The following is a 71200-nucleotide window of genomic DNA, read 5'->3' as shown; positions in this document are numbered from 1 at the left end:
ACTGGAACAGATTGCTCAGAGAGGCCATGGAGTCTCCCTCACTGGAGATATTCAAGAACTGTCTGGATGCAATTCTGTGCAATGGGCCCTAGAATGACCCTGCTCAAGCAGGGAGGTTGGACCAGATATCCCACTGTGGCCCCCTCCAACCTGACCCATTCTGTATTTCTGTGAAAAAGGGTTTTATTATAGAATACAATATATAGCATTACCTATAGGATATGCCTGTTATATACTATGTATGGTATCTTGATAAAAAACCCTTATAATTAACAAGGCAAAATCAGAAATCCTTGCTTCTTCCCCCAATCCCCATCCGTTACTTAAGAAAACCCAGTTACTTCAGTAGCAAGCCTGGATCACTTTATTCACAGACAATGTCCATCAGTGAGAGAGATGCTCTCCTGCAGGACAGCTGCCCCTGAGCAGGATTTGGCCACCTGCAGACCATCAAGGGCTGTGAGGACACCCTCAGATGCAGAAGGCACTGCCCCACCCTTGGACAGACAGGAGGAAGTCATGTTTTCTCCACACTTGGACATGTGTCCCAAGGTCCTCCACTGACATGGAGGTGCTGCAGAAAAGTGAGGGCACCCCTCCACCTCCGCTTATTCCCCTTGGGTTTTTCCAGGTTTGAAATGGTCAGGTTATACTATTAACCCTCAGCTGGCCTTCCAGTTCATGGCTCTTCATCAGGTTTTCCTTGGGAATAACCCATCACATCCATGTTCTGTCAAAACTGGCTGTGATACAACTAATTCAGGAATCTGATTTCACACACAAGAGCCTGTGTCGCTCAATCTGTGAAAACTTATTCTGAGAGGATTAAATTTTAATGTGCTCACAAGAGACTGGGATGGAGAACTTTAGAAAAAGGTATGAGATGAGCCCAAAATAGAGCAAGTGATATACAGGATGTTCTCTGTGTGGTATCAATGGGTCTTTTGTTGAAGGTGGGCTGGGTCCTATACCAGATTGTTGGCATTTCTTCTCACGGTGAGTGGAGAACAGGAGAAAGGAGGTTTGCTACTTTGTAGTCAGAAAAATCACTATAATTAAATGCATGAAAAACCAGAATTATAAAGAAGAAAGACCTGCAAGTACTCATCAGAAATGAAAGTACAAATGAGTGTTCTGAAAGGAATTGAAGTTTGCATAATTATAATCCAATAATTAGGGCAATTAAAGAAGTTGTGAAATATCTAGAACAAAGGCCCAGAAGAATAATAATTCTTGTGTGCTGATCCATCCCTGAATGAAAATTTCTGTTTGCAAGGTAAAAAAATGTAAAGATAAGAAAATTTATCAATTAGAAATAGAGTCTTGAAAAGTGAAGCATAATATTATTGTAGTGAAAAGATCACTTCAAAACAATCAATTTTTTAAAAATCATATACCTAGCTTTTCCAAACTCCATAGGAAAAAAATAATCCTGGGGTGTCAAGTGTATTAGCATAACTGCATTTTTAGGTCCTTCTTCAGTATATGCTGGCAGTGGATCCCAAGGGCTGTGAACGCAAGGTCTAAGCAATTCTTTCAGTGTAAAACAGGCTTTGGGCAAACCCTGAGGAAACAAACCCAGACCCATGAGCTGAGAGCTCTGTTTGGTTTGTCCCTAAAGCCCATGGGCACTCCCCTACAAGGAGGCTCTGCTACACCATCTGCTTCATTACCTGTATTAACTGAGTGCATTTGTGAGGGTCTCACAGAGGAGGGTTGATAGACCACACCTTGTTTTACTAACCCATGCCTTGCTTTCCCAAGTCTCTGACAGGTGCAATGCCGATGCCAGGAGCATTGCCTTTGCGTCTTTCCAAGCCGGATGCTTACGTGCTACCTGCTAATTTCAGGGGACATTCAAGCAAAAGCTCCCAGAAGCCAATGCTGAGCAGCCGCTCTGGGCAGCTGCTGTATCCAAGGGCAGCTGGGGAGGATGAGGGCTCCGCAGAGGCACTGACCTGGAGCCAAAGCCCACCCCTCAGGAGGATCCGCAGTGCTGAGAGGCTGTGCATTGGCCCTGCTGTCCCCTGCCCGGCCCCTTTCCCCCAGCACTGCGCCCACTTCAGCACCCAGCACATCCTGCCAGTGACAAAGGGTGGCCACGGCTCCTTCAGGCCTAACACTGGTCCTCTGGGAGATGGATCCTGTGGAGAGAAATCCCTGCTGACCTCCAGCAGCAGCTGCCTCTCTCTGCCACTCTACCCTGCACCTCAGGGTGGCCCCTGCCCCGGGGCGAGTGGGGCACAGCCCCACCGCCAGCTCTCGGCGCCTCTGAGGGGCAGTGAAGGAGACATGGGCGAGGGAGGGCCCCAGACAGGGCTCAACTACTGCCACAGTGACATGTCTTTTAACCTGTACCCCTTACGGTGACTGGGTTTAAATGTCTCTGCTCAACTCTCCCCTGGCAAAGGGCCCAATTCTCCATCTCTGTCGCAACACGGATGTGAAAGTGCTACCACACCAGTTCCCGCCTGAGCTCCTCTTGTAGGCCCCAGGAGGGACTTCCATACCTGAAGGCTTTCTTTGTTCCTTTTTTTTTAAACTGTTATATTCTCCCCCACTATATCATTGATCTAATAAAAGGTATCAAATCTTCTTACAGACTGCCTCGCTGCCATTCTGGTTTGGTGGCATTTCAGCCCTCCTCGATACATAGTTTGTTCAAGCTGTGGGACTGTGGAAGGTGCAGATAAATGATCTCAAGGACCACAGCTGTCATGTATAACCTTCTGCACCCTTCCAGGTTCCTCAGGAAGTGATTTAAGTCCCTCCACTGCACCAACCTTGCACACTTTTTATAGAATCATCACACAGTGTTTGGGGGTTGGAAGGGACCTTCAAAATTCATCCAGACCAACCCCCCTGCCCGTTGGCAGGGACATCCTTTACTAGACCAGGCTGTTCAAAGCCCCATCCAGCCTGGCCTTGAAAATTCCCAGGGATGGGGCATCCACAACTGCTCCAGGCAACCTGTTCCCGTGCTTCACCCTCCTTATAAAAAAATTTCCTTCTCAAGCCCAATTTAAATCTTTCAGTTTAAAACAATTGCTGCTTGACCTGTCCTACAGGCCTAGGTAAAAAGTCTTCCTCTGTCTTTCTAATAAACTCCCTTCACGTTGAAAGGCTACAGTGAGGTCTACTCCAAACCTGCTTTTCTCTGGGTTGAACAACCCCAGCTTTCTGAGCCTGTTTTCATGGGAGAAGTGCTCCAGCCCTGTCTTCGATCAACTTTATGGTCATCCTCTGGGCCCTCTCTGGAAGGTCCATATCTTTCCTGTGCTGGGAACCCCAGAGCTGGATGCAGAACTTCACATGGAATATCATGAGAGCAGCGTAGATGTGAGAATCCCTTCCCTTGACCTGCTGGTCACACTTTTGATGCAGCCCAGGATACCACTGGCTTTCTGGGCTACATGTGCACACTGACAGATCATGTCCAATACACCATTATTCCTAAGTCCCTCTCTACAGGGTTAGACCCAGTTTCATATATGTATATTTTCAATATATATTGCCTTGCTGCTTTTTCCAGCCATTTATTGTTTCTTTTATTGCAGACTGTAACGAATCCTCCAGCATCCCTTCCATACAGCAGACCCTTTTCTGAACACTACCGTATTTTAGCTGGACCTATCAGTTCCCTACATTTCTTAAAAAAAAAATAGGGTGCCCAAATATGAATTTTCTTGCCTGAACTTAGTGGCCAGCTCAGAGAACTTTGGCAAAGATTTCCTCACCTTTTCCCATAATTGACATCTGCATGACTTTCCTGCATGACTGGCCTCTGCTGCTCTCTGGACTGGGTTTTAGAGGCCACCTACCCTCCCTACAGAAGGAGGCACTTACTCACATCCCCACTGCCACCTCTGCAAGGAAGAGCTGAGTGATGTCATGTATGGCATTTCATGGCTGGTTCCTTTAACCACCAAAGGTAGAAATCCTCATCTCCAGGATCTGCCCAGCTGCCAGTTGTAACCATGCCCTGCCCTGCCTGGGGAGCAAGTCATGCCCCAGAGATCTGAGGCAAAATAAACCTTTCATTGGGATGAATCTGGAAGGACAGTATGACAAAACAAGTGGAAGAAAAAACTTCACAGTACCTCAGATTGTAGTGTATCTCATGTTCAGCCTTTTTTTTTCTCTCATTTTAATTTTTTTAGATTCTCTTTTTCTCTCTCTCTCTCTTTTTTTTTCTTCCTTTTTTTTCCTTTTTTTTTTTTTTTTTTTTTTTTTTTTTTTTTTTTTTTTTTTTTTTTTTTTTTTTTTTTTTTTTTTTTTTTTTTTTTTTTTTTTTTTTTTTTTTTTTTTTTTTTTTTTTTTTTTTTTAAAAAAAAAAAAACTTTGAAATATATTACCAGGGAAACTACTCTCCCGGTGAAGGGTGTAATTCAGAGACATTTACAAGACAAGAACAAATTGTCTTTATAGAGTGTTTCAAAAATATTTATTGCAATTTGTGAAACAGGGGATGCATAGTGATTTGTTTTATGTGGAAAAAAATCTCAATGTAGATCACAAAGTAACAGTGTGCTATTGTATGTAAAGGTCAATTCACCAAACTTTTTTCAGTCAGTGAGTTACTCTCACACTGATTCCAAACTTCGTGTTTTATGATTCTTCAGATCAGTAACTAGGAGAAGGAAACTTTGAGGAAGGTTTGTAACAACCTCTACCTCTAAGACAGAAAAAGCAAAATCAAGAGCCAAAAGCACTTGTGCTTTGGGAGGTAAACTGAGGGATTAGGGACAGACAGGGCCCCTGGGGCTTTGTCTCCCATAGCAGAGATTCCTTTGGAACTGCCAAACCAGTCACACCAGTGAGGGATCACACAGGGCTTGCTGACTGCTGCCATCAGCTCTGTCTCATCTTGCCTCTCCTCTGAATTCCTCACTTCTCTGCTGCAATACTGCCAGCACCACCTCTCTTTCAGCAATAGTACCATACAGAGGTGTGGCCAGAAGGCTCCTGGAACAGTGCTCCCACACCAAAGTACCATCAGTTCCCTTGACACCCACCAATCCCTTCTTCTGTTTTTAAAAACTTCCAGCAAAAGGGATGTGATAAGTTATCCCATAACCTCTTCCATGGCTTCACTGTCCCAATCCCAACTGTTAGCATTTTTTCCCTCATGTCTGATTTTCTTTCCTGCAGGTCAACCATTTCTTCAAGTCTTTGCAGATGGGTAGTGTCCAGTTACTAAATTTCACAGGCTTCTTAAAGGACTGTTACTACCAAACCTCCCAAAAAGGGAGTTATTACCAACCTTTCTTCCTGCCCAAGAAGCAAGAAGCTTTTTGTTGGTTTGCCTTTAAGTCTGAATCAAAAGGTTTCCAAAATGAAACCTATTCCTGCGACCACAGCTCCACTCAGTAGCTACCTGCCATAGAAGGGCCGTGCCTCCTTGCAGCTTCCATGCTTGTAACCCTGCGCCACCAGGACGGTCCCACAATGTGAGGAGACACTGAGTCCCTGTTCATGCAGCATTATTCACACCAACTATGTTTCCAAAAGAAACACACTTCAGGCTCAAGAAGGACAGGTCATTAATTTTTAAAAAAGGGGAAACTAAGATTTTATGGGTTTTTTATGGTTAAACATGGAAAGGCTTTCTAGATTTATAAGCTGGGTCATTTTGACCTTTCCACGTTTTTGTAGTGACTTCTGTGCTGGCAGCAACTCCCTCCACTTTAGGTACATTCAGCACAATGGGTCAGTACAGGACCAAATTTATATTCCTTTAGCTCGAAATACAAAGACACAAATCCCATCTCTGACCTTCACAACAATAAATTTTTGCAATGTGTTTGAGATACCTGAAAAGAAACATATATGTATCACTGCTTTAAGTCTTTTTTAACCCGCTCTAACCTATTATGCCCAACTGGGCAGTGATAAGAATCATAGAATAGTTTGGGCTGGAAGGCACCTGAAAGATCATCTAATTCCAACCCCTCTGCCATGGGTGGGGACACCTCCTGCCAGACCGGTTACTCAGAGGCCCATGCAGGCTGGTCTTGAACACCTCCAGTGATGGGAGGTGTTCAACCTCTCCAGGCAACCTGTTCCAGTGCCTCACCACCCTTATAGTAAGGAATTTCTTCCGAATATCTAATCTAACCCTACCCTCCTTGAGCTTAAGGTCATTCCCCCTTGTCCTATCACTTGTTACATGCCCTTGTGAAAAGCCCCTCTCCAACCTTCTCGTAGGCCCTCTTTAGGAACTGGAAGGTACTCTAAGGTCATCCCAGAGCCTCCTCTTCTCCAGAGTGAACATCCCCAACTCTCTCAGCCTATCTTCATAGGATAGGTGTTCCAGGCCTGTGATCAACGTAGTATCTTCCTCTGGACTTGTTCCAACAGGTCCTCGTTGGGGGCTCAGACCTGGACGCAGCACTCTCGGTAGAGTCTCACAAGAGCAGAGGAGAGCGGGAGAATGAAAGGTGAAAGAGCACTGGATGCATTATCCTCTATTTTAAAAAATATACTGAACACTGCATTTATTCAGTGTAGCTTCATGAAGAAACACCAATTGATCTGTGAGGATCCACCCATAGAAAACCCTGTAACCTTATTCTCTGATGCAGAATATGTGGGTTTTTTTGCAAGGCACAAAACTCTGCTGTAGCAGAGCTTTAGGCAGGCAGCAGAGATGCAAGCAGGTCAGGGTGTGGATGATTACACAGGCAAAATGATTTGTTCTGGCTTATTGGTGTTTCCCATGGCTGTACCTACTGCCAAAGCTAACACAAATATCCATACATGGCACTACATGACCTACACTACTTTTGCAAGGTCTTAGCTCTAAAAGCACCAACCTCATTATTTAGGGCTAATTCTCTGGAAGTAATCTCTGTACTTGCTCCAAAGCAAGTATATTTCTATATAAGGCCACCAGAAAACTACAGCAATGTTCCTCAGAAATATACATTAGCCAGACTATATCTTACAGAAACACAGCTTTTATGTTTGGGGCTTTTTGATTCATGCAGCATTTAAAGGTGAAATCTAGACATATTTAGTGTATTTATCCTGAGAATATCAATTTGAGAGAGGGAAATGTTTCTGTATCAGTCACACTGGGGAGATGAGAAAGGCAGAACAGGGATTTGACCCCCACCTCTCCAGCCCTTGCAACATACCTTGTGTTTCTTCTGGTCTTCATTCCCCCAGGGTCACTGCCTTTGCATGTGAAAAGAATTGCAGGTCAGACTAAGCACAGCCAGGAAATTTTCCTTTTCAACCCCTTGTAAAAAGTTCCTGCCCTTTGGCAGACTGGCAAGGCTATGGACTATTTTCTAAAATATGGTACTAACCACATTCTCTGTATTTTTAAATGAAAAAAAGTGTGTCAAACTGCTGGTGGTACAAAGAACTGCAGCTGAGGAAGCTTTAGGGGATACATCCTGAGTCATCGCAGAGACTTCTTTCCTTGTGGCCTTCGGGATGTTTACTACTCTGTGTGTCTGGTACTCCTGGCACTTTTGCTCTGCTTCCCATCAAGGTAGTAATTTGGGGCTTTTTAATAATTATGGTCAATGAGTTAGTGTTTTACTTCATTGCAGACAATATGTAGAAGTGGCCACTGTGGTGGATCTCAGCAGGGATACCGTTTGTCTGTGCCAGGAACAAGCTTTACATGTCTGGTGTGGGGACTCAGGGGAGGTCGAGGAGGATGGGAAGGTGGCACAGTTTATTTAAGAAGGAAAAAAGAAGGAAGTCTGCTGCTGTCAGAGTAAAAATAGATGCAATCAGTAATCAAAGCAGAGCATGAATAGCATATTAAAACTGCACGCCTGAAGTAGTTTGGACCTGACTCATGCAATCTATGCGGGTTGGTCCTGATTCAATACAGTGTCTCTTCCTCTCTGAGCTGCTGCAGTTTGCAGGCACTACAGTGTTTTTGTCTTTCACAAGGTGAACTTTACCAACATTGCTCACCTCCTGAAGCAAGAAGGGCTCACCATTAGTGCAGGAGAAACAGGTTAGGGAGCATTTTAACAAACCCAACATATTTAAGCTCATGGGCCCTGATGGGAAGCTGGCAAGTGTTACTGTGAGGCCACTCTCAATAATCCTTGAAAAGTCATGGTGACTGGAAGAGTCTGAAGAAAGTAATGTCACTTCTGTCATCAAGGAGAACAAGAAGGAAGATCTGGGGAACAAAATTGGCCAGCGCCACCTCAAAATTTGCAAAGGTGATGAAAAAAATCTTCCTGAAAACTCCTTACAAACACGTGGAAGACTAAAAAGTGATCAAGAGCAGTCAGTATGGATTTATGAAGAGAAAATTGTGCTTAACCAACCTCAGAGCCTTCTACAATGACATGAGTGTCTTGGCATCATCATGGGGGAGCAGTAGATGTTTTTTATCTTGACTTCAGCCAGGCTTTCAGCACAAAACATCTTCCAAAACATCCTCACAGACAAGCTGATGATGTATAGGCTTGTTAAGTGGATAGTGAGGTGGACTGAAACATCAACTATACTGTGACTCTGGGAACACTGAGGATCAGCCATAGCTGTTCTCATACCAGGCAGTTGCACTCTGAATTAGATTGCTGCTTGAATTAGCTGGGTACAGTATGGCACATCTGGAAAGTCATCCAAAGGTCTGGCATACAAGGAACACCCTGGGGCAGCAGGACTCAGCCTCTGTGGCCCTGCAGACAGCATCATCATCAATCTGAATGACACAAGCATCCTTTGCTCTCCTTGTTGGATTTTTTGATTTCTGCGAGCAACATGAGATGACTTCCTGTATGGCACAGATAATCTCTTAGAGGACAAGGCAAACCAGGAAGGTCTTTGGCCAGCTTTTCACTCTGAGCTCATTTCTTCTGTTTCCAGTTAGTAACCAAGGAAGCAAAAACTGCCTTGGAGGGCCTGTTTCAGACAAGTGTTTTTCATTTCTCCAAATCAGTTGTGTCAAGATTCAAACCTCACATCATTTGGCAATTGTATCACTAGTGACGTGGTTTAAGTCTTCTGTTACCAAAGGTTGCCCAATCTGTTTGTTCTTCTGAAGACAGATAGTCATAAATAATACAAACCACAGCACAAGAGTGTCGTCTTTGCTCGCTGTTTTCCGTGACGGGTGGAAACTGTTAAGTAAAGGCCAAAGTCATCCGGTGACTGGGAATCCAGCTCCCTTTTGCTTTTAGGGGAGATAGAAAATGCCTGTGTCAGGATCAGGTCCTCACCCCTTCACCTCCAGCAGAACATTCCTCCCAGGACATGGCAGGGACCAGCTGGTGTGGCCTTCCCCTGCCCCAAACACCAGGTGGAGAGCAGAGGGGCAACGACATGCTGCTGTCCTCATGTTTGCAGCCTCTCCCCTGGTACCTGTGCATGGCAAGGTGAGCTGGTGGCATCCCAGCCTTACCCTGGACTCTGGCACCTACAGCAATGAGTAACATACCACATGAACAGTGTGACCAAGCTAATGTTTGTGGATGCTATAACCTTTTGGTGTAGTGAAAAGCTGTTTGCCAAACATCCGGATTTCCTCTGCTCAAGTCATAGCAAAGACAGGAGGTAACCATGATCTTCAGCCCAGTCAGCAATGGCTGTGGATAGAGCAGGATTCCTGGAGGCAGGGCCCTCCAAGCTGACAATAGAAGCAGCAGTACATTTGAGGGCAAAAGAAGGGGTGGTCCATGGTCATTGGCTCTAGACTTTTCTGATTCCCCACAGAAAGGAATAGGATTCTGGTCTGAGAGGCTGGAGACAGTAGGACAAGGCTATACACATGGCATTACTGGAGACCCACTGATTCCTGCAATCAGAGGAAAGTAGGGGGCAGGAGGAGAGCAGGAAAAAAAAGAATGAATGTCTGGTTTTGAGGTGGGTGAATACAGGATGAACAAACAGACCAAAGAGTCCTCTGCCACTCTCCCATGTGAGTTATTTGTGTTCTAATAATGGAACAGTATAAAAAAAACTATTAAAGTACTATAAAGATTACTTGTGATGACATAAAAACTGAAAATAGATTACATATGGCAAGCTTTCTCTCCACGGAGGTACTACAAGTACCTCTTTTCGTCCACTGCATACTGTCATCAAACCCATCGGAACTTGGTACAACTGAATCTTTGGTATATCTGTCAAATCTATGTGGAAACCGGTCAGCGAGTTCAAAAGTTATTGGGTCCTGCACTTGGGTCACAACAGCCCCCGGCAGCACTACAGGCTGGGGACAGAGTGGTTTGAAAACTGCTTGGTGGAAAAGGACTTGGGGGTGCTGATGGACAGCATCTGAACATGAGCCAGCAGTGTGCCCAGGTGGCCAAGAAGGCCAATGGAATCCCGGCCTGTATCAGAAATAATGTAGCAAGTAGGACCAGGAAAGTGATCAAACAAAGCACTTAAGAGTACTGGAGTTGTTTAGCCTGGAGAAAAGGAGGCTGAGGGGAGACCTTATTGCTCTCTACAACTACAGAGGTCGTAGTAAGCTGGGGATTGGTCTCTTCTCCCAAGTAACAAATGAGAGGATGAGAACAAATGGCCTCAAGTTGTGCCGGAGGAGGTTTAGATTGGACACTACAAAAAATGTCTTCACAGAAGGGGTTATCAAGCATTAGAAAAGGCTGCCTAGGGAAGTGGTTCTGCCAATATCCCTGGAGGGATTTAAAAGACACGTACATGCGTCACTTAGGGACATGTTTAGGGGTGGACTTGGCAGTGCTGGGTTAAAAGTTGGACTCCATCTTCTTGAAGGTCTTTTCCAACCTAAATAATTCTATAAAAATCAACCTGTATTTTTAATAGGGCTTGGAATCCTAAGTCAGGCAGGCTTTGATGCTGGTTCACTGCAGGGTGAGGCAGCACATTTGCTCCTGCAGGCAGCTGCTGTTATTCAGGTAAACTACAAAATGTGGTCTTTTTTTATCAGAATACTCTCTTTGTCTCCATGATTACTATAACTTTACCAGCTGTTGTCCCAGCCTACTATCCTAGTCCTGTTGACAAATGCAGATTTATAGCAGGGGAGCGAGAGTTCTGTTTTGTTAGGGTTTTTTAACTCTTGCCTGTTCCAAGGCATCAAGCCTGCTCCCAGGCCTGAGCTTCAAAACAAAATGAGAGAAAACTGCGTGTGGTTTGCTACAGCTGGGAATGCCTGGTCATGTTCTCCATCATTAACCTCATGATGATGCATAGGGCCAGTGCCAAGGAGATGGGTCAGTCCAGTATCCTCCCGAGAACAGCCTGAATTCTTGCATGAGAGTGAGCCCCACTATCTGCACTGTCCCAACTGTGTGGCTGCTCCAACCCCAGGGCAGGTAACACAGAAAGATGTGGTTTGCATCACTGTGCTTCAGTCCACCCTGCATTGAGCCATTTGCACACTGCCCAAGCCAGTAGGCATCCTCTGCACATTTCTGAAACATAAGGACTCCTGGAAAACTTGCAGATTCCTACTTCTGTCCACATTTTCAAGCTTTCATCACTCTAATGCCTCTGCATTTTGGTAGTCATCTTTTCTCTGTTCAGATGCTTTAAGTTTAAACTTGGTTTAGGTTACAATTGTTCTATATCAAACCATCTTCAAGGCCTGATGAGAAGCTAAATTACAATTTTATGAAAAACTATCAGGAATGCTGCTGCACTGAAGCTCAGTGATCACTAGATGATCAACACTGCACCCCATTGTTATTTTTTTTAATTCCTGTAAATGGTAACGACATACTGACAATACACTGTATGATTCTGGTCTCATAAAAGACCCTGAGTCCTTGAAGAAGAAAGAAGAAAAACTTGATTTACTGTGTCGCACATACCCAGACAAATATTCATCTTATCATCAGATTACTTTTTGTGGTAGTTTTTCAGGTTCTACAGACTTTGGTGGGTTTTCATGTGAAATGTTTAAAAAGGTACACTTTCTTAAAGAGGGAGAAGGTTTCAAACAAAATTGCTGGCAACTGTGGTGTCAGCATCTATGAAAGTCAGCCCCCCACAATCTTCCCGCTTTATTACCACTGGGAAATGCGGCTGACTTTAATATCTGTAAGTTTATTTTTCTCAGACTTTACTTTCCAGATCACCATCTGACTAGACACTGTCAATTACTAATATGTGTACTCAAGGTGAGTTTAAGGGTACTTGGTGTTTTTTCCTCCATGTGATTAAATTTCCAGGCAGAACTGAATCAACCCGCTATATTCACGTTTGTCATTTAAGACAGGTGTCAAATTATATAAAACAAAGTAAAGACCTTTCCATTGGTTCAAAGTACAGAAGTTGCGGTAAGTACCCTGAATTTCAAAGGTCTTCTTGAAGGCTGAATAACAGGAACAATCATTTCCTTAGGTATCTCCACACCCCCCAAAAAAATCAGTGAGGTGTGGAAAGGCCACAGCTATTGGGAAGAGCAGCTAGGAAAAAAACCCTAAAGCCATACTGTATATATAATAAATACATATACGCTTAATGAAAACTGATTGTAACTGATTCTTACATACATACATATTTATCAAATTTCCTTTAAAAGATTTGTCTTTTCCTCTACACTAAACCCCTGAATGCCATTCCCCACCAGCCCTGAGGTGTCTGCCTCCCCACCTGACTTAAAAGCAAAAACCAGCTGTTCGTGTGAACACAGTTCAAGTCTAGGGAAAAGAGGAGAAAAGGGACCAATATTTTGTACTTTTTTTAATTCAAGTATACAACTGAGAGCTAATAAAACTTAATGCCCCTATAAATATATCTTACCTGGCCAAACCAGGTTAATAGACACTGAAGCGTGAAGTACTAGACCTAAAACCAATTTCTTATCAGCATAGATAGAAAGGAGTTGCCTGAATGTCCCTTGCAGTGAGAAACCCCTACAGTATCTCCTAAAAAATCTGAGAAAGGATTACTTCTTTTTGCTCCCCCAAGACAACGTCAAACTTTGGGGAAGATCAGCACAGAAGGTATAAACATCTTCAGCTCATGGGCTCCCCTCTGTGCTGTAGCTGAGGTACCCCACTGCATCCACGTTTGCCAGTTTTACAGGGTTTCTGGGGAAGATATTAAAGCTGCTCTACAACAGAGAGATTATTTGCACAAACTGCAGGACAGGACATCCAAACACCCCCAAAGGCACAACTCTTGGCCCTAGCTAGGGCCACCAACCTTTCCCCAACAAACTTGGACTCTGAACAAAAATGTTCAGAGCAGGGCAGGAACTGAAACAACGACCCCTGCTTTGGGGAACATACACTCTCCAAGCAGCAGTGGTTAAACATACTTCTTTTCAGTGCATCATCCCTTGTAAGGATGTTCCCACTTCACATATTAGCTGCCTCATATCCCATTTGGAGGCTGTGATTCTGTCATTCAGATACTTAAAATCACTTTGAAGAACTGGCCTTTCTGTTTATTCCCGTTCAGTTGTGTTATTGTGGATGTCTTATCAGCACAGAAACCCAAAGGAGATGAATGCCTGGCAGGCTAAATGTAACATGTAACAATTGCTTGGTCCATTTCCTCTATTTTTCCTGGAATGTTCGCAAATTTTAAGTAAGTTGTAGGGAAAACTACATATACTTCCTTTATGAAGTACAAAGGAAAACTTCAAGCCGTGGCACTCCACCTCATGGCCGAACAGCGACAGTGCACACTGGCACCACTAAACCCATCAGGAATCTGCATCCCAAAGCTCTTGCTCAGTACTAAGATGCAACAATGTGCAGGGGTAGCACTATCTCCAGAAGAAAATAAAATAAAATGGAAAAAAAAATCAATTAAGTAAATTCCTTTGTAAAAAAAAAAAAAAAATTTGCAGTCTAAACCAGGCAGAACTTCTGTTTTAGCAACTTTAGCAATCTCTTACCCCTACAGAATTAATTAAAATAAATTTACTTAGTGTGTACACTGAATATGGAAACATGCCGATATTGCAGCACTTGCGAGTATCTTCTCAAGGCAAAATTCATTCCTTCAGAAATAAAATGTGTGGAAAAAATATCTACTCATCTTGGACTTCCACATTAAAGAATAATTTCATTTCGCAGGATTTAATAGTCTTACTCTTCTCAGCTCTGGATCATATCCAGCTATTTCTCATAGAGCACTCCAAGACTAAATTAATGAATGTGCAACAGCTATCTTCAAAATACTGCAAAAAACTTTCAATTGCCAAGGAAGACTGCCAATCCCAGAAGATGCAAGACTGTTTCATGTCTTCAGAAGCAGTCACGTTTCATGGGGGTTTTTTTCTATTCATATGCTGAACATGTGTTCCATAAAATCACAGTATACTTAACCCAGAGGGTGGCTGGGTGCTGGAACAGGCTCCCCAGGGAAGTGGCCACAGCACCAAGCCTGACAGAGTTCAAGAGGCATTTGGACAATACTCTCAGGCACATGGTGTGACTCTTGGAGATGGTCCTGTGTGGGGCCAGGAGCTGGATATCAAGAATCCTTGTGAGTTACTTCCAACTTGGGATATTCTACAATTCTATGTAATTTTAACACCTCTTACTGTCTTGAATGATAGGTACACATTAGCATGGTGCACAGGAACCCGTTCAAATGGTCTACTCTGCCAGAGCTGAAAGCAGTTTTAGCTGAGAGGGAATAATACCACTTTTATACATCCCCAGAAGTTCCGTTCAATGACAGAGTAGTTCCTCTTCCAAATCCTTTGCTTCAGTCAACATTATATAGGACTTCTGGTTCCAGCAATTATTTTAAGGACTCAGGAACTAAACTCTGGACAGGACAGAGGCAAGGCAAAGCCCTAATTGTTCCTTTTAAGCGAACGATTATGCAAGTCATTTTAATAAGCAAACTGCTGGTCTCAACATAACAGACAAAGCTTGAATCCAGAATGACTATCAAATGGAAGTCTTTGATTTCTTTACAGCTGCAATTAATACTAAATAACACGTAACATCCATTTCTGAAATCCAAACTGTTTTGCAAATGTTTGTAAGCTTTAATGTTTTTCTCATCTTGGATGGTAGAAAAAATGGCGACCTCAATAGTTCAACCATTTTAACTTCAACAAAAGTTTCCAAATCCACTGGCACACATTCCAAAGGAATTCTTTTCAATTAAAAAAATTAAACCTGACTCTATTGTTCTCTTTCTTTAAACAAAAAACCTTGTGTAAACACCACATGTTTTTGAAATTCTGTCCAGCATGGCTAGGGGTTATCGAGTGAATCAGGAGCTGAACTAGCAGCAGGAAAACGTCTGCCTGCTGGTCCTTTGCTCAGGGCTCTGCTGTTAGTCACCTACAGCCCACATTACACAGAAAGGTTTAACTGGTGCTAATATCCAATTAGACTGAGACAAATCACCGTAACATTTGATCACCTGAGCATCTTCTGTCCACAGAACTGTGCACTCTGCTGTCTTTTATCCAATACATAGGAGAGATCTACAGCTCTGGGAACCATGTTTCTGTTACCTCTTGTAGATCTCCTTGCATTTTTATAAGGGAACTTGTCTCAACTCCTTCAATAAAGCCTGGGGAAAAAGGACTCCATAGGTGTACACTTTATTGTTTTATTCAAGTTACTAATATAATTATTAAGGGACAATTTTCCAGCTGTAAACTAGTTATATCAACTTAAGTCACTATATGAGAATAAAAAGGACAATAAAAATAAGTTATAAGAACATAGAGCCTCTAGTTATTATAGCCTTGGACTACTGAAAAACATTAGACAGAATGAAAGAAAAGCAACTAGTCACCAATTCTTTGCTTAAACAAATAGTATATTAATAGTTGGACATGAACCAACAGTAGTAGTATCTGCTGACAAACTATTTTAAAAGACAGAAAGCTTGACTTTCTAAATGCAGAGGAACAAGCATATTCATCACAGTTCAGTCTCACAGATAGAAGGCTCACATAATTTCCTTCGTGAAGCAGTAATTCAGATAATCTCAATCATTGCTTAAGACTTCTGTTGAAGCAACACCTCAGTTTGTAATTAGCTAGCTTTTCCTTTACGCCCACACTATTTCAAACACATGCCCAAGGCAAGAAAAAACAAAGGATCAGAAGAAGCAACTAAGTCATAGTATGAAAAGAGCTCTGAATTAAAAGGCTCTGGACAACTTAGTTACTGGACAAAATTGTACCTAAACTAATTATCAGTATCACCTTCTACTCTTACAGCAAAACTTCTGACATTTCTCAGCAGGCAAAATCCAATCTGTATCTTTCACCCTCAACAAAACCGTAGGTAATTAACATCTTTCCCTGTTTACAAACTTGGCAATATTTCAGAACATGAAGCTGATATTCTAAGCACTTGTTTTTCCTTTCAGCAATGAGAACACAATACACTCCTTATTAAACACTGTGTATGAAGTAATACTGCAACTGCAGTCAAAGGACACAGGGTTGTAGGCAGAGCCTTATTACACTAGGGAGAATACACAACCTCATTCAGAACTCATGTTCTGAAAACTACTCTACATTCCTCAGATAACCTGTAAATAGTGTAATAAAAAGTCATTAAGAGGCTAATTCTACCCGTCAATCTTGCCTAGCATACAGTTTATGCATGGTAATTCCTAAGTAATCACCATTAACCGTATAAAAATAATGATTTATTGGGAAAATAAGAAATTGCCAGTAGGATTGCATGGTCAAAATCATGATTTATTAATGTACTTTTAATCATGTAGCTCCTTGCAAAGATACACTTTATTAATTATAGAACAATTATAGTTCTTTCCACAGCTTTCACATTTTAGTCCTCAAGTCCAGGTCAGTATTTTGAAACAAGAAGATCAAAGGTAAATTATGCGAAATGGCTTAAAATAAAAAACAACACTAAAAAGCTTCAGTTCTTTCAGAATCCAAGATACACACATAATAAGCAGCATTACAATGTCTGCACTACACCCCCAAGCGATATATGCAGGAGAAGCAGCACACAGCACCTGCACCAAACCTCAAGGTACACTTCATGATTAGCAGAGCACAGCACCTGAACATCTACAGCAGCCTCAAAATTTATCTTAGTACAACGAACGCTCAAAGGCTTTACAGCATCTGTAGCGAGGTTGGATGAAGGGTTATAACACAGTACAGTCGTGTCCAAGAGGGCCCTGCTTACCTGTGCATTCAAACTGGTCAATGCACCAGCATTTCACCCTTGCACTGTGACGCTTCCCGAGCAAGGCCACCTAGCTGCAAACCCATCCTACAGCACAAGACAACAACTCACTGCCCATATCCCTCTGCCCTCCACACACATCACGTGGAGAAGGCAGGCTCCACTGAACGTCTACCAAGACCAAATTACATTCATGACCAACTGACACCACTGCATTGGTGGGGATGTACCTCTGCAGATAAAATTTATTTTATACTTCGTGCTTGCTTTTCCTTGTCTGATTTTCCTTAAGGTTGATGTTGACAAAATGCCAGATCTTAAAGGCAAACAAAATAAGTTTAGTTTAAAGAAAACATTTATTTGAAATTTAAGTCACACAGTTTAACAGATGACAACTTTCTCCCCTTCACATTTCAAGCTTTCACCAGAGACCATATACACTGTCCCATGGACAGTGAGATTTTCCTATGATTCCTTTTCAACAAATCAAATGTCTAGGCAGATGAAGACTCACATTCTAAGCAGACTGATTTATAAAATATGTTTAAAAAAACCCGAAACCAACACAACAAACCAGAACTTTGTTATCAAATTCTTATCACAAATAAAAGGTGTTTAATACTCATAAGTTTGATCTGAAAAATAAATCCCTGCCATTCATAATCAAACAGAACAAACTGCCTTCATAAAATTACCCAGAATTTTAAAATGTTCCAAATATATACACATTTATAACTTAAGTGCTTATTAGCTACAACCTTTTACTCATGCAGAAGTTGTGAGAGGAGGTGTTTCTTAGAGCGGCTTTTCTGAAAATGCAGTAAAACTCTTCACTCGTGCAAAGAACAAAGGGGTGTACATTTTGTCAATGTCGAAAGTAGTAACAGCTGTCTCACCAGTCGATCTGCAAAGAGCATTTAGAAGTTAAATGAGACACTAGTTGCTGTTTAAGTCCCTCAATAATGCAATCATGTTCGACAGTACAGTGTGTGCACCAAACTACAGATGGAATAAAGTGTCTTTTGTACTACCTTATTCGGAATGCATTTGAACACTGGCTGAATCACATTACATAGAATTCACTTCTACTTCCATATCAAAGAAACCACTTTCCCTTTCCACTCTTATTATTAGCTCCAACACTTGAAACAGTACAAAATGACACTCAAGTCATATCAATATTGAAGTAAAAAAATCTCCTTTCATTTGTTTCACTTAGAACCCTGAATCTGAATAAAAAGTGTCAGTAAAACTTGCACGTTTACAAAACTTTAAAGAAACTCAAATATATCTGAACATCAATGACAAGCATACATCCTTTAGCTGTGGTTTCTACTCATCTTTATTCTAGTTTCAACAGAGCACCACCATACTGAGAGCTAGAGCAGAACCTGAGCAATACAGAAACTTCATGTTGAAAAGAATGCCTAAGATATTGCCACTTCTTCATAGATTAGGCATGAACATATTGGATTTTGCTTTTGTTCTGTTTCCAGGACATTTTGTTAAAGCCACTTACGTCTCAATATCTGTACATCTTCTGTACTTAGTATTCAACAATTTAGGATCACATGTATTTCTACAGTAAGTATCCTTCTTTGGTCTTGTTCTCCATTTACTCACCTGTAGGTTATGTGACAAGAATGATGTATCCACACAAGTTTGTTGAATGTCTGGCGCCCACTGGAGCACAACTGTAGTCCTACATGAAAACTGTGATCTGTTTCTTGTGCGGGAACCCGGCGGAAATACCTGTACTTGTGGTAGTCACCTGGTTTCTGTACAGAGAAATAAGAAGTTTCATGACCTACAAAGGTGCAACCAGACTGTTAAACTCTCATACTTAAAAGTAAGTACTGGTATTCCTTGGAAATACATAAATGCAGATGATGGAAGAAGTTTTCACAGAAAGCAATACAAGCATGGGAGACACCGCCTAGACTGTGCAAACTCATTGTAACACTTCTACCTCATCACAAATTTCTCTTGACATGCACTTAGTAATTAGAAAATTTTGTAATGTAAATGAGCTGACCAATCATTCAGAATTCAATTAGAAAGTACTATTTATCTAGATTTATTTAATGTTGTGGAATCTTACAGCACACAGTCAAATCTGATCTCAAAAAATGACCTTCATCCTTCCTTTCTTTTAACAATGTTGACACCTAATAGCACTACGCATGGCAATTAAGCCCAAGGGAGAGAACCGCTGTTCAGATATGAACATGGTGTCTATTTGCCTGAATAGAAGATTACAGATTTGGGGAAAAAAATATAATAGACATCACCATGCTTATTCACATTTTAAACAACTTAAAAAATCAAAATAATTTTTAATGCTTTGGTGTAATGCAAATCTTTGGATCCTGTAAAATATTCAGTTCGAGAAAAAACTTATTAAAAAACCCCACTGCTCACCTATTTCTCCTCTACTCTATTTTTCTACCTACCTCTTCCTTTTTCTTCATTATTACAGCAAATACTTTGGTTTGATTGTCTGTTTCCTGGGAAAGGCGATAATGACCAAGCAAGATTGCATCCGTTCTGGAAGGTTAAAAGGACGATAATGTCAAGGACATAAAAATATTCCGTGTCTCTAAAGAGTGAAGTACTTATAAAAACAAGTATCAGCAATGAAACAAAGACTGACTGTATATCACAATTAAGGAAACTATTTCTTATTTCCATTTAGTAAAGTGCCAGGCTTATCAATGATACTAAATGATGAAAACATTTCGTCAAGTTGCTTCTGATTTTCCTAAATAGGACAGTAAAGATAAGTTAGTTGGTTCTACCTAGCCTATTGCTAAGTATTTTCAGACTTAGCTCAAATCTGTTCTGAAGTTGCAAACGATTTTCTATGTTTTTATGTGCAAACATCAAGAAGCACTAATTTAGTCATATCCCATCGAAATCTTCACTTTCCTTTGGTCAAGGAAGTGTGAGAAAGCAGTTATAACAAGACAGGGTTTTTAAAAGAATTCTAAACCCACTAAGTTACTACCATGTACTCTTCCATCTATTTCTCTTAAAAATTTAAAATCACATAACCCAAAAAGGAAATCTAATGACAATATCAGGCCACTAGAATGAAAGATACCCTTGCACCAAGATCAACATTTTCTGTAGGTCTGTAACACAACATAAATGACATTGCATTTTTTCTCATTTTGCTAAGTCAGAATATAGAATCTGAGGCAAAGGTAAATAAAAATTGCTAGGTAAAGCAAAATGAAAATTGTAGAGCCAAATACTTTATCTCAATAACCTTGTGTTTTTAGTCCGTAAGCGAGGAACTATAGATTGAGGATCTTCAGGAGTTGTTAGCATCATAACTTGACCATCTGGAAAGAATCTCAAATACCTGCAAAAACATAATTACACAATACAAATCTAGAAAACGTATCATTTTACTATTGTTGTTTGTTTGTTTGCTTTTTAAATTCCAGCATGTTACCTTAATTGGCAAGAGCACTCGAAAACACATTTCTTCACATGTACCAAAAAAAAGAGACCACAGAATCATAGAATCAGCCAGGTTGGAAAAGGCCTCTGAGATCATCAAGTCCAACCCTTGATCCACTACCACTGCAGTTACTAGACCATGGCACTAAGTGCCACATCCAGATTCATTTTAAAAACCTCCAGGGATGGAGAATCCACCACCTCAGAAATCAACAGAGAGTTCTGAAGATTAAAAGATCAAGTTATGAAGAGTTGTGAAAGAGGGCAGAAGTTCAGAAGTTTTGTCACCTCTATCAAAGCAAGGTGGCTACCCTGGCATCAAAACTGACTTTAAGTTAAAAGTTTCTCCATTCTTAGCATCAACTGAGACCAATCTTAGTTACAGTACCAGTACAGAATGGACAATGTCATATGGACTTCTTCAGGTTCTGGGATCTGATCAATTTTTACAGTATTCAGATACTGTGCTGACATTTGTGAGACTGCAGCAGCAGCCATGAGATTCAGTGATTTCTATGAACAGTTTGCAGCCTGAACTGTGTCATCTATTGCATCAGAAATGTAAAGCAGAAGTGGTTTGGGGAAAGAACTCTATAGCAGAATACTACTATTGTTAATGTTTAAGCTTTATCCACGTGACATGGGGTAACTGAGGATGAAATGTGGTTTTAAGCTCATTTCTACTTTTGTAATTTCTATTCTAATTATAAATCCTATTTCTTAAAACCTATTGTCAAAAAATACACACAGCTTCACACACTGTAGCAGTTCCATTCAGTTTTACAGAATGATTAGTGTCTGTGATATCAAGAGCTGGATTTACAGAACTTAAGAGAGAGAAACATTTCACTCACTCATTGTACTACAGCTCTACCTGTAATATTCCACTTGGTGCCATGCTCTATAGAAACCATCAAGAGATTGTTCTCCTTGACGTATGTATTTTGTCTTGCTGACGTAGACACCTAGAGAAAAGGAAGATATAAGTATACGAACAAAAATTAAAAACATAAAATATTTAAGATAAAATACCAATAATCTAAAAATTTTGAGTATACTTTTTTTACTTAAACACATGAAAGTTCTTATTTTCATCCCCCGCACCCTTCCTTTCTCTTTGCAGATATTCTACAAATTCGAATGCACAAATAAATTCAACTTAGGTCTAACGACTTCATAAGCATCAAACCCATCTAATTGCTTCTGTCAGAACTCCATACACATTTACAACTATTTCCAAAAGTACAGCTTACCATCAAATCGAACACGAGGCCTCTCCAAAAACATATCCCTCCAGGAGGCATACGGGACAAGTTTATTGCAGCTCCTGCCCCATATTTTCAAACAGACTTGATGCCAGATTTCAGGATCTCTAGTGAGAATGAGAAAAATACAAACCCCATAACTCCCCTATAAACCTTGCTTAGCTGTCATATATCAAAGTAACACACTCCATTATTTAGTCTGGATGCAACTGAAAGAAACTTTCTTGAACAAGAATAGTTCATAATTTAAAATCATTGACTAATTTACTTAATCCTGGAGTATTTGAAAGCCATTTCCTCTCTTCAGTGAAATTCAAGAACATAATGCCATTGTCAGCCAAGTGCAGAACCACAACATTGCAGCAGCCTGGTACTTCCTGTGTGGCCATATGAGGATGACAACACAACAGACCACATTTTGGAGATCTGCAACTCTAACATGCAAATAAGGTAGAGCAAGGAAGACTTTCTGTTGCATTTTTTATTTACAGTGAAGTCATTTATCTAATATACCATTTAGTGGTGTATTCAAAAGCCGATAAGCACTGTGAGGAGTGCAACACAAAAATGTCCATGGGAAGGAAAAGCAGGATATACTTGGTGCAAAGAGCAGCTTTACTCTAGATACATTATCTGCAATACCTGGCACAAATGTAAAATCCACGACAAACAAGAGATAATTGCTCCAACGATCTTAGATCCAGGTCACTTGAAACTACCCATCGGAAAATGTACATAAGTACTTCCATAGGCAATGCTGCAAAGAGAAAGGAAATCCTTGTTAGATGGCAACCTGTAAATCAGTTAAGTTATCTGTAATTCCAGGTTTCGCTTTTACTTTCCATAAAAAAATCCTACTTTTTACACATTGTAGCCAGATGCCACAGAACAAAAAAAAAAATATCTTTAGTTTAAAAAGTCACATTACATTAGAAAAAAGTCACATAACAAAGGAACAAAAATCAAGAACTGAAACTGCATTATGGCAAGATGATTAGATAACACATTGGTTTAGACTAAAAATATCCTCACCTGTAAGGTGTTATACCAAAATTTCAACATACACATTGCACACTGCCCACAAAGCAGTATTTTCTTCAAATTAATGAAGTGTGTAACATTACCTCAAAGCATACTGCTTTTGTGTGGAAAGCTAAATAAACTCAGGTCAAGTTCAGTACTGGAGGCCCTAAGAACAAACTATCCACTGTGACATTGAAATGATATCACTGTTATATTTTGTGACTGAAAACGGTATCACACAGCACTGCTGTACTGAAAGACTTTCTCTAATGTAATAAAAAATTCTCATCAAAGGACCACAAGATCTTATGATAATTTTCCTACCATTAAAAGTTTGGTGAGAAATCTCTGAGAAATTAAGCCAAAATTCTTTCTAATAACTTTCTGCCTCCTTAGGTTTTCTCTGTTATTCATTTGATTTACTAATCTTATACCATCAGGAATTACACTTCATTTATTTTAAACTTCTGCTGCTTTCCAGAGCCTATGGCTTGATTTGTATCTCCCCACACATTCCAGACTTGATGATTTTGCTCAGTATAACTGCACTGAGATGAAAGGGAGAAAATAGCTGAGAGGCACAAAGGTGCATTAAACAATAAATAGCTCTAAAGACCATGGTAGAGTCTGCAACTTTAAAGAATTCTGATTTTTAGTGAAAAAATATGCCTTTAAAAAAAAAAAAAAGGTGCTGCTGCACTCCCACAAATCCCATGAGACTGTTTTTGCTTTAAAATTTGATGAAACTGCAGTTTCACATTTCAGAATGACAACATGACAAAAGTACATAGACCCCATTAGGTACCAGTTTGTGTATTCATTTAACACTCATCTTCTTTCACCAATCTGACTTAATTCTACATTTTATTATTGAGAAGTCATAAATTTGCTATATTGCCTGTATTTGCAACTATCAAATTATTGCCCTAGTATAAACAAAAGTTGTGCAGATTATTGTTGCAAGGTACAAACCAGTCTCTGGAAACTTATGAGCTCTTTGCTATGTGAACTCCTAGTGCCTCGGAGCATGGGAGACACCAAGGCTTACAAATCTGCTAACAGGTATGTATTTTCCATTCTGATAGTCACCAGTGAGTGAAAGCCTTTGATTATCTGTCTTACCATCCACGTTTCTAAGTTTCTAGTAAAATAAGGGCCGTTAAGACACTTTGGTTAAGATACTAGCCGCATCCTAAGGGAAAAATATTACAGTATTTCTGGTGAAGAATGTGACCTTGGTCCTAAGCTTTAATTGTAGAAAGGAAAAAACTATAAAAAACTGTAAAAACTATAAAAAATTGTCCAGGGGAGGGGAAGTAAATATATTCAGCACGTCAGTTACATAGCAGAGGTCTGATCCTGTCCTATCAATAAAACGTAATATGGAACACAGGATATCAATTCAGCCAAATACATTGCTTTGTAATGCTTAGTTTTTCCTTGGGCTGCTGAGGTGTGTGACTATTGTACTACTGTGATGTCCATGAACACCTTGCTTCATTTTTACTTTATTTTCTTTTGTTAACCAGAACAGAGGAGATTGGACTAAGATTTCCGAGAGCAACTGATGATTCGGGATGCAAAATACACATGCTTTAGAGGCATCTGTTTTTAAGAGAGTTCATGGCTTATATGCACTCTCTACAATTTACATCTCATAAGGAAATCTCAGGATAACTGTCCTAGAACTGGAGCGCTGAAAATCATTAACCTTCAGAAGACTTTCTAGCTTTTTTATATAGTCTTACTGAACTTGAAAACATATTTGTTACAAAAATCTACAGAATCAGATAAAAATAGGAAATGCAAAGATGAATATTCTTCACAGAACAATTGTCTCTTATTCACACTTCAAAAATTGTAATAAATATTTGCAAACCAAACAAAAAAAAAAAAAAATGGAAAGAAAACTGGAATATATTTACTTCACCAAGGCTGTTCCTAGAAGCTGCTACATTAAGTATGACTCTGATCCTGAAAATTCTACTCAGTAGTAGTACTACATGGAAAAATGAGAACAAGATCTGTTTAGCTACTGATGATCTTTTTTTCCTTTATATCTAACTATAAAAGTAAATAAAGGGATACTGTGAGAATTTCTTCAAAGGTGACTTTTGAATGAAGAAGACAAATGTTTTAATAGAGTGAAACATCTCTATAAATTTTGCCTCTGAACTCTTACAGTGTATTTTAACTCATACCTGAGATATGGGTCTGGTTGACATCAACCTCAGGCTGACAAAGTTTGACTGAAGATTCCTGAAGAGTTAACTGCTGCTGGAAATCCGACAGGAGATCAGCCATTTTGTCATCCTCTTTGTTCTCCTCAACACTAGAAAAGGGGGAAAGCCAATACTGTGTTACTGGACAAAACATACCAACAGATGTCCTCATCTTGGCATCAATCCATGGCCTTACCCTCATTCAACAGAGTCGTTTCCTGCATGTTTTTAAAGCAATCTCATTTCATCATATGATAAAACAACTACTGCAATATTATCAAAATTATTTATACTTTGCTGGAATCCCTCTGACAGTAACAACTGGGTTTGTTTCATTTAATTCCCATCCCAGTTTCTTTCTGGATTTGAGAGTTTGCTATTCACTTCTTTTGTTGAAGTCACTGAAGAATTTCTTGACCCCATGAAAAGACAAATCTCATCTTTCACTTTGTCTAAGATACAGTATATGCAGGAGATAAAGTGTCAATAATGAAAAGCTTAATTTTGTAATCCTTGTCATAATGTAAGATATTAAAAACAATTCTGGATTATTTTTTACTCTTGAATTATTCACTGAAGAGTGATCTTCAGTTGGTTTATTGAACAGCAATGAAGGAAAACTACTTTTTTACTTATTCTATAGACAGGCAGATGTAATAAATTTCAGGAGCCAGAACAAGATAGTAGAACAGAAACAATAAGCTTGCTACTCATCAATAAATCTGAAGGACTATTAAGCGATAAAAGAACATTACCACATTAAAAAAAAAATCTAAATTTAAGTTGTATTTCACAATACCCTTTAATAGCTGCGTGCTTGCTTGCATCAATTAACCACAAACTACACAAATTCCTTGACCTTGTCACAAAACACTTTCTTTCCCCTGACTTGGTATACAAGCTAGTTAAGAGATCTTCCAGTCACTTTTTAATACTATTCAATTCTACTCTGAACAAGCTTAACAGAATGAGCTGAGAATATAAGCAAGCAACTAGTAGACCTACTAATGGGTTTTAAGGTATCACAGAGAAGACAATTATGTTTGGGCCTATCATAACTACAGCTAAATGTTGCACTGAACATGCCTTCCTTTATTTTGATGAATGTGACGGTCAGTCCCAGTACGTACAGGCCACACGGTAGATTGGTTTTTTCCAAATGTAATTGTGTAATGTTTTGTCTCATCGAGTTCATATGAAACATCTACAACAGTCCTTCAGAAAGCAAAACCACCACAACTAGAATCTCCTGAAAAAACACATCTCTACAAATACTGCTTTTAAACAATTGAGAGTACTGGTTGGTTTTCCCTCACTGTCATGTAGTGCTGGGAACAGTGCAGCAACATTTAAAAAATTGAATAAAAATTAATAGAATCATTTAGGTTGGAAATGACCTCTAAGATCACTGAGTCCAATCATTAAGCCAGCACTGCCAAGTCCACCGTTAAACCATGCCCCTAGGTGCCACATTTACACATCTTTTAAATACCTTCAGGGACAGTAACTCAAAACACTTCCCTGAGCAGCCTGTTCCAGTGTTTGACAACCCTTTCTGTGAAAACACAGAATTTCCCTAAAACTCAATCTAAACCTCCCCTGGCACACCCTGAGGCCAAATTTTTCTTGTCCTATTGCTTGTTATTTGGGAGAAGAGACCAACCCCCACCTTGCTACAACCTCCTTTCAGGTAATGAGAAATAAGGTCTCCCTTGAGCCTCCTTTTCTCCAGCTCCCTCAGCCACACCTCACAAGACTTGTGCTCCAGACCCTTCACGCGTTTTGTTGCCTTTCTCTGGACACGCTCCAGCACCTCAACGTCTGTCTGTCTTGTAGTGAGGGGCACAGAACTGGACAAAGTACTCATGGTGTGGCCTCCCAGTGCAAAGTACAGAGGGATGATTGCTGCCCTGGTCCTGTTGGTCACACTGTTTTTGATACAGGCCAGGATGGCACTGGCCTTCCTGGCCACCAGGACAAACTGCTGGCTCCTGTTCAGTCACTGTCGACCAACACCCCCCGGTCCTCTTCTGCCAGGCAGCTTTCCAACCACCCTGCCCCCAGCCTGGAGCGCTGTCTGGGGCTGTTGCGACCCAAGTGCAGGACTCTGCACTTCACCTTGTTGAACATCGTACAATTGGCCTCGGCCCATCAATCCAGCCTCTACAGATCCCTCTGTAGATCCAGCTCCCTCTGTAGATCCTTCCTACCCTCCAGCAGATCAACACTCCTTCCCATCTTGGTGTCAGAGAGTCTTAATAGAGAAAATAATTGCTGAAGTAAGAAAATAATCCTAAGAAAACCAAGATTTTTACATTACTGTAGTGTATCATCCAGTAGTTTTCCTAGCACACAAATGCACAGCAAAGATTTCATGCCAGCAGCCCATTCAGAAATTAGAGTAAGAGATGTAAATAAAGCACTTAGCTCATTTTCCACTCTTTTATATTGAGTCAACTGCTGCACTGGAGCTGTAGTGCCCTAGGGCAACAAGACTGAACTAGTAATATCACAGGGACATGGTTGTACTTTCCCTTTATATTCTACATTTTAAAACTCCTGATTTCTTGTAGCTATCAGCAGCATCCACGGCTGCTGAATAAGCAATGAATCGGGAACCTCTGCTCCATAAGCTCATCTTCACTAGGTTATGTGAGCCATAACAGGGGTTTTGGCCCTAACCTGAATTCTGCCCTCAAACACAAGTGTTAGGCTCAATTTAGGCCAACTTTTAAGACGTTACACATCTGGTGTATTGAGACTAGGGGTATTCTGATGTTTGTAATGTTGAAAGACTGGACTACTCAGATTATTATCTTTGAGCTTCTAAATGTATTGCTTTACTTATTGAAAAGGCTCGTATTTAGTCAGTCAGCACAAGAACAGTGGATTATTCCCTTGCTTAATTAAGATGATTATTCCATAATACGTAGCTCTTACTGATTAATCTTTTTGCCATCTACAACTTTGTAGATGATCCTAAATCTGAAAATCAAAAATCAAAATAAAGTGACTGATGTTTTCTTCCTTTTTTAAGTAACAACATAACTATTTGCAATCCTTTCACCTGAAATTAAGTAGCTCCAAACAAGCCTGTTACTGTCTTTGCAGGACAAGGTAGAAAAGTCTTCCTTGGACTAATGCATCTGTAAACTTTTTGTGAAGCAGTCTATTCAACTGAGAGGAGGTAAGTTTTCCAGATATTAGGAGACTTACAATTGCGTATCAGAGTAGAGTACTGATATGCTTCAGAAACAAAATATCATGTTTCAATACTCCTATGCACTTGTTTAGTAAATTTTGATACTTACCACCTCTTTCCAACTCCATCACCATCTGGGGATCGTGTATAGGTGATCTTAAACTCTATATCAGGAACAAGCTGCATGGCTAGACGATAAAACTTGATGGCTGAAAATAAAGGTTTGATGTTTCAACATATCTGATGCCCATACTAGCTTATCAAAAGATTGTTTTCAGAGAGACAGCTTTCGTTAAAAGCACTAAAAAGGTTGAAAATGCCTTTGCCTAAGAAATCTTATTTAGTCTGAACTATTTAGGTTTAAATTAAATACAGAAGAGAGGAACATTAAGCACCTATTTTCAAAACTAAAAATGACATGTACTTTTTCAGAATAAACAGCTATCTCAGGTGTGCTTCAGCTTTTACAATTTCAACTATGGAGTACAAAATTTTACATTAAAATGTTACAAAGTCCTGATGTTGTTTGTCGCCCAGCTCTTACAAAGTTTTCTCAACACACCACAAAGATTTTAGGCAGTATATTTGTAAGTAACCATGAGGAACATGGAAGAGAGAAATTATGCAGGTACATGTTGTTCCCGGTAGAGTACAGGTATTCGGACATATACAGCATTATATATGTGAGGAAGATCAATAAAATATTGTTGTAATTTTAAAACTTCAACAACAAATGCAAACCAAGTCAATTTCCCTATGGCAAATCCCTTGGAACTAAAGAAAGCACAGAAGCAAGCCACTGAAAATGCTGAGGGTGAGGAAAGCAGCCTTGTCACATGACTATGGGGCATGAAGAAAAAAACTGACAGATTGGATTTTGCACACTGTTCTTGCACACAGAGAAAGTACTTCTGCCTTTAACACTCAAAAAGATCCTACAAACCTGGGTAGAGAAAGAGGCTCAGGAAAATCACTGTGGCAACAAACTTACTTAAGTTGCAGAACATCTTTCTTCTGAGTCAACTCTGTGAATCCTTCTAATTTAAATGAATTTGCTGCATGCACAGTCAATCTGTTTTAATACCAGTATTAAGACCATGTATTTTTATGTCTCTCTGTATTCTCACATGGTGATACCAAGATCAGAGGGCAATTCTTCCTCAGTTGGACTCTTAAAACCGAAACTCAAATAAAATATCAGTGAATGTGAAGCTCAAAATTTGTCTAAGGAGTCTAAGAAACCTGAGTTTGGGGCTAGTAAGAATTCCTATTTCCTTGAGTTCATGTCAGGGCCAGTTACTGACAAGTAGTATCCTTTGGCTGCTGAGGATGAGGAATACCAGCAGCCAGCTAAACAGATCAGCCTCAACTTTAGCATTTAATCTTGCAGATGAGACGTGGAGTGCGCTTAAGCAACACTAAGCTGCTGCACATAACTGTCTCACAAACGTCAGTCATCAGCAGATTTCAGAAGCAGGCTGAAATGCCACTTGGATTCTGGTGACCTGGGCCAGGTCAGCAAATTAAAGTCTGCTCTGAAAACAGATGCCCCAACACGTGCTCAGTAATGTATCTGTGTCTGGCACAGGACTGTGTCTCTAAGGTCTCATATAGACGTATGTGTAGAAACAGTTCAGTTTAGTTTCTTTAAGTCTCAAATCAAATTCAATTGAGAAAGATGGATTCATACTCATGCAATCCAGATGCCTGGAACACCTTTGTGAATGCAACTCTATCTGACATTACTACTTCTCTGCTGCTATGTTTAACATACCGGGAGTGAACTCAAGCAGATGAAGCCATAGCTTTCGTTTTATATACACAGTGTTTAAATAGACTGCTTTCCTCACTTTTTTTTTAAAATTCACTCCAAAAAAATCTTCACAGTCTACTTCACGATTTCCTAAATGGTAGATTACACGCCAGATTTCTAGTTCTGACATACCTTTTTACTGTGCATTTAATCCCACACTCAACATATATTTACCTAAAGTAATTTTTCCCTGTAGAAACATATAATTAATTAGAAACTGAGACAACTAATGTTATTGCCTACAGAGGACTCACATTTCTCTCCGTTTATTTGAGATATAAAACAACAACCAGAATCCCCCTGCAAGAGAAGGAAATCTCCCATGGTGGAGAGGAAATTTTGCATTCAGCAGGTGGCTGAGTTCAGGAGCTTCCAGAATACTCTCAGACTTGTATATCCTAATTTTTTTTGCACGTGCACTTTAAACGCAGTGGCCAAAACCTGCAGTAGATGAGCAGGATGGCAAGTTGGAGTTCTGTTTTTCACAGGAAAGAAATAGCAAACTGGTATCTCCACTACTGATCTACAGGCCTTGGCAGTTAGGGTAGGCTTCTTACTCTATATATTCTGAAAACTAAATATGAAAAAGAATACTTTGAATTTCCATTTTTACTAGTGCTGATAGCAAGAGGGCAAGCAAGCTAAGCAATTTAAATATTTATGGTAATCCTCATAAGACTACCAGATTTAAACACTCACTTCAGGAATTCTTAAAAGAGCTATCTTTGTATGCTGTGGTAATCAGAAAAACTCAAACAGAAAAAAGACCCGCAAAACAAAACCAACCAACCAACCAAACCAAAAAACCATCACACTCTCCTAAAAAAAAAAAAATCATAAATAACCCCACAACCAAACAACAAAGAATTCCATGGATTAAGTAGTTCTGTTCACAGTGGAACGACAAAAGCTGTGAAGTTATAGTATATTATATTGCCTTGATTAATTATTATGCTAATTTCACCTTACAGAAGCCACACAAAGAAGCATTCCATATGAAGAAGCAATCCAGGGCTTCATTAATTGCAAGATTTCAAGATACTGTTGTTTTGTCTGAAAGCTAGAAATTTTTTCCTTGATCTCACTTTAGCTTCACCTTTAGAACTGTGATATGATGGTTCCTTTTAAAGTATGTTTGTTTGTTTATCTGAATAACTGAACTCTCATATTACTATGAGCACGTAGTTTAAGTTCACCGGCATCATGCAGACTTGCACATAAATCAGAGGGTGTTAGACTCCTCTACAATAAGGGTGTTCATTGTAAACTTCTGTGTTACCTTCATAAAGAGCCCCATTTCGTTCTTCTTCCACTGCCTTCAGGAAAAGTTCTTTTGCCTGCACAATAAATTACACAGAACATTTCTTAAATTCTTTATAAATACAAGTGCAATGTCCCTTGACTTAGAACTACTTTTGATTTTACCTACGGTACCCTATGAAGGAGATGAATAAAGTAATTCCATAAGAAAATATATTCATGTGGTATAAGTCATAACTGAAATTCACAATCAACGAACTATCCACATTCCAGCTTCTCATACCTTACCTACAGACTTTCAGAAAGCAGACTGTTAAGGTGACGCAAAGCCAAACATAAAAACAAGAAAAAACAGTGTAGGATTATGGAAGACATTCACATGGAGACAATGGGGTAGTGACCTCTGTTGTTTCACTAGCTTTAATTCAGCATTAGCTTTTAGGATACTTACACTGCAACAGTTACACACATAAACAAAATCTCAGAATTGTACATCTATTTTTCTGTACCTTTTCCTCTTTTGCTATCTCCTGTTTCCCTCTGGCATCTACAGGCTTTACTCCCAGTCCTCTTGAAGATGCTCTGCATGGCGGAGGTTCCAACCCACTAGAACTCACACCCGGGGCAAGCTCAAACATCCACTGAGCTCTGAACATCTGGAGCTCTGCCTAAAAGACATGATTAATTAAAACTTAGTATCACATCTTCAGACACTACATATTCTGAAGAGAAATTATAAAGTACAAACTTAAAAAAGAATTTCAAAATTATGCTTTACACTTTCAAGTCTTAGATGGCTTCAGTGAATTTTGACACAGGGAGTTAGCAATTGTTTCACAGTAAATTAAAACAAGTGCACAAGTACTTGTTCAGTCTCATTCAATAACACAGGTGCTTTTTTCTGGACTGTTCACCTCAGAAGAAAAACGAGGGTATTTCAAGAAGCGATTGTTAGTACTATGGTTATGACCTTAGATTCTATAGAAAAGTGTTGTTTCTAGACATGATGTTTGTTCTTGTTTATGCAGAATTATCTTAAGCAAAAAATCAAATAGCTCTTCAAATTAAAATGTAGAAAACCCAATTTTCTGTATACAAGCATAGTAAACTTACATTAATAAAAGAGATATTTTACATAGTATACAAATAAGGATCTTACTCCTTTCTCTTTTAAAAAGTACGGTTTATACTCCGAGAAAAAAAAACAAGTTATAATTCTTGTCATGCATTTTTTTGAGCATCTTTAAAGTTCCACTTTACACATCTCCTACGATCATCAGGACTTCTGCAGATCAACTACCAGAAATCTAGTATTGTAGGAGAACGCACTTCTCTGTTAGTCTGCTTTTATCAGCTTTCCGACCCAGGAGTGACAATTTAAACTGGAATTTCATCCTTAGAGAAAATGCTGTCCAATTTCTATAGTTCTTCAAAGAAATTCCAAATCTGCCACAAACTTTCTTTTTATCTACGCAGATAACTGAAGACTGAACTTGACACTTGGAACACAATGCAAAATTTACCTATCTCGCTTTTGGATAGACAGACAGACTAAGCATTCTTCAGATTAACAAATGTGTGGTAAATAAATGAGGATAAGTGATGCAGTAACAGCAGTACTATGTTTGTAAAAAACACTAGCATGAGAGACATACCTGAAGATTTGCTTCACCAGATCTGTCATTGTCATCAGTTCTTACCAAATCAGAGTGACAATCTTCTTCAGCTTCTGCCTAGTAGAAAGCAGTCAAATGTGATTATAGAGTCCGCATAAGTCCCTTCAGCACATTCACAAAGCACAAATGTCATGGTCACACATTAAAAACAAAAAATCAGGCATACTCCCCTTTTCGTGGTTGAGTTAAAAACTACTAGTATTGATTGCACACCCCTATTAATTCCATGAGGGTGGGGTTTGCATTTTAAACACCTTAATCCAACCAAGATTACTTATGTATCACTTGAAGGTTTCCGTGCATCAGTACCCTGGCATCATACCTGAATAAATACAGTCAGTGTCTATGTCAGAGCATAGAACCAAAGCTTCGTATTAAATAGTATGTGCTTTGTACAAGAAATTAAAATTTAATCACTATCTTCTCACTGTAAAGAAAACCAGTAGTTTTGATTTGTTTAATACTTACAAAAGCACAAAAGACTAGTGCTTTGAGTAACAACAGACACTTTATGAAAACTATGGGACAATATGGACAATCTCAACATTTAATGTGAAATTAATCAAGAAATGTACTGGAAAATAAAATAAAAAGCTAGTGTGAGAGCTTGGCAGCTGGTTTTATTTACAGTTCTGCTATGAGGTTAAACAAATAAGACCTTTGACTAAACAGGGCTCTACACAGGAAGTTAAGACAGTTTAAGAGGAAAACTTAAAAAGATGCAAATGAATTCTCATTATACTAAGATTTATGTAATATTTACTAAAACAAAGGAAAACTAATTCTGAGTATCAGTGACAAGCCACTACAATGACAACAGCAGCAAGATGTCACTAAGGAAAAAAAAACTGAACTAAGACATTTGTTTAAGGTTCTTCCTGCAGCTGAAGCAAACCTGTTTTTCTACCATTCTGTGCTGAAATTCACATGTATAGTTGTAGAAGTATATAATGCAAAGTGAGATTAACAAGAAGGCAAACCTGACATTATCATAACCACTTACAGAAGTTTAGGTTCCCACTCCTTCCTATTGTAGATAGCGCTCAGACTTCAAAGTGACATTCTGACAGTGACATCCTACCAAGCTCTCAAAAAGAAAACTCTATCTTCTGCACAATCACAGTGCAGAAATCAAAGCATTCTTGTATTCTGAAAATTTATAAAATTTTTATAGCATCTAGAAGTTTTGATCAAACTACAGAATACTGGCAAACCTGATGGGAAGGCAACATTTAATCTCTGTCTTGGCGACAAGCACCTCCCTGGAGCTCAGCTGTACCATGCCTTCAGTTTCCCCAACAACCAGAAACTTACTGGTTTCTCATCTGTAAAACTAACTGATGTCTCAGTTAATTTATCATTTACAATTGATAATGCAGACAGGGTTGGTTGGTTAAATAGATATTGTATCTGTTTATACATTCTCACTTGAAGGTTGTACATTTTTAACTTCCTAGCAGAGAAAACAAGTGAGCCAGAACACTCCAAAGAATGGGCAGCATTAAATCTGAGCAAGGAGTAAATAACTTGGAATTTTCATGGGCTTTGATTCCAGAACTGAATTGCAGGCAGTTAATGCCCTAAGAGTTATAGTAGCCCTACTACATTACTTTAGCATACAGGAAATATGTCTATGTTGGCCAAGCAGAGATAGCCCAGGGATGATCTAACGCTGAAATGGATGTCTGTAAGCGCACTACTAGGGCACTGAGGTGACATAAATAAGGCCTTGATTTTGCCTCCATATAGTGCAAGGTTTCTGGTTTGCAGCTGAATTATGTCCAACCAGCTTTCAAGTCAGGGCAGAATAAGCCTGGTTTTATCTGCAAAATGCAGAAACTAGCAATTTCCAAACTAAATCAACACACTATCTTCTTATGCATAAAGGCACGCCCACTAAAACCTTTAAGTCATGGAGTCTGTAAACAAACTAATTTCAGAGTAAGAGTTAAAATTACTTAAGAAATTTACCTCATGTTCAAAAAGCTTATTTCTCACTAATCTGTTAAACTCTTGATTTTCCTTCCATCATCTCTGTTCAGCTACCCTACTTCTTCACGTCTGACTCACACTCAGATGTGGTTCTGGACCAACTACTTCCAAAATGTCATTTGATGCCCTTTGCAACCTCAACCTCAATTCAAACAAAAATTCTAGGAAGACCTAGCCCGCAGTCTAAAAGATGTCAAAAAAATCGCAACGTTGATTATAACCAAAGCTTTAACTTTCGTCATTACCTCCTCTTTACTGCATTTGTGTGTGATCTGAAGTTGCCCATATCAAAGGTCTGTCTTCTGGCAGCAGTAGCAGCCTGAGTGGCCACCCCTCTAAATTTACCAGTAAAGCAATTAATTCACATTGCTACTGCACACTTAACTAGACTGTAAATCTGATCTCTATTTACAACTTTCCACTATTTATTTGATCTGCTGAAATCCTAATGTTTTGCTAGGACAAGCAAGTAAGCACAGGTAATGCTGAATCAAGGACCTTCAGTAGGAGAAAGATCATGAGATCAACACCTAAAGCACATTGTAACGCATAAAAATTGGCTCCTTGTCCCTACTCTGACAAAGTTGTAGTTATAGTTTCTAAAATTCACGGAACAGTGTATTGCAACCACTACTTAGTGGATGAATCCAGACTGTTCATCTTTATGCTGCTGACCTCACTTCTGCTACAAGTCAGCTGTTACATGAAACAGTGACTTTATCCTGATTGAAACTAAGACATCATTGTGTGTACTGATCAGCCTGATTAACTTTCCATGTGAAAAATGGTAGTCCGTCAAGCCACCAAAAGGTCAACATGTCAAAAGTAAACACCTGAATTAAGACTGCGACCTGTAAAAAAAGAAGTCAGCTGAGTAGGTTTGATTCTAATTTGCTTGCAAAGCTTTAGAAATAATTTACCAAATGACAAACTAGTTTATCTGCACAGTTTAGTTTTGTTTTGCAATCAGTAATTGCATGCTGATTTCCTCAGAGTACAACAACTGCTTACTAAACTGTCTGTCATGTCAGGTCCTTTGATAGTTCTGATCTCTGTTTCAGCAAAATAAAGCCAAGATCAGAAACAGTTTGAAGCTGAGTATCACTAGTTGAACAGGACTATGTGTAAAGTGAACAGAACTCAGGGAGAAGCAGGCATGACAAAGTGACCATCGGTTAACATTCTGCTTGGATTTATGAAAAAATAAGAAAGTGGCTCCATTTTTCTGTCAGCGTGTTAGAAGCAACACCGTGTTTAAAAGTAAGAGTTTTAATCATAGTGGTGAGCCGTTTCAAGCACCCTCGTGTGATATTAATGGTTTAACTTTGAATAATCGAGTTCTCATCATGGATACTTGAATCCATATTGAGATGCAGTCAAAAAAGCAATACTGGACCAAGCACTATTTCTGATATGTTAAATTACAGATAACCGGAGTGCCCGGCCGACAGAGTCCTTTAAATTATAGAGCGACTGTGCGCCACCAGATTTTTGAGGGGAGGAAAAGGTAAGGCATGCTTTCTGTAATGACACAGTGATTTGTCGGGTGTTCCTAAGGGAGAGCTCGGTCGTTCTCGACCCGAGCAGCCCCACTCATCAGCCCACTATTCTCTGCAGGAGGCGGCCGTATCTCGCTGAGGCGGGGTGGGATCACGGCACGCTTCCCACAGTCATCACCCAGTGCCCGCGGGCGGGCAGGGCAGGGCAGGGCTGCCTGGCAGCGGCTCGTCCGAGGGGGCCGCTCCCGGGCACACCTGCCGTGTCCCGGTCCCGCCCGGCCGCCCCTGCACGGCGGCCGCGCTCCCGCCGCCCGGCCCGCTCACCATGCTGCCGACGCTCGGCCGGCGCTGTCCCGTCCCGGGGGCCCTGCCCCCCCGCTCGGTCGGTGTGTCCTCCCTGCCCGCGGGGGGCCCTTAGCAGAGTTCTCGGTCGGAGAAGCGCACCACGCAGCGGGAGTCCTTGCGGGCCCTGCGGACGGCAGCCATCTTCCCGGCGAGCAGGACCGGCGGCGGCAGCGGCGGGACACGGCCCGGGCAGACCCGCCGGTCAGAGCGCCGCCTCCCGCGCGGGCCGCTACGACGCGCCACGGCGGGGACTCCCCGTCCCAGCGTGCACCCCGGCCCGCACCGCCTCTGCCGCCCGCGGCGGGCGCGCACGGCCCGCTGGGGAGCGTAGTCCGCGGCGGCATGCCGGGGGAAGGACGGCGGAGCACAGGTCGCTGGGAGCTGTAGTCCCGCGGGCGGAGATCCCGGCAGGCGGGATCCCGTGGGCGGGAGCCGAGGGAAGGCGGTGATGTCTGGGAACCGCGATTTCCGCCGTGACCGAGGTCAGGCCGAGGCCCTGTCAAGGGCTGATTACCGACGGGATAACGAGGGAGCTCTCAGCGCCGCCGTGGAGAATGCAGTGGTGCCGAGGCCTTTGAATGACGTGGTCCCTGCCCTTTGCCCGTCCAGCTCTGTGAGCACAATTACCACTTGCTGTCAGCACACGCCTCGTCAGGTTTTCTAAGAAAGGACTAAACATATTTTTCTTAAAGCATATCACAGTCTTTTTGTTCTAGAAGAAAACCATCTGTATGGGTCTTTATGTAGGACCTGTGAATCTCTGTGGTTATTAGCTGCCCTGAGTGCTTTCAGGAGGAGGAGGAGGAGGAGGAGGTGGAGGAGGAGGTGGAGGTGTGTGTCTGCTTTGGAGGGGCAGGTGAGCACTCGGGTTCCCTCGGGCCGCGGGAGTAGGGAATGGGAATACAAGGGCTGTGGGAACTGGCACCAGCAGTGGGTTTCAATCCAAGTGCCTGTAGAGCTGCTCTGCAGAGAAGAGAGTGTGAGGGGCAAGGGAGCTGCCTGACAGGCCGGTGCTGATCCCTGGCTGGGCGGTCGGGGGTGGGGGGGAGCTGGGGGCACTGGGTGTTACTGGCACGATGGCAGGCCCTGTGTGAACAGATGAGATGGCACAGCAACACCACTTGAGGTCTTGAGATGGGGCGATCAAGGCTACAACTGGTTATCATTAGCGCTGCTTCCTGTTTAAGGTTGGAGTCAAAGCTGCTTTTCTCTTGCTGTGTTGTGCCTCTTCTTAGATGTTAAGTATTAGATATTAGAAAAGAAATCCTTTACTGTGAGAGTGGTGACGCACTGCCACAGGTTGCTCAGAGAAGCTGTGGATGCTCCATCCCTGGAAGCCAGGCTGGATGTGGGTCTGAGCAACCTGGTCTAGTGGAAGGGCAGAATTATCGAGATTATCTTTAAGGAACGAGATTATCTTTAAGGTCCTTTCCAACCCAAATCATTCTTTCAGAAATGAGGAAGCCCTGCCTCTGAAAACAGAAAAGTAGTGTCCTACTGTCATCTCTGGTTGGGTCCTAATACATGGTTGTGCACATGGGATATAATAGGGGTGGCTTAAAACCAAAGACTCATGTGAGTAAGTGCTCCTCCTGGCTTCTCTGAGAGTCATGCCTGTCCATAGGAGGGAATTTAACTCTTTTTGTTATTATTTATTCATGTAAGTGTAAGGACTAGCCTCTGATTAGATGGAGGGGCTGGGGGTCAGCATCCAGAGCTTTGTTCTTCCCCACATCTTTTCTAACAAATTGTCAAATGCTGTGCTTCTGAATTACAGTGCCAGCTCACCCTGTCTTTGCAAACCCTGGGAAATAACTTTATGCTTTACTTGTAAAAACTAAGTGATGAAGTGTAAAAAGAAGATGAGACTTGCTGAATCACTATTACAGTCAGTTCTGATAACTAAGTGCTTGAGGCCAATTTTTTGTTCCTCGTAGCCCTTTTTCTGCCGCCCTTCCCCTGTGTCTTAGGCTGACCCTGTCAGAGCCAGGGAGACCTGCTGGTGCTCAGGTGAGGAAGACTCAGGCCCTCCAGCAGCACTTAAATTGTTGATATTCTTCCCATTTGTTCACAATCTGATATCTCTGTGTTCCAGTTTTGTTATTTAAGCTTCTCTCAGGGATGACCAGAGAGGCTGGTCATCAGCATGGGGTTTTTATTTGTTTGGCTGGGTTTTGTTTTCACAGAATCACAGAATTGTTAGGGTTGGAAGGGACCTCTGGAGATCATCCAGACAAACCCCCTGAAAAGGCAGGATCGCCTACAGCATGTGACACAGGAACGTGTCCAGGTGGGTTTTGAATGTCTCCAGAGAAGGAGACTCCACGACCTTCCTGGGCAGCCTGTTCCAGTGCTCTGCCACTCACAATGTAAAGTTCTTCCTTATATTGAGGTGAAGCCTCTTGTGTTTGAGTTTACGGCCATTGCTCCTCATCCTGTCGCTGGGCAGCACTGAAAAGTCTGGCACCGTCCTCTTGGCACCCCCTTTTGAGATATTTATACGCATTAAAGAGATCCCCTCCAAGTCTTGGCTCCTCCAGATAAAACAGGTCTAGCTCCCGCAGTCTCTCCTCGGGAGAGATGCTGCAGAGATGGTTTGGTTTTTTTAAAACCCAGCTCAGCGCCCCTCTGCGCGGGCAGGCCCGGCAGTCGTGCGGCGCTGTCCCCCCGCGGGGAGCCCCGCCGGGCGGGGGCCGGGCTGGCCGGGCCGGGGGCGCGGGGGGCCGGGCCGGGGCCGCGCCATGGGCCGAGCGAGGGCCGCCCTGGGCCGCAGCTGCTCTGCGGAGCGGTGGGGCCGCCGCGCCGCCATTCGGGGCCTCTCCGCGGGCCGGGCTGGGCCGGAGCAGGAGACGCGTCCGCGGTGAGTCCCGCGGGGCACGGGCGTGGCGGGAGACCCGCATTCCCGCACGGCGAGGGACGGGAGCGGGGCATGGAGCCGGAGCCGGGACCGGGCCGGAGCCACCCCTCGCCTCCCCGCCATCGCGCCTCTGCTTCCGGGCTGATGCCGCCCGCGGCTCCAGCCTGGGTGTGCAGCTTGTGGGACACCCCCGGAGCCCTTCCTGAGAAACACGGCAGCCGCTGGGACCGCACCGATGGACACCGTGGCTTTGAGCCGCGCCTTTCTCTGTGCATTCTGCTAGTAACGCCTTCGGGTTACTGCCAGGGCGCAGGACAAGTTTAAAAAGACACATGACGATTGTTTACTGTTTGCGTTTCTCAGCTGTGGCAGATCGAGACAGTTTCACTTTCAGTTCTCGGCGCTTCAGCCCTTGAAACGGGAGCGGATACTTATTTAAAGGGTACTTAAGCGAACCATTAGTTTGAGTTGTGCTTAGAGACAGAGAGAGGTCTCGATACATTGAATTAGGCTTGCTGCTAAAGGGGCTTTGCTGGTTGATTTCTGCGGGGAAGACAGTTGAGGTACAGTCTGAACACTGTGTTACAATATGGTGAAAATAAAGGTTTTTACATTTTACTCTTTAGTATCAACACACTCCAAGATATTTTTCAGTTTATATCCTGTAATGATGTGAATTTGCGTAGATTGTAGTTCTAAACCAGAATCTAGACTAGTTTATGCTTGTTGTAACTGTGTGTTAGAGATTCATGCCCTTCATGATGATTTCAGTGCAACTGGGGTGAACAGTCTGCAGGCAAAGGTTTTATTTAATACCGTACTTAAAGGTGAGAGAGAGAAGAAGGTGATAAGGACAGAACAAAAATCTTGACTAAATAAAGTAGATTTTTAAAAACAACTTTCAGAACTCTGTCATAAAGTCCACAAGTCCCATCCGTGTTGATTTGAAAGTACTATATAATATTATTTGTTTGGATATTAATAAATATTACCTTTGCAGACTAGGAGAACATGCTAGGCTTTGTCTTTGAAATTTTTTACTGAGGATCTGAATAAAGGCTCAGGAGCAAAGGCTTCTGAGTTGCCATCCAGTCACTGAGCAACTGGAGTAACAATGTTAAAGATTTTTAACCTGGATGCAGACGGTTACCTAAACATGGCTTTGTGCTGTGCAGGTGCACAGCCTGAATGCTAGCCAAAAAGAAACTGGTACCCCAAAGTGGCTTTCTTACAGATAGGCTCTGTGTTCCTTGGCACGTAGTACAAAATGTGGGATTATGTCTCTAGGGTGCTCAGTTTTAGTTTTCTCTAGTAGCGTATAGAGAGAAGCAGGTACTGCTAGACAGGAATTCCTCCAGCCTGTCGGAGACACCAGACAGTATCTGAGATAGAGACATGCTGTTTCTTTTTCATACACAATGTGTAAAATTGTCAAAAGGTGTATTAACATCATATTTCTTATTTTTTTCCCTATATCAGTATTAGTGAGGCTAATAGGCTTAGAAGACTGAAAATGAGGGATCTTCACATCATCTTGCATCTACAGGATTGTGGCTCTGCACTTATGTTAGTTAAGAATTCCAGCAACATAATCCCATTACTTTTAAAATCATAATGTGGCTTTGTGAAATAAGGCAAAATGGAGGAGAGATATAAAGCTGCTAAAAAAAAAAAATTGTGAAAAGCTACTTAAAATACAGGTTACAGAAGGCAGAAGTCATGAATGTTTCTGCCTTCTTAGAGATGGAGAAAAAGAGAATGCAGGGACAAAACCCTCATTGCAGGGGAATTCTTTTTTATTCCAAATGTGTGATTAATTTACATAGAATAGATGGCATTTGTTCTAAACTGTAGTATAGGAAATATCAGCAACAGTTACATTAAACGAGGAATAAGAACTTTTTTGCTTTATTATCCAGGAGAGAAGCTGTGAATACCCTCTCCCTGGAAGGAGAGGCCAGGCTGGATGGGGCTTTGAGCAAGCAGGATACTGGAAGGTGTTCCTGCCCGTGGCAGGGGTGTTGGATCTAGATGATCTTTAAAGTCCCATCTGACTCAAACTCGTGTTTTGTTTTGGTTTTGTTTTTTGGTTTTTTTTGGTTCATGCAATGCCAGGGCATGATATATAGGGCATGCAATAGATAGACTGATGTAACCACTACTACTACAGACTGATTCAGGCTACTGGAGTGAAATACATTTGGTCTTACGTGACATGAATTCAATACTCTTCCTCTGAACACTTTTTATTTAAGGGAATACATATGTCTGGACCCTGTAGCATAGGACCTTATGGAAAGTCAGGAAATTGGTTAAACGGATGGCAGTTTGACTTGTGAGATGGTGACTTACATGTCTGATAATTTGTCTAGAACAGATCCCCTCTTCCCTCTTATCTTACGGTAAAGCTTTTTTTTTTTTTTTCTTTGATAGCAGACTATTTTCTCCAAGTTGGGAGACTTTATCCTCTGCTTTTAGTAATAGTGGCTCGCATTAGGGCTGCTAGTACCATAGTACCATAAGAGTGGCTTTGGGGAACACACCCAGTTATGTCAAGGTGCTCTCTGGCCTTTTCTGGTGAGAAACCACAGCAAGTGTTTGTGTATAGCTGACAAGAACTGTCTCTTGAAGGAGGGTGGAGTCTGCAAACAAGCAATCCTGGAAGGGTACAGAAATCAAATGGGTTGTGTTCTGTGCTTTCAGACCAAAGGCTAAGTCTTGAAAACATGATCCCTGCAACTGTTCCCACTGTCCTGAGTGCTCTATATTTATGCTGCCACAGAAAGAACTGGTTACAGTCGGAGGAGAAACACAAGAAACACTAAGGACTGAAATGCAGTTGCACATAAAGTATCCTCATCATGAATAGGTACACAACTATCAGACAGCTTGGTGATGGGACCTACGGCTCTGTCCTCCTAGGGAGAAGCATTGAATCTGGAGAGCTAATAGCCATTAAAAAGTAAGTATTTTCTTACGTTACTTAACCGTGGATAGTCCAGGTTTTTACTTTCTAGGTCCACATCAGCTTGGTCATACTGGTTTAAGTACTTCACGTTCCATGCAGCTTTTGTATTTGGAGTTGTGTTGGGGCAGCTTGCAAACTCAAGTTCCTTGTATCCTCCAAAGCCCCAGCAGAAGATAAGAAGGGTGAGATATACAGGCTTATAGTAGTGCTCTGCTACTATGTGCAGTCAAACATATATTTTGTATATTATTTACAGTGTTCTTCAATGCTACTTTGGAAACTGCAGCCTCTTTGCTGCTGTTTATGTGGATCATAGATTTCATGGTCTAATTTTCAAAGTAATGTTAATACTGCGTTGATAATGAACACAATGGATCTCATTGTCCATTATCTGTATCTTTATATCCTGTTACGTCTTTTCATCTTAAGATTTTCTTGAACTTCTTGAGAAATTAATTTAATTTTCTCTGCCGCTTCAGCAGGGACCTTAGCTGTAAATGGCTTATTTGTCCTAGCTGTGGTAAGAGACAGCTGTAAAGCATTGCAGGCACCTTCCTGAAATACCGACCTTGACCCAGAGTCGTACTTATCGAAAGAGCTTTCACTACAATGCTGTTTTGTATGAACAGTCAATAGCTGGCTTTATCAACTTTTCTAAATCCCCTGTGTTGAGAGTATTTTTCCTGTATAAAGCTTTGTCAGAGGCACCTTTCATTTTGCATCGTGGGAGATTCTCAGAAAATTCAGAACAAGCCAGAAGATGGTATTCTCTTAGTTTACATGTTAATGCCAGGCCATCATTAAGAACAGAAGTGGACTGGTGGCTGAACACACAAGGCAGTAATTGCAGAAACACTGCTTAACAAAAAAATAATTCAGACTCCTTCATGACATGAAGGGCTTGTAGTTCTTAAACTATTCTAATTGTAAGGACTGATTTAAAACTGGAAACTTGCTACAATATTAAGTAATACTGAATTATTCTTAAACATGGAAAAGATTCAAGGGGTGCCTAACTCCATCTGAAATCCACACTCTAAGCAGTTGAATATTGTTCTGTGTTTTAATCTGAGCTCTTCTGTGTGTGTGTGTATGTGTGGGCCTTTGTCCTGCTGGTCCTAAAGTACACATTAAAAGTTTCATTTAAAAGAACTGAGTTGTAATCAAAATGTGTATTAACAGATGGGACCATACATGGCACGCAGATAGTACGTTCAGTGTTATATTCTGCCTTAGGAGAAAGCAGATCTGCTACACTGTTTCTGTTAGAGCAGAGTTGCTTATAAGCTTGAAAGGGAAGACAGAATTTGAAAAGCAGTTGGGGTGATAGATGCACCTTGCAAGGGAGGGAGAAACATGGGGAGCAGTGGACACAGAAAAATGAGGAAATACAGCTTAGAGGGGAAAGGTATTAAAATCTCAGAGAAAATCAAAATATAGAGAAGAGGAGCAAGGAGAGTATGATAAAATTGGAGACCCAGTGAAGTGATTGGATCTTCATTTGATTTGTTTCAAAACTGTCCTTTGAGTTGTTCGTAATTGTAGTCCTACTCTACTCCACCACATTGTATACTGGAAAGAAAAATTGCATACCCTGGCTTGTTGAAGGCTCTGAATTATTTTCAGCAAGATATATAGATATATCCATACAGAAAAAGGCAATCCTCTGTAAAAGTAATTACTATTCAAGTGTAATTCTATTTGAGTGTGTATTCTAGTAATTCTATTCAAGTGTACCTTGTGAAGTTTTTTGACAAAGGAGCTAACACCTTATACTTTGATGGAAGAACTGAATTGTTAAGATGTAATGAGACTTACAGGTCTAAGACCAGCTTATGTTGACTGTGCATTAATTGTTATTTTCCCCTCTGCTATTGTAGAATGAAGAGAAAGTTTTATTCCTGGGAAGAATGCATGAACCTTCGAGAGGTTAAGGTACTTGTTTTGTTCAGTGGTTGATTTCAAATTACATGATCCCTGTAACATTTTAGGATAACATCAAATTCTTCCTCTTTATCAAAAACTCCCCCCAACATAATCTGTGGCACTTGATGTTACAATTCCGATTCAAGAATCTGCATTTGAATGAAATGTCTGTAAGTGTTATAAAAATGCTTATTAAATTTCTGTAGTTCTACAGAAAATCATTTGGTTGTAGAGAGCTGCTTCCTCCTTGCAGTGAGCGGTGTGTGAGTGCGAGCGTTCCTATCACGGCACCTGGAGTTGATTGGTGTTTGTTTTTCAGAGCTTGAGAACACGTGCCCTTTTCACAGCATTAACTTTTGTGCATACAGTTGTTCCTCTATAGCTGGCTTGAGGGCAGACATTTAACATGAAATTCTGATGCCAGCAAAACTTTAGGGGTATGTTCTAAGGACTTCCTTAATTTCTAGTCCGCTGTTGAAAACGTGCAGAAAACCTAGGTCACTTTTCTTACAGCACCGTGTATTGGTACTGTATTGCTGCAGCAACAATGAATGTTGAATACACTGAAAATCTAAAAAGAAGGGAGAATGAAGGTCCACATTTGCTAGTTTTCACTGGGGTAGAGTTAATTTTCTTCATAGCAGCTTGTATGGGTCTGTGTTTTGGATTTGTGACCTAAGCAGTCTTGGCAACACATGTGTGTTTTAGTTATTGCTGAGCAGTGATTGCACAACCTCAGGACTTCTCTGCTTTTCATGCTTTCCTGCCAGCAAGTAGCCTGAAGATGGGCAAAAGGGTGGGAGGGGACACAGCCAGTACAGCCAAACCAAAGGGATATCCCATGTCACATTGTACTCAGGAACAAAAGCTGAGGAAAGGAGGAGAGGAAAACGCTCCGAGTGACGCTGTTTGATTTCCCAAGTCACCGTTTCATGTGATGGAGCCCTGCTCTCCTGGACGTGGCTGAGCCCCTGCCCACCTATGGGAAGCAGTCGATCAATTCCTTATTTTGCTTTGCTTGCATGCTCAGCTTTTGCTTTACCTATTACACTGTCTGTCTCAACCCATGAAATGTCTCACTTTCTGCCCTTCTGATTGTCTTCCCCATCCCACTTGAAGGAATGAAGAAGTTCAGCTGCCCACCAGGGTTAATCCACGATATCAAGGAAGACTTTCCAGGGTTGTATGTAGTCTTGATTGTAACCTGGCTATTGCCAGTGCAGGTGCAAGGAGAGTGTTAATTCTGCCAGTAGGAAGTTACTTATAGAGAAAATGCAGTTGTTTTGGTGCCTCCAGTGATAACAGATAGCTGGCTTTTGAATGACCAGAGCATTAACTTAATATGTAGACTGTATATGTATCTGTAATACTTGTAGATCTGGTCCTTGTTCTCAGAGTTGTCTGATGATTTAAAATATCAAAGAGTTTTTGAAGTCAGTTCTTCTGCATCAGTGAAATAAGGTGGGGTTTTTTGTTATTAGATTAAGACCCCTGTAAAATCGTGTTTATCTTTTCTTTTTCTAGTCTTTGAAGAAATTAAACCATGCCAATGTAGTAAAGCTGAAAGAAGTTATCAGGGAAAATGATCATCTGTATTTTGTGTTTGAATACATGAAGGAAAATCTTTATCAGCTGATGAAAGAAAGGTATGTAACAGCATCACCCATTCCTGATATATTACTTGTGTCATGCACTTTGAGCACCCCTTTTACTGTTGAAAGGACTTTGGATCTTTTGTTGAGGGTTAGATCACTATGGCTTAAAGCTGCATGCTGCAGTAGGAGCTGTGGCTGTCACCTTTGAGCATATCCCAGCCAGTTTAGTGAGAGTTTCCAATGTGTCTTCCCAGATTTGCCTGGCAGATAAGTAGGGCCTTCTTTTCAGAGTTAGGAACTATGGGCTTTTAACAGCCCTTACACTGAGGAAGCATTGAACCTAGAACTTCTGATTTCTACGTAGGTACTCCAACCATGCTTTTTCTGTAAGAGAGTGGTTTCACCACCTTTCTTTTATGGCTTTCTCAAATAAATTAATAAACGAAAAGTGGTTGCAACAGTAATCCAAAGGGATCAAATTTTGGATTTTCCTTGCAATTTGAGCTGACATGTCCACAGACTGTCCATTTCATTTGTCAGCATTCTGAATAAAATCTAGCTCTTTTGTATTTGCTGGAGCATTAATAAAGTCTTAATTCTAGCCTTTGGGCCATGATAACATCCTCCAGAGGATAAGTGGGGGCAAAATAGCTCCCTACTTTGAATTAATCTCTGAGGAGGCCATTTTCTCTCTATGGACCATAGTTATCAGCCTGACAGATAACAGTAATCTTCCTTGATTTAACAAAGTAAGGTTATTTTTGTAACATACTTGTGAATATTGCATAAAATACTTCTTTAAGCATAAAAACACCTACTATGCATGCACAGGTATAGAACAACTTAAATCAGGTTGTATATGAATGCTAATTTTTAATTAAATGATATAATGAACTTTGAGGAAATAGTTCAAGTGTATAACACAGAAACCAATTGTCTTTAGGAATTTCTTAGAAGTGCTTGATATCCTGTCTCCTTGTGAAAACAAAAAGGGCAGATGTTTTGAAAAGTGTGCTCTGCCTAATATTCTCTACAATTTAGCTATGCCTTGGACTTGTTAGACATTGTATAAATCAAATATTTAAGGATGTGATTTATTTGCTTAATTCTTAGTTAAATTGCCAGTCCTGCTTGAAGGGACTGTAGAGGATGTAAGGCTTTCTGTTGAATTTAAAAAAGAAGGGCAAATACGAAAATCTCTAGTAGCTGATCTCGCTTCCGAAATCTATGATAGTCAGATTTTATTTGAGAGGAACTGAGTTCAGGAATTTGAATAAGCCTCAGGCCATCTTCTTGATTTACTGTTAGACTTTCTGAATGAAATTGTCACTGATTTCCACCCCAAACCATCTCCATATGCTGGTACAGAGCTGCCTGATCAGGCATGTCTTACCAATTCCATCTTGGTAAGGGGTCTCACATTAAACTGCCTGTCGTGGCTGATCTTCCCACATGAATATTATGAGGAGAAGAGCCTCTGGTTTTCAGTGATAGCAGATGAGACTGTTCTTCCCTGATAAGAGGCAGAAGTAGCAAACTAGCTATTAGATAACAAGGGTAAGTCAAAAGTATGTATTGTATACGCTCTACGTGAAAGGCCAGAAGAAGCTGTGTTTGAAAAGCAGTAAATTAGCATGAATCCTTGCTGTTTTGGCAAGCATGCCTCATGACCTGTACATGTCATGAAGTAAAATACAAGCACAGGGCTGGGCAGAGAAAGGATTGAGGGCAGCCCAGAGAAGGACTTGTGGGTGTGGGTGTATGAGACCTCAGCATGACCCTGCAATGTGTTCTTGCTGCCCAGAAAGCCAACTGCATCCTGATATTCAGTGGACCTCATAGTCTTAACATGACACATAGTCTTAGTGTAATATCATTTGGCAGTTCTGAAAATATGCACAAATTTTGTTGGAGAAATAAACTACATGAGAGTGCTTAAAGTATATCTAGCAGTTTTATTGTCATTGTTACCTTTTATCTGTGGTTAATAGCATAAGGTACTTTAATCATTAATATTTATTTCTTCCCTTTTATTCCACAGAAACAAACTGTTCCCTGAGTCTACAGTTAGAAATATTATGTATCAGATCCTGCAAGGGCTTGCATTTATCCATAAGCATGGTAGGTAATTACACAATTACACTATTAACTTTAGGAACAGGAATGATCAAAAGAGTGGCACTAAATGAGAGGTTCAGATTACTGAAAATATCTATATTTTTATGGTTGCCTGATACTTTCATCTGGAGGTTTGCTCAGTTCCTTTTCTGTAGATTTCTACTTTCTCAGACTGGCAGCTGGTCACTCTCCAACTCATCTGATGTTAATGGACACATTCTGTGATAGATATAGAAGTCCCCTGAGATTGGGAATAAAGGAGAAGTTACTCTTTTCTCAAACTACAGACAGAGACGGAATAAAACACATTCTCTGTAAGATGCACTTAAAGTCACTGAGTGACAAACAGCTTTCGTTGAATGACCTTCCAGCTAATTTTTACAGTAATGATAAAAACTGTAGCTGGTGTACCAGCCAGTAGTAACAAGACCCACTTTACTAATAAAAAAAACCCCAAAATGAATACCTTATTTTGGTGATAGCTTCCTCATCGTGTTTTGCTGACCTCTGCAATTCTGCCTGCTAAATACACTGTAGTGTCTGTTGCTGGGCAGCTCTCTGGTTTTTCAGAAGAGAGCTAACATCAGTAGCCAAAGTCCTGGAAGTGAAAGGCTTGTAGGACCAGAATTTCAGTTTTCTTGAAGAACACATTTAACTCTGTTTTGCCAAAAATTTTCAAGCTAATGGCTTTATTCACTCATTTAGTGGCACTTGGATACTCTTCTGAAACCAAACTATAAATTCCAGTCTGTTCCAGAGAGATACATAATATGTAAAAATAGAAAAATACTATGATTGATTTGCAGAAATCTGATCCATTTTTTTTAATAAATTGTCAAATGGATCACAACCTTTCGGAGTACCTTTTTTGTTCAAAGACCTGCTACACACTAGACTGGTATTTCTGCCACGATGTTGCAAATCCATAGCTAAAAACATCTGTATGGCAAACCTGACAGGATGGTCTTGATGGTCTTGTGGCTGACAGTGTAAGAATGGGTGTCCCAAGACTCTCCCTGCCACAGTTCTCAAAAAAATCACATGAAATTTTTTTTTCCCTCTCCATATGCCTCTGTTCTGCTCCTGTATGGCATAGAAATGCTTGTCAAATAAACTTTCTATGTTCTTTATCCATTCAAACTCTTAAACATCCTTTCATATTTGAATGCACAGTTGATTGCTCTTTTTACAAGTCTGCCATGAATTAAATTGCCTCACAAGCCTTCTGTCAGTGCACTGCATGTCTGTGCAGCGAATACAAAAGTGATTGTACTAAATGCCAAGCACAGCCTTGATTGCTCTGTCTGGTACCTTCTCTAAAGAGACAGTAGTTCTAACTGGCACCAGAACATCTACTTAAGATCCACAGGAAGGACACAGTCTGCTGGTTAGCATATATCCACAGCGCTGTGTATTCAATGCTGTCATACATTAATCTTACAAATTAAACAGAGTATAGTTATACTGGACAATGTAGACACATCCCATGTGAATTCTCTGTAGGAGCATATTTAAAGCCATGGAAAAAATAAGCATGTTGGAGGGTCTCTGAAAATGAGGTTGTAGAGCTCTATTAAGGTACTACAAAGGGAACTGTGTATAAAAATGGTGGTCTCAGATGCCTGCAAGAAAGAAGCTTAGGGACAAATTTTCCAGGTTAATGGTGGAAGCAAATTTCAGAGGTAGAATTCAGTGATATTCTAGCCCTGTTTTCTCATTTGTATTGGAAGAGCTCTTTCCAAATGCTCTTCTGTGATCAGGTTTTGCTGAATGCAGGAAGCACTAAAGAAAAACCAGAGATCCGCTGATAGGATGAGGAGTAGCTGACTGCTTGCAGATTATTGTGTTCTCAGATTTAAAAGGAAATTCATAGTGAAAAAAAGTCCTGTTTTAATTTGTATTCTGTTTAAAATACCAATTTATGTTATGTATTGATATCTTCATTGGACAGTTTTCAGTTAGAATGATACTAACATTAAATGTGTAAATATTTTTCTGTTAAGGAAGAGTCACTTGAAAGGGAGCTGTCTGAATGCTCTGAATTGTTTTAAGATAGTCAGCTTGTGTATACTGTTCTTCAAAGTGTGACTAAATAACCATTGTACTGACCAGCTCTGTTGACCACATAAGACTTTGATCTCTATGTGGTGCTATTCCAGCTTCTAAGATAAGAACTAAAGCAAAACAATCCAGATGGAAAATAAAGGATACAGAAGTGGGTGACATTGCAATCACATCAATATTTCACTTGAATTTTAGGGTTCTTTCACAGAGACTTGAAACCTGAAAACTTGCTTTGCATGGGACCAGAACTTGTGAAAATAGCAGACTTTGGTTTAGCCCGAGAAATCCGATCTAGACCTCCATACACCGATTATGTATCCACAAGATGGTAAGTGCTAGTACTCGCCTACATTGTGGGAATTTGCAGTCAACCCTTTAAAGTAGTACAGTATTGAATTTGTGCTGATTGTAATACCACTTTTGATGCCTCCTCTTTATGAAACTTTTATTTAAGCTTGGCATAGTTCGAAAAGCTTCAGTTAGGGCAAGACAGTTTACAGAGGGCAGCTGCACAGGAACAAAGAGGGAGGTGGTAAGGTAGATGAGACATGCTGGAATTGCTGCATGTCAGGCAGAACAGAGCTCACAGGAGATTATGTAGGTTTTAATTCTAGAAAAAAAATAAAGTCACACATATAGGATAGGAGAACAGCTTTTTAAGGTATGTTTGCTGTTAACAGCAAAGAATGATGAGGTGAGCGTTTCATGTATATCTGTTGAATTGCACTGAGGGGATTTGTTTCTTTTTTTCCTTCTCTTACAGGTACAGGGCTCCTGAGGTCCTTCTGAGATCCACCAGCTATAGTTCTCCAATAGATATTTGGGCTGTTGGTTGCATAATGGCAGAAGTTTACACACTGAGACCTCTCTTTCCGGGTGCCAGTGAAATTGATACTATATTCAAAATTTGCCAAGTCTTGGGGACGCCAAAGAAGGTAGCTAAAGTGACATTCCACATTGCAATGATACTAGAGCTGTTCTACAATGCAGGATGGCACAGTGTCAGTAAGCATAAAAGTAATAAATTTTCCTGCATACTGCTAATTTATGGTATCGATCTCAGATACACTAAACTAAATTAAAACTTATTTTTTGTGTAATAAGCATTTTTTAATTATGCTATAAAACCTGACATTTAGAGGAGGAGAAGTAGAGAGCCCTGAACAAAGTCTTTAGACCGATTTCATTAGGTGGAAATTTTATTTTGTCTTGCACATTGCATATAAACCTGTGGTTTAAGAGGCTAAAAATAGGAATCGTGGCAAGACTCCTATCTCCTGATTCCATTTGTATCCTTGGTTTGGTCAGGTGTAAAGCGAGACTGACTTCTCACCAGAGGTTTGTGGTGAGTATTCCCCGTGAAATCTTCAATACAGTCTAGAGTGAGCTGTACACAGTCTGTTACTGATAAGAGAATATATGCAAAGTGCTTAGGCACTGATATTTTACAGCTGAACTCTTTCTGTGATTGGAAATCTCATTCTTCCAGAACGACTGGCCTGAAGGCTACCAACTTTCAGCTTCCATGAATTTTCGCTGGCCTCAGTGTGTACCTAACAACCTAAAAACTCTCATACCTAATGCAAGCAGTGAAGCAGTGCAGCTCATGAGAGACATGTTGCAGTGGGACCCCAAAAAGCGGCCAACAGCTAGTCAGGTTTGATTTTGTTTTCTTTTTCTCACGTGTGCATGTGATGTTTCCTTTCACTGCAAGGCACCTTTTATAGACAGTCATTTAGCAGTTTCTCAGGGCTGCAGTTCTTAGAAGGGAGAAGAGCAGAAGCTAAGAACAATTTACAAGGCAAAGGTTGGTAATTAAAAGAGAGTAATCAGCCTTTGCATGCAACTTAAGTGCTTGGGGTGTGTGCTCAGTGATCAAAGGTGTGACTGCAGCATGTGTAAATGCACCTGATCTAAGTATTATCCACTGTGAATAGCAGCAGAGTGAAGGGAGGATATATGGTTGCAGGCTCTGATGCCCTTCTGTGGATGCTCTCCATTATGTCCATCTCACTCTTCTGTTGGGGAGCCCAAAACTGGACACAGCACTCCAGGAACAGCCTCACCTGTGCTGAGCTGAGGGGAAGGATCACCACCCACCCTGCTGGCAGCACTCCTACTCATGCAGCCCAGGATACTGTTAGCCTTATTTGCAGCAAGGGCATACTGGTAGCCCATGTTCAACATGGCGTCTACCAGGTCCTTTTCTGCAAAGGTGCTTTCTGGGTGTTTGACTCCAGCATGTACTAGTGAATGGGATTATTCCTTCCCAGGTGCAGAACTTGGCATTTACCCTTGTTGTAAGTTCCTGCCAGCCTCTTTCTCCAGCCCGCTGAAGTCCTGCCAGATGGCAGCGTGACCGTCTTGTGTATCAGCCCCTACTTCCAGTTTTGCATCATCAGCAGACTTGCTGAGGGTGCACTCAGCACCACCATCAACATCATTAATGGAGATGTTGATCGGTATTTGCCCCAGTATTGAACCTCTGGGATACACTGATACCTCCTGGCCTCCAGCCAGACTTCGTTCCACTGATCACTGCTCTCTAGTCTTGCCTAATCAGCCGGCTTTCAGTCCGCCTCACTCTGTTCATCCAGCCCAGTGTTGCCTGGACAAGGCTGGCTTTTGCACGCCACACTCCGCTCAAGGGCGCTGCAGGTGTGTCCCAACATCCTGCATGTAAGCATTGCTCAGGTCATCAGTATGGCACATGCTGATGGTAGTGTGGTAGCCACTGCTTTCAGACACCAGTACTGTTGTGGTAATAACCAACTAATTAAATAAGCAGGGCACCTTTTCAAAAACAGAATTCTGGGTTCAAATCTGGGTTCAAATCTGACTTGACTTCAGTAGGACTATAGCGAAACCTTTGTGATTCAATTAGACCTTCAGTATAAATTGTAATAAAAAGTTTTAAAGCTAATTAAAACAGTTAAAAATGAAATAGATTTATAACTCTCAAAGGTAATGAAAAGCAAAAAATACTATATTAAGAGCAGTAACAAATCTTTTACAGTAACACGCAAATGGTGAGGAATCTGAGCTTTTTGTAGTGAGAGGTCTTTGGGAAGAGAAGACTTGAAACAGCAAGATAGGCAGAGATCACTTGCCTTTACTAACAACTCCTAAATTACTTGTAAGACAGGATAAAAATATTTTAAACATGTCATTTGGCTAATTAGCATAAAGGTTATATTTCTTTCACTCGATTCAGGCTTGGAGCTGGGAAATGGAAGAGATGGGATGTCTCTGGGGGCATTAGAGTTTTGCTGGCTGAATATGTGATGATGGTCTGTGTGTTTGCACATGTGTGTGCACACAGACACAAAGAGACGGCACATAATGAGATATGCCTTGAACGTCATATACCTGGTTAAGTATCTTACTTCTGCAGAACCTTTTCCTTTTGTATAAGTGTCCACAGAGGATTTGATAACTTGGTATCTCTGGAAACTATTCTAGTATTGCATGATTTTTCTGAAGTGGATTGTGCTCTCTAGAATCTGGCACTGAGAGGTGGGTCTTCTGCTGTTTTCTACCCTAGAAAAAAGGAATCTAAATTTCAACTGAGACGCAGAACTGGGGTAAATTAAAAACTTTGGTTTTCTCAACCTAATATTTTCATTACTTTTTAGGCACTTCGATACCCATACTTCCAGGTTGGGCATGCCCTGGGTGTTCAGGAACTGGCAAAACAAAAGGAAGTGCATAATAAATCATCTCTGCATATTAAGCCTGTCCCTCCAGTACAGCCCCCACCGAAACCTCATGCCCGAATTTCATCAAGGCCTTTTCAACAAAGCCAGTCTTCTCAGCACGTGGTGTACCCATGTAAGACAGACAACTCTGGGACTGAGCACAGTAACTACGTACAGGAAGATAAGTCTAACCAGATTCTTCTGCCTGCAATTCACAATAAGGTTCCTCAGCAGGTAAAGGTCTGTCTAGCATAAGATAAGCTTCCTGATATATTGCATGATTAGTCCTAATTATGTTTCTTTTTCTGATTCACTTTCAAGGTTCTTGTACTTCTACTGAAAGGACAGTGAGCGGAAATAAAAAATAGCTACAACTTTCTGCTAGAAACTGGAAGTCTGTTGACATCTAAATCCAGTTGCTATAAAATAAGAAAGTTGATTTCTCATTTCAGAGTCATTTTATGCTTCCCTTTGTTGTAGAGCACCACTTAAAGGATGACACTATGGTTTCATATGAGTAAAAAAGGAAGTACAGTGTTCAAACTATAAAGGGGATTGATGCCAGAGAGAAAATTATTGAAGTAAATAGAATTGAAATTGGGGGGAGGAGGCTATTGCCTTCATCCATTTAAGGCATCCAGTTTATTGACTGGGATTAATAGTTATTTTGAACTACACTGGACATAGAAAACAGCAGATTCTTCTTTTAGCTTAAGAACTACCCTTTCTGTTGGCTGTGTGAGGAGACTGGATTTGTGAGACAGATGACAAGAGCAAATGCTGCTGAGAGATCGGCCATAAGTAGGGGCTGCACTGGGCACGAGTCACACAAGGTTGAAATGTACTGGTGAGCCTAAATGACTGAAGAGGCGCAAATTTGTACCTATGCTGTCCTGCAAGAGACATTTTATCCATGTTTAGACACAGGCTTGTGGAAACATAGATGTGCATGCAGTTTTGTACTCCCACCATGGGTCTAGAAGTGAAAATTGAGCGTAAGGGTGTTGTTTGGGAGGTGCATATTGAAATATAAATAGAATCGGAATTGAGACCCAAGAAATTTCTTCTTCTGTCAGTTCAAGATACTTTATTACAGGATGAAATGCAGAAGATAAGTAATAATATGGTCTATATAACAATAATATTGTGTTCTTAGCATGTTTAATGAAAGATGAAGGTTGCATTGTTACAGCTCTGCTACTGAGAAAAAAAGTCCTCTTTGTTCCTGTCATCTGGTTTATGCTCTAAGCACGTGGGTTTGTTTCTTTTTAATCTTTATGACAGAAAACATCTGCTGGGTCTGAGAATATAAATGGTGACCTTAAACCAAAACCTAGGCGAAGATGGGGACATCTTACTAGGACAGTGAAGAGTTCTGAAGACTGGGATGACTTAGAAGACCTTGATTTCAGCTCTGCCATCATAAGAATGGACTTGAAAAATAAGAAGAGGCAGAATGATGAAACTGTTTGTAGGTAAGGGTTTTTTTATGTCCAAGTGCTATTTGGTCTATTTCTTAAGCCTTTTCCTCTTTCTTAGTAATGTTGCTCTTCATACTTTCCATGGGTCTAGAAACATATATCTGTACAATTCCTTGTTCTTTTTTTTTTCCCACTGAAAATGATGCTTGGTTTAAGTCTCCCCAAGTTAGTCTTTGAATATATATTTTATATTTCACTTGTGGACCATTTTGACATACTCCACACGTATAAACTGTTTTGGAGGACTCTAAGCTGCAGTTTCCATGGATTGTACAGAGTAGAGAAAAACCTACTGAGTAATTCATAAGAAACTTTAAAAGCAGAATATAAGGGAGCTAGAAACACAATTCCCTTGTATAGTTGGAAATATTCCCTGTTGTCTGTGTGTTTGTAGTGTAGCAAACACAGTATGAGGAGATGGGATGGAGTTGAGAAGCCCAGCTGTGAATAAGCATGTGGTATACAAATTGGACTAAGTGTAGCAATTTTTGAATTATAGATTTGAAAGCATTTTGGACCTGAAGCCTTTGGATGCTGTAGGCTCTGGCACCAGTGCACGAACTTCCCATGCAACGCTCTCACGGCAGGACACTCCCACATTGCGAGTTTCTGCTGCAAAGCAACACTACTTGAGACATTCTAGATACCTACCTGGTTAGTAAAACATACTTCTTTCTTTTTCATCCTGCAATTCCAAGAGCAGTGTGAAATGGTTATTGGAACGTTAGCCATTATCCTTTGAGCTTGTGGAAGGGGGCTACTGCTTAAAGAAAATGAGGAGAGCAAGAGCTTTGCTCATTAGATGGCCATGATACAAACTGTATTCTGGCAGTCTAGCAACTGAGAAATGCTGCTTACAAACAAAGGGACAGGATTGTTGGTACTTCTTGCTCCTAATGGATACTCTTGTACTTGGAAGAGTGTTAGAAAATGCTGTAAATGTGCCAAATTATTCCGTTTTCCCTATAAAGGATGAGACCGGTCTTCTAGACTGGAAGATAAAGTCCTGTACATTTATGTCATGAGTGTATAATACCATGAACAACAGTGGGAATATACTTTTCTGCAGCTTGGAGTAAAACAGAATGTAGATCCATGTCTCTATAGAGAATTACATGCCTGTCTTCATGATAACCTCAGCTATACTGCGACCAGTGCTGGGGTGGGGTGAAGTGCAGGAGGCAGACATGTCTGCCTGTAGTTAAAATGAGGTGAATATAAGTGAATTCTTTTTTTGTAAATTCTGTTTATAAAGGCAGTGTTAGCTGTTCATTCACTTGTTGTACTAACACTTCAAAGTTATTTAAGTAAACTAGAAGGTATTGTGACAGCAAACTCACTCTTTTTTCCTGAAACAATTAATTGACTTTCAAATTGGCTCACTTAAGCACAGTTTTGGTAGCTAAAACTTGTTTTACTAGAGGAGATTGTAAAACACATTGATCCCAAGGCTGCTTTTCCCTTCTCATAAATTGTGAGTGCATCCATGCATGTTATGTACCCTGTTTAAATACGGGATGTATATTCAGTGCAAATAATAGGTGACATGAACCCTCCTGCAAACTGTTTGCGCGATCAGTGGTTTCAGTAGAGACACTAAAGAAGAGTACAGTACTATAAGAAATGGAATTGCCATTATTTGCTCTCTGGTTATCTTGTCATTAGGCTTTTACAGGAAGCGTAAGGTTCACCTTTTGTGATTTGAGAATATTTGTGGCCTTTTGTAAGTAAGGATCCTGTCCTGGATATAAGCAGCCATTGATACTAATGGAACTACTTACACTGCTATGTGCCTAGTCATAGCATTCCTGTATGACGAGAGGATGGGAAGCAACTCAGAGAGTTACTGAGAGGGAGAAAGTTTTGTTTAAGTGGAACCGGACATCTGCTGTAGGATTGTGCGTCAGGTGGAATGCATGCAAGCCTGTGTGGCTACAGAGATTTCAGCCTAATAATCTCTGCATTTTTTGCAATAGGAATAAGCACAAGGAATAGCATAGTCTCCACTTCAAACAAAGAGTCTGTTCCGTCTAATTCATGGCCCAGCTCTGGTTTGTCTGGCAAAACTTCCGGTTTGGGAGGAAGTATCAACAGGATGAATTCAGGTAAGAGGCTGTGCTTAACACTGTGAGAAATGAAAATAAGTGATGTCTCTGCAATTCCCCACGGCTAGATTTTGGGGTCACCCATTTCTAAAACATTGTCAGCTCCGATGGTGCTTGCTACTTCATCTTTTCTTTGTGATAAAATCAGTTATGAGCACTGTTGCCTAGATTTGGAGACTCCCTGAAACTGAAACGTAGTCATTTCTTTTACTGAATCCCCAAAAGTCTGTTTTGAAGTACCTAATGCATAGAAAGTTGGACAGCTTAGGTCTGTTCAGCTTGAAATACTTAATCTTGCTTTCAGTTTCCCTCTTCAGTTTTCGTAAGTCATATTTTCTGGTTTCCAAATTATTTTAGCCCAGCTGGTGCATAAATTACTGTCAGTAGAGGAGGAAGCTGGTCTAAATCCATACACACCATTCTTGTTACATGAATAAAGCAAAGAAAATCTATCATCATGTCTTTTAATTGATGTTGTTTAAAATAATTAAATAATTGTAGCTTAAAAATTCAGAAAAAAAGCAAAACTCTTCAATTTTTCTTCTTCAGGTTTTTTTGGCATTTGGTATTTCAGGTATTTAATCACTGTTGTTGAATTTGAAGTAATTAATATGTAGAATTTTACATTAGATTTTACCAGATATACTTAAACATGTTGATGTTGCTAGATTGTTTCTTTTCTAAACCTTTGCTTCAGGTTTTCATGTGATATTACAGTTCTGCAGTGCCCTACTTATTTTGAAAATGTTTGACTGAGAAAATTTGTATTGAATCTTGGCCCAAAGAAACATTTTGGGGTTTTAGACACTCTCGTTTTAAAAAACAAAAAAACTTCTTTGATGTAATTAAATCAGAAAATTGTTGTTTAAAGATTCAAGATTGAAGGATGTTGTAAATAGCTAAACTACATGAGAACCTTTATATACATAACACATATTTCCTTCCTGGCTCTTCTACAGTTTTTTGATGCTTTTGTAGCTGCATAGGATATAATTAGATTTTTCCCTTTTTTATTTATTACTGTCGTTTCCCAAAATATGCTTTGCCACTGCTCTAGTACATCGTAGGCACATGTGCAACGGCTCTGGTCTGTGCATGCTAATTTGTTTAGTATCCCCTTCTGCTACAGCTCTAGACTGTTTTGTTCCATTTTCTGTGGCTTATCCTACAGGTCAGTCAAATCTGTTCCTGCTCATCTTAGGGACGAGTTTTGTAGCTGGCTTTACAAATTTGGAATGTGAATCTGGACCACATTTTTAAGTTGTGCTCTCACTGGGCTTCAGTAAGACCTTTGTGTAGCACCAGAGCCCCGTATTTCAATGCATAGAAATCAAGAGTGAATATATTTGTTTGACTCAGTCGGTGAAACTCAAACAAAATAATTCTAAGTAAAATGTTAAGTTTTGAGAACTTTGAGAAACCTTGAAAAAGCTGAGATGTCAGGGAGAATTGCAATTCTCCCTGATAGGTGGAATTTGTACCTGTTTTCCATCTATCTGTAATGCAGTCTGATGCTGACAGTCTCCTGAATGCAGGTGCATATAGGAGCTGTGAATTTCTAGTGTCTTCAGTTAAGTTCTTGTTCTCATCAGTCCGTGATATGGCCTGGTCTTGAACGTGACCCATCAGTGCACAGCTTTGTTGATAATGTGGGAGATCCATTGTGTTGAGCTCAGGTGTTCCTTGCCATTTCTTTCAGGGTCCACAGGATCAAGCGGTCTAACTATTGGTTATATCCCTTCATTTCTGAAGAAGGAAGTAGGTTCTGCTGGGCAGAGGGTTCAGATAACACCAGTTGTGGATCCAGCTTCTGGTAAGTATAGTATCAAAGTTCTCTCTGTCCCTTGCTCTGTAATCCATGCTATATGTATGCAGCACTGAGCTACTTATCTTTGCTTTACTTTATTTGGCAATATTTGACTGACTGGAAATACTGTTTATAACCTTGCAGAACTTCACATAGAGAAGAATTTGGGGGTTTTTTTTGTTTGTTTATTAAATATTTGGGTTTATCTGCAGCATATTTCAATGGGACCTAGAGGTTGGTGTGAACCAACTGACCGGCACAGAATTCACTCTTGGCAAATCAGTGATGTAAATACTCCTTGTCTGCTAAGGTTTAAGACATTGGATCCACTACTATCTCACATCAGCAAATTCTATTAAAAAAGGAGGCTTATTTCTTGGAGAAATAAGGATCTGGGCCTGCATCCAGTTGCTCCTCAATGTGAGAGCTCTCACTGAACCTTTACCTCACATAGTTTTCTTTTGTCCTTTAGATTTTGCTTCTCTGACATCAGTCAGACCCCATCCGGGATGGCCATCCTTCAGTTCCCCCACAAAAAGCTCCCCAAGGTTAATGCCTCTCCCACCACCAGCTCAGCCGATCCATGGGCGCGTTGACTGGTCCGCGAAGTACGGCGCTCACCGGTGACTGTGGAAATGCTCTCTGACCAGTGCATGCTGCCCATAACATGGTGGCCAACGTGAGACAGTTTGATACTGTTTTGTATGCCTGTAAATTTAAAAGAGGCAGATCCTCTATGAATTAGACATTTTGAAGGGTTGTTTTTTACTTATTTGCATTAATTTGAATGCAGCCTTGTACCTTTTTGTATAAAAATGTTTTGTTATATAATTGGGTCCAGTTATTTTCATAAAACTGATACATTTTGTATATATGGCTTAGGGGATTTGGCATTTTTATACAATAAATTTTTATAATGAACTTTAAAAAAAAAAAGAACTTTTTTTTATTAGATTGAACTTTTTTATAGAAGTGGATAAAAAAAAGCAAAGTGGTGCAATATTGCAGTGGAAGAGAAGTATTGAGAAACGGGCATTCATTAGACATTTTCTGAAGTTTATATGCTAAATGAGGCTGTATAATTTCAGTGATGCCATGTCTCGATGCCATGCTTCTGTTGTCCTATGTTCATTTGCTTCATACTGGCATTAGAGGAGTGAGTGACTAAACTCTCCTTTGCAGTCACTGAGATTGCTGAAAGTCAGTGGGAGGCACTTTCTTTTTAAATTTATTTATGCCTTTAAAAGGTTTTTGTTGGACTGCTATCCAAATTTACCAAATCTGGAGAATCTTCTTGTTTGGTGGAGGGTAAATACCCTTCTATGGATCTGTTTTCTGATACAGTGCTCTTTTTTCCTGCTTCAGAGTTTCTCCTTGGTATTGTTCACTATGAAATAGAATATGGACCTACCCTGTTAAATTCATTTAAATGTTCTAATGATTTCTAAGGAGAAAAAATCATATTCTTTCTTCTTTTTCTTTTTTGGGAATATAAGATCTGAAGACATATTTGAGACTATTAACAATTATGAAACTTGTTTCAGAGGAAAAGAGTATTAGTGATACAACAGCAAGAGAATTTAAGGAAAGATATCTATGCAGCTGACTTTTCACAACTGTCTTAAATCACTTTTGGGAAAAAAAAAACAACCACCAAGAATAACCACCCAAAACAATCCAGAGGAAATAAGTCAGTTTAAGCGTATTTAAGTTCTTACTCAGTTCTTCTTCACTTCAATACATCTTCATTTACAATGTGAAGAATATGTCAGCTTTTGTAAGTTAGGCCTGCAGGCTCTACAGGAGAAAATGGAACCTTACCTGGTCCCGTTAAGAAAATGTAAAATTCTGGTTGATTTCACGGAAACTGATACAGCCCTTTGAAGAGTAGTTTAATTCAGTTTACAAGAGAGTATGAGTTATATCAGGTTATAGAGAAAAGAAAATAGCCCCATAGCCTGGTTTAATTCTGCTCTGTAAAGGAGTGCCAGAGTCCACCCGTCAGCAGAAGATTCATTTAAGTCACAGTCAGCATTTGGGTGTTTCCTGCACCTCCTTCCACAGAAGGAAGATAAAACAGTTCAGTGCTGTGGGAGAACCTCTTTTAGAGCTGTGTTTTGGATCAGCTGCCAAAGCTGAGGTGTGCTGAGGAAATGCATCTTCCTGCAGAAGTGTGCAGAAATTCTCATCTTTCTGAGCTCATTGTCTGAAGGCAGATTCTTTATTTATGAGACTTAAATCCAGCCTAAAGGGATCAGACAGGTACAGTTCTCAGCATCCAGCTGTTTTGTGGGAACTGAACGGTTCCTGTGCCAGCGAGATCCTCTCCATGGGATCTGCCAGCACACACAAGGGGTAGCTGCTGCGGACTGGAAACCAAGAATGCATTCTGGCCTTTTCAGTGCTTCCCATGGAGAATTCAAGGATCCCTCCCCATGAGATTTCAAGGAAACTGTACCCTAGAGTAGGATGCTGGCTCAGTGCTGCAGGGGGAACCACGGGGAGCAGTGGTCACTGTTTCCTCATATGGGCTCAGTCCACAGTGAGACAGCACAAGACAGAGGGAACAAAAGTGTGCATGTAAGACTTGCACATGCCAAAGACATCTTATGTGTCCCTCTTCTCTGTTATCTGTGCACAGCCAGTGCATAACTCCAAACCATACCTAACTGCTCCCAAAGCAGTGATGCCAATGCTTAGCAGTAAAGTAAAGCAGCCATTCAGTTTCTAAAGCATATGCTGATGGTGTCTGTTGGTAAGTGGAGAGGGAAATATGTATATTTGTGTTAGAACTGGAAAGATAGTTGTTTCTCTTGGTGGAAATAATATCTGTATTTATGTCTACATATAATTTAATTTAATTTATCTCTGTCTCAAGAACAAACACCCTGAACCTACCCTAAGTATCCCTGGACCTAAGAAGGCAATTTAAGTAGTCTGGTCTGTACACTTAAATCCTAAGAGTAGGAGAAAGAGATGAGCAAGTCATCAGAACGGGCTGCTGAGGCTTGGATTCATCATACCTAAGTGTGAGCTCCTTTGTTATGAGCTGACTCTTTAGACCTGTGGTGAGTGAGAATCATCTCAAAAGAAATCTGTCTCACCTGAGAACGTACTAGTGTTCTAGAAGTGCCTGAGTCTCTCCACTAAGGATGGGGACAACTCAGAGATTCAAATAACACAGGATGAATGTGTGAATTTGGCCTGTAATCTCTGGGCCTTTATCAGACCTGCAGTGATTTTTTTGACTATAGCATTCAAGCTTTAGTCAGTCCAGCAAAAAGATTAGAAAAAGTTGTACATTTTTTATTTTGGCATATCTCCTCCTTTCCCAAGGTAAAGTTTCTGTTTTTGGAAAGAAAAGGTAATAATCTTGATGTTCAGCATCAATTCTGCCAGTTTTAACTTAGTGGCACAGAAAATTAGCTAAGTATAATGGCAGCACCTGTATCCTTTATTTGGAAAAGTTCTTTGAGCAGGATGGAGCTGACTGAGTTTATGTATTTTATTGGGCTGTCTCAGTGTGCAATACAGATACGGAAAAGATGGAGGTCCTTATTATACCGAAATCTGGACAAGCAGCATATCTGAGAATTTATGATACATAACCTACTACTTTGTGCTTTAATATTTAGCAGGATCCTTATGCAAAACGTTTTTAGAATTGTACTGTTTAGGATTTCTCAGGCTTAGGTATAATGTATAATAATAATAACAACTGTTGGAAGTAAAGGAGTCTGACAGTGGATTCATTCACCTCTGTAATCCAGATTTTCCTAAAAGTATTGTGTAAGTAAGTGCCATGATGTTAGCCAAAAAACCAAACCCATGCCAGAAAACCCACTTTCAAGGTGTTTCTGTATCTAATATGGCTCTTTATATGAGTAGGATGTTCTGTAAAGTGAGGAGGAAAGTATATACTGAAAGAGCATTTTAGAACTTAACGCGGAAGGAGGGGGTAGAATTGTCAAAGTGAGTGAATAAGTAATGGTTCTTGTTTATTCAGTGTTTTTGTTCAAAACCATTTTGTTTGTTTCACTCCTTCTGCATCAAGTGTCCTGCCCAGAATAAAGTTACTCTTGAAGAAGTGCTACTGACTCGAGTCTTGCTCTTTGATTCAGTCTTTAATAAAAGCACTTTAGTTTGCCTTTTGTTTCTTTGGTTTTTAAGTTGTGGGTTGATTGATTGGGTTTTTTTTAAATAATCCTTTCCTGTAGTGCCTTCTTCGAGGAGCACTGCAAGTTTACTGGCCATGTGGTTTGAGTGCATGTAATTTTTGCAATATCCTTTGAGCTCCATGTAAAGCTAATTGCTTAGTCCTTGGATGTCAGCTCCTCAGAACCTACCTACAAGGCTGCCTCAAAACAGAATATGTGTAACACCTTGGATGGGCAGACAGTTGGACTAGATTGTTGTGGGTCCCTTCCAAGGGAAATCTATTCTATTCTATTCTATTCTATTCTATTCTATTCTATTCTATTCTATTCTATTCTATTCTATTCTATTCCGTTCTGCTCTCTCCTGCTTTCAAGGCAGTAGAAGCTGAAGATTGTTGATAATTTACAACTCCAGTCCTTTTGTAAGCTCTTAAAGTGGGCTGCAAATCAATTGAACGGCTGAAGAACTAGGTGAAAAGTGCATTTAAAGAGCAACGATGCTCATTTTAACTAGGGGGTGTGTGTAATGTGAGGAGCTCGTGGATTTGGAAGTGACTATAATGGAATGGAAATCATGGACACCTGGCTTGAGGGACAAAAATTGCTTTATTGTCCCTGATCCTGCGTTTTTATCTCATTCACTTTCAGCTGGGAGTGGTTATGCAAATTAAGACTGAACACAGGTGCAAGTCACACATCCAGCTCTCTCTCAGGCTGGCCTTTCACACAGACACCACACACACAAAGCTTGGAGTTTGAGGCCAGCCTTTTTACCATGACGAAATTGTTTACATTGAGATTAAAAAAAAAAACTCAATTTGCTCACAGTCATGCCTTGCAGAGTGAGCGATTATGGGGGTTTGGGAGCGCAAAACAATGGCAAACTGCCCCATGCAGCGCCTCACTTGGATGTGTCTGCAGTCTTGGAAGCTTGACTACCCTACGTTCTCCTACAAATGGACCTTGAGCTTGTTTGGAGGTTCTAGCAGGGGAGCGCAGCTACCGTATACCCTTGACCGATGAACGGTACCGTCTCTATCGGGGAGGTCGTCCTCTTCGACCGAGCGCGCAGCTTCGGGAGGGACGCACATGGAGCGTTGAGGGAGGAAGGGGACACCCGCCTAGCCAGCCAGATCAGCCGAATCAACCCTGGCGATCAATGGGGTGACAGATGTCGCAGCCAGATCGCCCTCACATCCAGGAACAGCGAACCAGCACGGCGCTATTTATACCTCAAAACTTTGGATCATCTTTACGTCACGGTGTTCTTCTCCGGCTGAAAATTCGGTGACACAACACATGAAATTAATTCTGCATGGCGACAAAACTTTCCGAAACAGACCCGTGACAAATTTTTAAGGATTTTTGTGGGGTTATGGTTCTTTCTAGAGGCCTTTGCGAAATATGCAGATTTGTGGCTTTCTATTGGCTCGCTTCGCCGTGACGCGTCACGGCGCGGGGCGGGGCCGGGCGGCGGCGGCGGCTGCGGAGGAGGTGGGTGCGCTGCGTTTTCGGGCTGCGTTCGCGTGTGGGCGCTGCTCCAGTGCCCGGTGTCAGGGCTGGGAGCTCTCTCCTCCCGATCCCCTCGCCCTCCGGGGCTCTTAGCTCGGTTAGCTCAGGTGCTGCGGGGGGCTGTTCCGGGCTCAGGTTGGCACTCGGTGCCTGACCCGTGGATCGGCTCCCGGTCACGGAGCGCGATGGCTCCCCATGTAACAACACGGACCACTCTCCATCTCTTGTGAGCCCAGAGCTTGTCCCCAGCGGAGGGGGGAGCCGATGGCCCGGGGGTGCCGCCTGTCGCACCTGAGCAGGGATGTGCCCGGGTCGGTGTTCCGAGGTACGGGCGAGAACAGCGGCCGCTCTGGACTGAGGAGGGCTGAAAGCAGGCAGGGAAATCGGGCCCTGGAGTCTTGGATTCGCGAGACATTCCAGGAACAGCTGGTCCCCTGGGCCTCTTCACCGATGTCCTTCTGGTCCGTAGCTAGCGTGGGAGCGATCGCTTCTTGCACTGATATTTATTGTTCCCTTGTTCCCCCTGTTAGCCCAGATGGCCTTCATAAATCATAAGGGAGTAAATTCAGATCCTTTTTTCCCAAAGTCTCTTCTGCTGTTGAGCTGTCAGGCTGAGAATGGTCAGCAGTCTACCTGCGATTGTGGCTCCTGGCTGCAAACTGGCGCTTTCCCTCCTTGGGGTGAGAAGAGCAGGGAAGGGAGAAGTTCTTTGCCCATCCCCGGGGTGCTCTTTCCATCTAATTTCAGTTCACAAGTTGGACTTTCTCTTCCAGTTTTGCATGGCAAGCTCAGTCCTAGGAACCAGAATGCTACAGCTCTATCCAAAGCTTGTTGATGCCCCAGTATTTACAAGACAGGCACCCCCTAGGCCTTTTTCATCCATTTGCCTTTACTGCATCAATGTGTGACTTGCCCATGTCCTGTGACCTGCCTGCTGGCATGCTAGGAGCAGGTCTCAGGAGGATGCACTGAAGAAAAGTGACTCTTCTGTTTGTTTAATTTTTTTAACTACAAGTTAAAAATCACCTTTGGCTTTTTTTTTCTTTCTAATTTTGTGAATTTAGTTGTATTACAAGCAGCTTCTGTTTAATGCTGTTCTTTCATGTGGTTCACACTGATACTTTTTGTGTTTCTCATGAACCACTATATTTATTAGGAGTACAGATACTACCTGGCAATGTTTTATTCCCAGTGATTTACCTTGGAGCAATTGGAGGCCCCTAAGCAGACGTGGGCCAAATAGCCTGGCTCATTTGAATTCCCATAGTGTGATGCAGTCTCATATTTTTCTTGCCTGTTGGCTAACAAGCAGATCATTTGCCTCCTGCGTGCTCAAGGCTTTTTTCCCCCTCTGCTTATGAAGGAGCTCTTGGAACATTGGAAACTGGAGTTTATTGTTAGCATGCCAACAGCCTCTTTTCCAGTGTTGCCTGAACTGTGGATTGAAGCGACAAGAAATCTCCCTAGAGGGAAAACAGCTCTCAGTTGCAGCAAGGACTTACTGTTATGAAGTTCTGCACATGAAATGCCAGTATGGTGACATTTGATTGCTCTCTTGGCTTATGGCTCTACAGTGGAATCTAATTCCTGCTGAGACCTAAACACTAGTCAATTAGAAAAATAACAATTAGTAGCCTCATTTATGAAGACATTAAAGAAACTAAAATGCTGCTTGCAAAGCATGATGTATTTGATCAACTGAAAAGTCTGTAAAGTTTTGCTTAGCAACAGGGTTTATTAATAGAAAGAAATGTGACCCGTAGAAGGATCAGTACTGCAACACTGAATCTCTTGGTTTTTAATCTGGATTATTACAGAAGAAAGAGGCCATTCTTCTACTGATTCTGGATCACATACTTACCCTGCATCACCACCGCTAGAAAGAAAAGTTAGAGGCTTGAAAATACAGTCTCGTACTTCACCTAAGCATGTATAGTATTAATGTTTAGGTACTTTTAGCATTCTGTGATACAAGGACTGCTAGTTTTGGAAAACCTGTCTGCTGTCCCTTCTCCTCTTTGATCAAGACTTGGCTTTCAGTGATGATTGTGTAACTCTGGTGCTAAAACTTATATTTCCTAAAAGTTTTGAGGATTTTCTTAGTGGTGGGGTTTAATTTTTTTCACATATCTCCTATGAGATTTTCCTGAATTTCAGGAAGATGAAAAGTCTATGAAATAGTCTGAATTGACTGTGCAGCAGTCAAACCAAATCATTTTAGACTGAAACTCTGCTGAAATATTTTTTCAAAAGTAATTTAAATTTTTGTTACGTGAGTGACCTGTGAACCATTATTCCACCTGCCGTAAGATTTTCTTCTAATTATTAACTAATTATATTTTATAACTCTTTTAGGTAACAGGAAGTTTGAAGTCATGTCTGGAAAACCGAAGCTTTACTACTTTAATGGAAGAGGCAAGATGGAGTCGATTCGTTGGTTGTTAGCTGCAGCCGGGGTCGAGGTTTGTTTTAGTGCTTTTAACTCTTAGCTGCATGTTGGTAAGCTTGCCTTTTGAGGCAGATCACAGGTTATTAGCGGGAAAGAAAAGCTATCCCAAGACACAGTAGTACATGAGCACTGGCTATTCAGTGTAGTTCAATACTCTTACTTTAGGCACACAAAAGCATGTCTTCAGGTTACGTGTCTTCCGAGCAGCAACACTGTAAACTAGTTTCTTGCTTAACATAACAATGTGTAAGCCTTAATTAAACATTTGTTTACTGACCCGGAGCTTCTGAGCTGAGAGATGTGTTCCTGGCATGACAAGTGTTGTCTGTGCCAAGTAAAACAGCAATGAATGTGCTTTCTCTAGTCTTTCTGTTTTCAGTTGGATGCTCACACAGAAATTTTTATTTTGTTTTTCACTCCACTGGCTGCATCCTCCACAGTCAGCTGCAGCACCAAATATATTGTGTTTTGTTTGCATCATTTAGATGAAGCTTAACAGGGCGAAGTGAGTAAACTGACTTATGTTGAGAAATTAGAAATCTCAGAGCAGGAGGAAAAATATTTGGGTAAAACAGAGAAGCAAGACACCACTTGAAAATATTTTTTGATGGCATATAGTTTACTTATTCATTTGCTGTCTATCTTGGTGATAAACTGATAATTCAGTCTGAGGACAGAAAAGACAAGTAGTTGCCTTGAGTATCCTCTTTTATACAGTAAGCTGTTACAGTGCATTCAGTTGCTCCTGTACTGAGCTAAGGAATACAGATTCTTCAAAAAGACCACTAATCTTTTTTTAAAGGCCTTACAGAAGACACAGCTGGCTGCTTCCCTGCATTGTTTGTTCCTATGTGTTAAGTCCCTCTCTCCTCTCTTTTTATTTTTTTGTTTGTTTGTTTGTTTTTGTTTTGTTTTGTTTCATTTTTGCTTTTTTTTTTTCTAATTAAAAAAAAAAAAGCTGTTGACAGGTACCAGTTATTCCATTTTTCCCTGGGATATTCTTTTCCCAGCTTCTCATCAGCAGAAACCTGGGTTCTGAGTTTTAGACTGTGATTACCCTTGCTATGTTCAACACTGTCAGTGTATTAGTGGGCCTAATCTTCTGGGGTTTACCTCATATAGCAAGTCTTAATTATTAACATAACTAGCACAGATATGAGAGAGGCTGATTGAGCTAGGCATCTAGGGATTGGTAACATCAGTAATTTTGTAGTCTCCATGTTCTGCATTGACCATAGCATGCAGACACTTACATTTAAATGTCTAACTTTGGTGTCTTAATCTTGAACTCAGTTTCTCTGTAAGTAGCACTGATTAGACCAGCTGTCCTCAACCATACTGAATATAACTACATCATTCTGATCACAGGGAATTTTGTGTCTTTTTGGTTTTCGTATTGTGAATAATTCATCTTTAGGTATCCTAAACATGCTTTTGTAGTAAACTTCCTTCAGGGCTTACAACTATTACATTATTTTGTAAAAGCTTTAACTTCCTAAAGATTTGTTCCTGTCTAGCTTCCAAATCCAAATATCCCACAGCAGAGCTTTTTTCCCACATTCCAGAGAGCATCTTAAGGACAGCCTAGACTGTATTGTTGATTGTTTCACAATGAATTGCCTGTTCAATACCAAACAAACCATCCTCACTGCAGTTCTTATTGCCTGTTCTTCTGCTAGGGTTGCCTTTAGCAGCATTTACCAAATATGACCGTCGCAAGAGATTTTACCAACACTTCTGTCCTTGGTGTTTTCTCCCTTAGAGCTGTATCTGGTATGGAAGGGACCATAATATATAATCTCTTCCTTTTAAGGTGCTTAAAAAGTTTACCTTTTCTAGAAATGTGAAAAGATGCTTACTTCTCCTTCTTCACTTTCTTTGGTCAGTTTGAAGAAGAGTTTTTGGAAACCCGAGAGCAATATGAAAAGCTCCTGCAAGGTGAGTCCACATGGAATGTCAGGAAAGAGTGACCAGACTTTAATTAGAGGAGATGTGTGAGGTCTTTGAAGACTGTGTGGGATTTTCTTTTCTCCACAGTAAAGATGAGAGCTGTAAGCAGCTGCAGAGTCTAATTTTTTTCCTGTGCAGACAGATGCAATTGAAAATTTAATGTCTTTCCAACATGGAGGGTTTCTCAGCTCTGGGTTTTTTTGTTCTCCATTTGTCTTCCTGTCCCACCTGGTCCTGCAAACTTACCCTGTGCTCCACTAACTTGAAAAAATGTGTCCTAAAATTTTGTTGAATGTCCTGATTTAGCTTTTAAATACTCACCATAAGACAGAACATTGTGAATCTGACATTTGCTTCAAATAGGATTCAAATAATGGAACAGAATTTTTTACATTATTTAGAATTAGACACTTGTTACTCAGCTGATACGTTTAGCGTGGTTGTCTCCAATGTATTTCAATTTCAGTATAAAAGCTGCTGTACCCAGTCCTGACTGCAAATTCACTTACATTTTTTTAAAGAAAGCATGTTAATCCACAGTAATTGTGTTCTGCAGTTAAATTCATCTGCTGTAATTTATTGTGTGCATGGAAGAACTCCAGTTTAATACAATGACTACCCACAGCAAGCTCACCATAAAAGTTAAAATCTTCTGAAGACAGCAAGAAATCTGACATGAAGTTACCAGATCAGTTAAATAATGTGTGTCTTCTCCTTTAGGTGGATCCCTGCTGTTTCAGCAAGTGCCCATGGTGGAGATAGATGGGATGAGGATGGTGCAGACCAGAGCCATCCTCAGCTACATTGCAGCAAAGTACAACCTCTACGGGAAGGACCTGAAGGAAAGAGCCCTGTATGTAACAGTTCTTGAATTTATTACAGTAGCTCAGCTCTATCTAGAATTAATTGCATACTTGCATACACAGAGAATCACCTCTGTGCCTCAGTGACACAAAGCTGGTAGTGAACCTGAGAGGCCATGGTTAGATGCAAAACAATTGATTTGTTCTAACAAAATTTGTTCTAACGTTATTTTTACATAAAATATTAGAGTCAGGGGTTTACTGTGCTCTAATGAAAGATTAATACAGCTTGACACAAGTATTTGAGAGGTGACAGGTATGTAAATGCTGAACTACTTTAGTAAACAGAAAACTTGGGAAAGAAACAGTTTTTAAATTTTGGCTGCAAAGTAAGATCTGCCATTCACATTATCTGTGATCGCGTGATGTTCCACTGCACTGAAAAAAGTGTGTGGTTTAGGTCCTCGGGAGCTGGGGAAAGAAGAGATAAAAGCTATTGAAAAGCTGTTATTTTCATGTGAAATTAAATCCAGGTTAATGTTGTGACTGTGAAGGAAAGAAATGTGACTGGGCTACCTCAGTACGTAGCATTTTAAATGTCCATTTCCTATTGGCTTTGCAAATTCCTATTCCAATCGCAAATGATTGGAGGAATTGGCTGAAGCAGGTTCTGGCAAGTAACAAAAGAGAATAAGTATTCAGACAAGAACCTCAGTCATAGCTCGTAGCTTCTTTGTGTTGTTACCAACCCTCATTTCCTGTAGTTTGCATTCCATGTATACCTCCTCTTTCAAACAGAATTCTCTTCCGTCGAGTTTTTAGATTTAGGCTGGAACCTGTTCCTGCTGTCTTATCCGCAAATATAAATCAAATACA

General features: G+C 40.7%; 4 protein-coding genes across 8 annotated transcripts in view; 3 read left to right on the top strand and 1 right to left on the bottom strand.

Moving 5' to 3' along the window:
- Positions 1-2370, top strand: part of GCM1 (glial cells missing transcription factor 1) — an 8393-nt gene extending 6023 nt beyond the window's left edge. Inside the window, exon 5 of the mRNA XM_027898308.1 lies at positions 1765-2370. Coding sequence (XP_027754109.1) covers positions 1765-2370 — 606 coding nt within the window. The remainder of the gene's footprint in view (positions 1-1764) is intronic.
- A 14218-nt stretch (positions 2371-16588) lies between these two features.
- On the bottom strand, positions 16589-37137 carry FBXO9 (F-box protein 9). Its single transcript, XM_027898337.1, has 13 exons — positions 36814-37137; positions 32978-33055; positions 31832-31990; positions 31342-31399; positions 28359-28458; positions 25027-25157; positions 22445-22559; positions 21791-21909; positions 21412-21502; positions 20341-20436; positions 19523-19616; positions 18693-18847; positions 16589-17973 (listed from the first exon to the last, which is right to left on the bottom strand). Exons 1-13 carry the CDS (start codon positions 36814-36816, stop codon positions 17865-17867), a joined length of 1308 nt encoding a protein of 435 aa, XP_027754138.1. The 5' UTR covers positions 36817-37137; the 3' UTR covers positions 16589-17864.
- A 512-nt stretch (positions 37138-37649) lies between these two features.
- Positions 37650-63542, top strand: ICK (intestinal cell kinase). Of its 5 annotated transcripts, none has more exons than XM_027898333.1 (14): positions 37650-37690; positions 42395-42653; positions 44540-44594; positions 46110-46231; positions 48222-48301; positions 50558-50690; positions 51126-51297; positions 51852-52019; positions 53998-54294; positions 55345-55535; positions 56041-56195; positions 57518-57646; positions 59346-59459; positions 59926-63542. In XM_027898333.1, exons 2-14 carry the CDS (start codon positions 42553-42555, stop codon positions 60078-60080), a joined length of 1872 nt encoding a protein of 623 aa, XP_027754134.1. In that variant the 5' UTR covers positions 37650-37690; positions 42395-42552; the 3' UTR covers positions 60081-63542. The 5 variants fall into 5 exon arrangements, with proteins under 5 accessions (XP_027754134.1, XP_027754135.1, XP_027754133.1 ...); XM_027898334.1 differs by having other exon boundaries at positions 37659-37690; positions 42474-42653; XM_027898332.1 differs by lacking the exon at positions 37650-37690 and adding an exon at positions 39571-39694.
- A 3284-nt stretch (positions 63543-66826) lies between these two features.
- Positions 66827-71200, top strand: part of LOC114064896 (glutathione S-transferase 3) — a 7843-nt gene continuing 3469 nt past the window's right edge. Inside the window, exons 1-4 of the mRNA XM_027898321.1 lie at positions 66827-67011; positions 67478-67584; positions 69458-69509; positions 70242-70374. Coding sequence (XP_027754122.1) covers positions 67498-67584; positions 69458-69509; positions 70242-70374 — 272 coding nt within the window. The 5' untranslated portion in view covers positions 66827-67011; positions 67478-67497. The remainder of the gene's footprint in view (positions 67012-67477; positions 67585-69457; positions 69510-70241; positions 70375-71200) is intronic.

The sequence above is a fragment of the Empidonax traillii genome, unplaced genomic scaffold (genome assembly GCF_003031625.1).
Source record: "Empidonax traillii isolate 1590-97213 ecotype Southwest subspecies unplaced genomic scaffold, ASM303162v1 scaffold591:size1139884, whole genome shotgun sequence".
Taxonomy (NCBI): Eukaryota; Metazoa; Chordata; class Aves; order Passeriformes; family Tyrannidae; genus Empidonax; species Empidonax traillii.
The sequence above is the reverse complement of the archived record's forward strand: the minus strand, read 5'-3'. Positions and strand labels throughout refer to the sequence as shown.

What these genes read in the sequence shown, in the direction of transcription:
- FBXO9 (XM_027898337.1), bottom strand. An exon ending in AAATGGGGCTCTTTATGAAG is followed by an intron (nt 28,459 to 31,341) that starts GTAACACAGAAG and finishes CTTTATTTTCAG; the next exon opens with CCATCAAGTTTTATCGTCTA. An exon ending in TTACGGACTAAAAACACAAG is followed by an intron (nt 19,617 to 20,340) that starts GTTATTGAGATA and finishes TTAACCTTCCAG; the next exon opens with AACGGATGCAATCTTGCTTG.
- ICK (XM_027898333.1), top strand. Translation starts at nt 42,553, where the DNA reads ATGAATAGGTACACAACTATCAGACAGCTTGGTGATGGGACCTACGGC. An exon ending in AATGATGAAACTGTTTGTAG is followed by an intron (nt 55,536 to 56,040) that starts GTAAGGGTTTTT and finishes TTTGAATTATAG; the next exon opens with ATTTGAAAGCATTTTGGACC. An exon ending in ACATTCTAGATACCTACCTG is followed by an intron (nt 56,196 to 57,517) that starts GTTAGTAAAACA and finishes TTTTTGCAATAG; the next exon opens with GAATAAGCACAAGGAATAGC.